Raw genomic sequence first — 72089 nt, forward strand, 5'->3', positions numbered from 1 at the left:
TACAACTAATAAATGGTGGGATGAGCTAGTTTCATGGAGTTGGAATGAGAAGCAGAAGGAAGATTACATATGGGTGAAAAGTAAATTCACGGTATGTGATTAATGTTTTAATAACTCTTTCTTCTCCACACAACCAATTGAGTGCTACATTTATCCCCATTACTAAATAGAGATGTGAGATAAATGAGATAATTTTATGCTTATCTTCTTTACTTGGAAAGTATGTAAATAATTGCAATAGTCTCATTGCAAATCACTTAGGCTTTGTTGTATGTATTATAGAAGTTTAATTTAATTATGATTTAGCACCATTACCAACATCATAAGTTTAAATGAATTGCAACAAGATTATTTGTATGATGAATGATGATTGTTTATGAGAGCATTTTGCATGTGCGTGTGGGTGTGGGTGTTGTTATCTCATCAACGAGTCAATTGAGTGGGCATAATCCAAATACAAAACAAAACAAAAATAAATTATTTTAATTGTTGGGCCTATACTTCTTGTTGAAAATTAGCCAAGATTAGAGAGCGCAAATTGACAACCTTTCACAAGTGAACAAAGACTCACTTGACAAGTGTATGAGCAAATGTCAAATGTAAATGCACTGGGTGTCTCAAGTGATGAGGACACATGTATCAACCAAATGAGGTGAGACATAAGTATGAAAAAGACTACGTAAATTTAAGCTATGTGCGAATAGGTCAATCTTAGAAAGGTGATTAACTAACTAGGTATATAATGACTATTTACACCAATGCTTTTCATTTGATAATTTGCATTATCGAGGAGAAAAACCAAGACAAAGTGCTTCCTTGGTTAGTTGTTTAAATTTGATTGCAACATTTGGACATTGAAATAATTATATATTATATGCATACATTTTGGTTCCCTTGCTAAGATGGGCCAGGTTGCAACTTTGTTAAGAGAGCTATTGGTTAAATGTTTACTATTTCATATTGTTGTTTATTATTTGAAATCAAAAGTATTAACATTGTTGATCTACAATAGCCAATACAAGATTTTTTGGAGCAATCGTCAAGCCTAACATTTTATTTGTAAGTTGACAATCATTCGATATGTGCATAAGAGGATTGATTTGTTGCATTCTCATTACTAATCATATTATTTTGGGCAAATGTTTGTGGACTTATATTTAGTATTTATGCATCAAACTATATCAGCTCAATCTGGGTAATTTACATCTTTTGTACTTTATAATTTTATTTTAAAAGATAATTCAATCCAAATACAACAAAAAGATTTCCAACACACCATTACTTATCAATATTGTTTTAATAGCCTTTAATTGAACTCATATAATCACTCAAAATAAAATATTGTATAAAATTAAACATAAACAACCAACACAAAAGATTTCTCAAAACAATACAAAAATATGTTTTATGAGATAGGTATGATTGGTTTTTTAATTTGAAAAAGCTTGTAATTGTTTTGAATGATATAAACCATAACAAGTTTTACAACTTAATTACAAAAAGCCACCAATTTTTTTTTTATTGAATGAGGTATTCAAAGATTTATATTGTGCCAAGCTAAGAGTTTGGTTTATGTAAAGGTTAAATGTTTCAAGTTAGTATTTTAGATTTCTTATATGGAAATTATAGGATTTTCATATTAATTTTATGGTTAATTTTGTTTTAATATGGATAAAGGTTTTAAATTAGATTTTTGTTGCATTTTTTTTTGATCGATAATGGGCCGAAGCCTAATTGCTCTTGACCAAAGCTATGAACCAGTGATACCACATTTTTAAGGGGTCTCATCTTCAGATATGTTCGACATTAACACCCTTATATCTCCTTGCGTCATCTTATTATTCTTTTGCTTATTCCTTTGAAGATGTTTGACCAACCATTCAAAATCCTTATCACTTCATACTCCTTATATCTCCCTGCTTTCCTTATCTCTCCAAAATTCTTATGTCAACACATCCTCCTTATTGCTCTATTGTGTTGGGTGTTTATGGGTCAAACGATCTTCAAACATCACCATTGTTGCAAGGCATCATCATAATGGGCCTCCGTGCTCTTCGTACTCCTCTATGGCATTGTTGCCTGTAGTGTTGGTGCGTGCACCACCATTCCTCGTGTGCTCGCATCCTTGCAACTCCACGCATCCCTCTTGACCTGGCGGTCATGCATATCCCCCACATCTCTGATAGCTTGGGAGGAGCATGGTTTGCGTTCCATCACATAACCTTGCAATGGGCAGGAATCAAACACCATACCTCCCATGAAGGAAGGCGCACAAGAATCGCTGTGATATGGGGTCATCCCTAATTTTTTTTTGCTATATTTTTGTTTTGTAACATATTTTTTATTCTATTTCAAAATTACATCTAAATTTTTTTACGCTCAAGCATTTGTGCATTCCAAATAAACATCTATTAAAAAAATATAGACAATGTTCTAGCTAGGAACTTAAAATAATCCAGATCACTTAGGTCTTGAGTCACTCATTGAAGACTACACTCCCTTAGTGAAAGTGCATTGAGGTTATCATTTCCAAAAATATATTTGTTTAGTTAATTTATTAGATCTTAAGCATGTGACATTCAAATTTTAGAATATTCCTAACTCTATTTTGAAAATAAAATAAAATAAGATTACATATTCATAATTCTAAAAATGGTGTGCTTTCTTTAAAATTTTGACCAAATTATGTAGTTTTTGAAAGTATTTTTATTTTATGATTATCTTGTTTCATTTATGAAATTTCAAATGAAATGAAAGATTTTAATAATGTCTAGGAGGCCAAAAGCTTATGAGATCCACCCATCTAAAAATAAGAATAATCTTTTAAATAAATTAAAAATTAAATAAAATTAAAATAAATTAAAGATAAGGAAAACTTTGAAACAGATATTTTACATTAATATAACAACTTTCATACTATTGTAAAGTCCATTAACCACATTGTAGACACTAATCCAATTCAATTCCTTCGTGGCCTTAAAAGAGGACCTCTAAAAATGTGTGAGGATCTCCAGACCCACATCATGGAGGAGGTTATTTTAAATACCAGGATCCATTTTCCGCAGCGTCGGATCTCATTAGATGTCTTGAAGAATATGACAGCAATAACAGAATTTGTAAACGATCTGAACTTCTCTAACACCCAGAATCTCAGAGCTTATCATAGGTTTGCCTAATAAACAACACACTCTCCTCAAATTTTCCTTTATTTCAGTTGAGGGACCAAACGATGAAATTTGTGAAAAAGATTTAGCGGCACAATGAATAAGACTAAGAATTTCAGGCGTCGAGCGGAAGAAGACGAAAATGGTGAAGAGGAAACCGAAAACCTAGTTATCAAACCACCTCAGGGCAGCAAGAAAAACCAGAAACCAGTAAAAGAAAAACCTTCCAGCAAGTTCGCGGGTTCAAACCTCCTTAGCTTCGCTGACGATAACGATGTCACGCGCAAATCCAAGCAGAAACCAGCTGCCAAGTCCTCGGTTCGAAACTTGCTGAGCTTTGATTCCGAAGAAGACACCGCAGTCGATCAAGGTTTGCTCAAAAGCAAAAAAAAAGTGAACCTCGAGAGACACTTGGGTCACAAAATATCTGCAGGGAAAACTGCAACTCTTCCCTCTTCTAACGTTCAACCCCAGGCAGGCGAGTACACGAAAGAGAAGCTTCTCGAGCTACAGAAGAACACCAAGAGCCTAGGGGGCTCGAAGCCGCCACCTCCGCCGGACAAGCCTCCTGCAGAAACGGTTGTTGTTTTGAAGGGTTTGGTTAAACCCTCGGCCGAGGAGGAAAATACTTTGGAGGCGGACGTATTTAGGCAGGACAAGGAGGATGTGGAGAAGAGGTTGGGGGCGGTTGGAATTGAACCCTCGGCGAGCGTCAGCATTCCGGACCAGGCGACTATAAATGCTATTAGGGCAAAGAGGGAGAGGCTTAGGCAGGCCCGGGCTGCGCCTGTTGATTATATTCCTTTGGATGGGGGCGGCCCTAGAGAATTATTGAAGGAGGAAGCTGCGGAATCAAGTGAAGATGAAGGCGAGGTTCATGGAAGGCTGGCAATGGTGGGCGACAAGCCAATGGAGGTTAAAAAAGGTGTATTTGAGTCGCTGGAGCATGAGGCACTTGATACCAGGTAGGGATAAGTTTAGTGGTTATTATTCATAAGTGGGATATTTTTTTTTATTGTTGGTTTTCCACGATATAAATCCGAAGATGCATTGTACTAGTCAGTATTTTTGATTCCCGTTAGGGGTACTTTTAATGGATGGAATTCAGCAATCGTCTTTGATTTTTCCTTTCGTACCTTAAAACCATAGCAAGTTTTTCTCCGTTTAAGAACATGGCAAGTTTTGTGTAAAAATATCTCTTGCTTGGAATTATAATTGATAAATATTTTAAGATTATACACCAAACGCAAGAAATTGAAAATTCAATATTGGAATAGATTTGTTGGGATTTATGAACTTGAAAATGTGCGATTCTCTGAAATTCTAGGGCTAGAGATGACGGTGCAGTTGGTGACGGTGATAATGAGGATGATGATGAAGAAAGGAGATGGGAGGAAGAGCAGTTCAGAAAGGGTTTTGGGAAGAGGGTGGATGATGCTTCTAATAGAGTTACTTCTGTGCCGCTTTCAACTTCTCCTTCAGCCAACACTGTTGTCCCTAGTTCTTTTCAAACAGCTGGATATATGGGTAGTGGATATACCCCTGCATCTGCTTGGACAGCTGGTGGTGTAAGCCGAAGCGTGGAAATCATGTCTATGTCGCAACAGGCTGAAGTGGCAAAGCGGGCTCTACGGGAGAGCTTGCAGAGGCTGAAGGTGAGTCCTTTTTATCGTTTTTTTTGTCAATCAATTGAATGGTAGGCATGTTGCTTAAAAAAATAATACCAGAGATCAGGAAAAATACAAAATAGAGAGATCGAAAGAAAATTGCGGGATACATTTGAGCAGAACAAAGTTGGGGAGAAGAAGAAACAAATGGTCTTTACAATTTGTATTTAAATATTTATCTCAAAGCATGTAGACTCTAGTAAATACAGAATTTTTCACTCAGTCAATTAAGTTTAGAGGGAGGATAGCAGTAATGATCCATCTTTTGAAAGATACCTTTCTCAAAAATTAACAGAAATTTTTACACTTAGACATATTAATCTGATAAAGCATCACCAGTGCTGTTCTTGCATACTCAGATTGTAAGTTTCATGTGTTTGACAGTAATTTTCAGTGCCAATATAAAAGGACAGAAATTTTCCTAGAAATGGTGCATCGCAAATAACCCCATTTATTTCAGCATACAGATCTGACCTTCAATTCAGAGATCTTACAACTCTTCAAATCACCTGCTTACTTTCCAGATATTCTGGAAATTAAATGAAAAATGTTATTCAGACCTCTGACCTTGGGAATGATCCGATGCCAGATAACAAAGCGATACAAACTTGAATGCTTGTGTTGGGAAGTGCTAAGCATTCACCTTATACTAGTATTCCCACAATCAACGCTCCTTCCATAAGAGTAGTTACCAGGCACCAACAACAGTGTCTCCAAGTGCAGATATAAAAATATGATCCGTACCTTTAATTACCAGTAGCTACGCTTCTATGATACCTCTCTACACTGCCGGACAAGTCGTGCCAGTGGGAAGCTCCTGCGGATGAATGAAGCTTTACTTTGGTATTTTATTCCTGTCTGAAGATGAGGCGCTTCCACAATTTGAATCACTAATAATAAACCACAGCAAATATCGATCTTGTTATAATTCCCGATGAAACCATTAATCGCCCAATTTCATAGTATTAATATTGGCACCAGTAGCTTTCAGACCCGATTTGGAAATTAGGGAAAGAACCTTCGATCTACATTATTACACGGCAGTCATAAACTTCATAATATTAATCACATCGCCCATAATAATATCGACTCCCTGTTTATGAAACCTCTACGCTTTCAAGGAACTGGCCAGCCAGGTTCAACATGAAGTATTAAGAACAATAGCCATCACTTGAGGATTTCGATATGAAAACATTTTCTCTTCATATGCCAAGTATATCCCAAGACAATCTCAAAAAAATATATAAGCACCAGATATATCAAACCTGGCAACAAATGTATTCCCGAAACATTCATCAAATTTGTCTCCAAAGGATACTTTACAAATTTGGCCCAGCTGTGAACTCCGTTGCGAATCCACTCCCAAGAAGAGTCAGGTTTTCATCCAACCCTTCTGCCAACTCCTGAAGGTTTTCGTCTCCAAAAATCATAAATCACTTATCAAATGAAAAGCATATCCTTGCCACAACCCCAGGACCTCTTTATAAAGCCCTCTAGGAAGTATCTAGAAGATAGGCCGACTTGGAGAAATATAATAAATAAAGTGACATAATAGTATTTAATTTTTTATGGTTATTAAATTAATTAATATTAAGTCATCGTTTAAATATATATATTTTTTTTACAACTTAATAAAAATCAATTTAATTAATTGTCACTTTAAAAATTGGGAACATTACATCTTTTCAGAAAGTGGAGCGTTGCTTATCCACAGCATAAATGATTGGGAAATGCACCATTACTGATTGGCAATATGCCAAAGTCCTCATTTACGCAACCACTTTAACCAAGGGAGAATGGATGGCAGTGGCTTGAACCCACCCTTTGTTGTCATGGTGATTGCTCTGCCTTGCCACTAGACTGTGGATGCTGCAGTGAAATCCCCTTAATTATGGCAGCATCTGATTCATTCTTACTCTGTGACACAGCTGACACAGCTTGCACAGGGTAGCTATTTGTTTCCAGAGATTATCTGTTTGATTGTAATTTAAGGATTCATTCTGGATATTTATTTGATTGGAGGAGCATGGCAAAATAACCTACTGAACTGTTGATTTCAGTGAAGTTCATGTAAATCTAACCTTTGCAGTTAAAGACTAGATGTAACTATTTGCAAAGGATTCAGACTGTATCTTCTCTCTAGCTTTACATAGGCAACACCTGTGTCGCTATGGTCATGTTTTCAATTTAACAGTGAATGAAATGTAGACATCATTATTTCAATTTGACAAATTCATCGTAGTATAAGGCATCCCTTGTGTAAGAAGCTACAGGGGTTCTTTATCTATCCCTGCATTTCACTTCCTGATGAAAGCACTTATTATGATACACTTTTTCCTGTTTTTATACACATGATAAATTGCAACACACATAGGTATGTTACAAAAATGAGGAACCAAATTAAAACGGAAATGGGCCAAAACTGAGAAATGGATATTTATAGATTTTGGGGATAAATAACAGTTCAGATATTTACCAAGAATCATTCATATTTAGTTATTAACATAATAAATATATGCGTCATTTATTTCCGAAACATCAAGAAGTTTTTCTTATATTCAGATTCACCATTTAGACTACAATGTTCAGATTTTAGACAACCTAAGCTGCTACATACTTTCAGTTTAATCGGATGTTATTATTAAGTCAAACTATGCGATCATAGAATATAGTAGAAAACCTCTCAAACTGCTAAGAGTAGGTTGATTTGAAATAGGTTCATCTTAGATGAGAACCCAAGGTGACAGATGAAATTATGTATATATTATGTTCAGAAGTTGAAATGATTACTTTGATAATGGACAAACTATACTTTTAATTTTGTTGAGATGTTTTTTTTGGCCAATTTGATTTTTTTTTTGATAGATTAAGCTATTAGAATAATATCTTTTTAATTATTTAGTTAATGGTCAATAATGTAACATATTGTACATATGCAATAGTTTTTAATTTCTTTAGTTTACAGTTATTTCATAATAGAAACATCGTCTTTGTTATTGCTATATGTACATCTTAATTCATTTAATTAATCATGCAATTACTTGAACATAGTATTAGAGCGAGAAAACACAAATTCGTTTTTCTAAGATTTCGAAAGAAATTTTAAAAGTTTTTTGAAAAACGATTTATTTGGTTAAATTTTATTTTTCCCTCGTGGGTCTGTGTAGTGGATCTGCAATAGAAGTCTGAGTGCGTGCTTGCACGTTTTGAAGGACCCTAGCTTTTGGCTGTGACGTTGGGCGCATGTTTGTAATTCGCGTGAGCTTTTGTATTCTCTTCCTGCCTTTTGACTGCCTTTTTTTTTCTGCGCCCCACGTGTCTGTTATTTGCCTTTGCTCCTACCATGAATATTTCCCAGAATATTTCCCATTGCGTTTTCTCGTTTGTGTGTTCGTGTCTATTGGCTGTTGCAGATTTGTTTTCATGCTCGTGTGGCTTCGTTCTTTGTTTTTGCTGCTTGAGGTCATGATTTTGAGGCTGGTGGCATCTACTTTGTGGCTTGCGATTTCTCTCTCTACAACCCACGACGGGTTTTGTGAGTCGTATTTGTTTCACGTTTTTTTTCTTCATTTTCTTCGGTTTTCGGCCATGTGATCTTGGTTGGGCACCAGCTTTTGCAATGAAGGTTCTGAATATCTTACCAGCTTCTGTAAAGGGTTAACGTTTTTCTGCACACAATTTCCAGTATTCTGCATCGGCTAGGACGTAATTTCTGATTTTTCATTTCGCCCTAGGGTTTGATTTTTTGCGGCTAGGGTTTTTGTAGAAAACCCTTTGATTTTTCAGCCAATTTTTTAAGAGCAGATTCTTTGTGGGTTTTTCCCATACTTTTTTGGGATTTGTGCTAGTTGTACGTCTTTCAGTCTTGGAGTTTGTACCTGAATCTGCCTCTGTTTTTGCATTGGGATCCATGCCTCAGGTTTTGTGCTCTTCAAAAATCAAATTTTCGCCTTCAATGAATCTTATTTTCTGTGCCTCAGAAAGCGTGCAAGATGGCGTCTTTGACCAACACAATGTTGGAAGGTAGTCAACGATTTAACGACAAAAATTACAACACATGGAAGTAGTGGATGATGACGATCTTTGAATATCATCACCTAGATTATCTCATTTTGGGTAAAGAGTCTCGTCCTATCGTAGCTGAACAAGATCAAGATAAGTTTGATGAGTGCAATTGGGAAGCGGTCATCCTTATCAAACATTCGGTTACTGATGATAAGCTGCCTCAAGTGCCATCCGACAAGATAGTTGCAGAGATACAGACTATTTTGAAGGATCTCCATGAGTCATTAGACAAGAGCAGTGCGTTCTTCCAGCTATGTTCTATCATGATGGATGAGTGTACGTCCTTATAGGAGCAATTGATGAAGATTAGGGACATTCGAGATCATTTGGAAGCAATTGGTCGGAAAATGGAGGAAGAGAATATGGTAGTCATCACCTTGAAGTGTCCACCTAAATCCGATGAGCACTTTATAGAAACATTCGACATTACTTCAACTAATGTTGACTTGAAGTTTCCAGAGTTATGCACCAAACTTTTGCAATAGGATCGTTGGAAACAATTGTTTGGTATCGGTGCCACTTTGTCCTCCACAAAATAAGCCTTCATAGCAAAACATTTTGCTAAGGACAACAAATCTCAGTCCTCTCAGCAGAAAGGCCCTAGTTAGTCTCAGGATATAGCTTGAAGAAGAAGAAAGTTTAATGTAACTACTGCCACAAGTATGGTAACTTGATAATGGATCGTCGAAATCGTTTGGCTTCTGAACAATGGAAGAAGGGAGGGTCTTAGCCTATGGCCAATGTTGCAGAGCACTTAGAGGAGAAAGAATTTGCCTTTTACACTTTCATGGCGAAAAGGCCTGCAGATCATGTGAAGTCTTTTGCGTGATCGGTTCACTGACTTCTCACCTTTCATTGATTTGGGTCAATTTTGGAAGAGAAGAGTATATTGTTGTCGGCAAGGGCAACATTCAGATTCAGTCTGGAGGGAGGAATCTCATTTTCCTCAATGTATATGACGTTCTTGGCAAGGAACTGAACCTTATCTTTGTGAGCTAGATTATGCGGCATTCTCCTCAACTTGGTGTGGTATTCGGTTCACACAAGTGTTCGATAGTTGATCATGCGACACGTGCTATTGTGGTTGTTGACATCGAGGATCATGGTCTATATAGGCTTATGGATACGGGTGATTCTTTGGAGCATGCCTTTGCAGCTAAATCATCTTCTATCAGCAATCTCGATTTTGCCGTTGCTCCTCGATTTGTCCCGCATTTAGAATCTCATAGAAATTGAAAATGTGGTCTGCTCTCTTCCTACTAATTTGGCGGAAGAAGTAAGGCAAGTTTGCACAGTAGCCCTTAGGCATGCCAAGCCTCCTAGATGTAACGTCCCCAAAGAGGAAATTGTGGATTTCAACAAATTAATAAGCAATAATGACCTTATCATTTTGAAAGCTGAAAAGGGGTATGCCACTGCCATCATGAATAAGCAAGACTATGTCTCTAAAATGTGTGACCTCCTCTCTGACACTAGCAGCTATAAAATCCTTTCTCACAATCTGTGCTCCAAAATTTTGAAGTAGGTCAAGGCTGCAGTGTGGGGCTCTTCCTTTGATGATGTTACCAAAAAGCGTCTTGTTCCCACTAAAGAAGCGACCCCTCGGATTTATGGGGTTCCAAAAATTCACAAAGTGGGTATTCCCTTGGGGCCCATTGTTGATACCATTGGATCGCCCACCTACAATTTGGCCTCTTTCGTTTCCAAACTTATCTTACCTCTCGTGGGCAAATTAGACTCCTTTGTTAAAGATTCCTCTCACTTTGTCCAGTTTATTAAGGATGCTCATTTAGATAGTCATGACCTAGTGAGTTTCGATGTTGTCTGCCTCTTCACCAAGGTTCCCATTCTTGAATCTATTGAGATTGTTAGATGCAAGGTGTAGTGTCGTAAATTGCACACCCTTGCTAGGGTGGTACAATTTCACAATTAGGTAGCACCCGCCTTAGTGTGTCTCGCATCTTGCATCTTGCATTTCTAATTTCCCTTTAAGCATTTAATTAATTAATTTAATTAAATCTAAAGTCCTATTTCATCACTCCTCACATATAAAATTGGGCCCTTTACCCTAAGTGTACCCCTTTTTATTTTATTCCCCCAATAAATCATTTTATCATAAACCCTAATTATATTCTATTTCGACCTTTAAGGCCCGATTTCGCATATCAAAACACTGCGAAATCAGCTGTAACTTTGGGATTCGCTCTAATATCATCATATTTAACGACCTTGAAAATTTGGTGAAATGTTGGTTGGACCATGTGCGTTCCCATAATTTCGGGAGCATAATTCTATGATATTATAATTCTTAACCCCAAAAGATTGGCGGGAAATTCAATTCTAGGTCAGCCTAAAGGCGGAATTAAGTCGAAATTAAGATCTAGGGTTTCATACATAAGAGCTCTCTTTCTTCATTTGAAGGCAACTAAGAACTAGATGAATGGATCTTTCTAAGAATCTAAGAGCAGGTTTTTGGAGCATAAGGAGCCTTTTATGTAGTGAAAGAGAAGCCTATGTGGAGTTTTCAATAACATTCAACAACATTCATCAAGCATTTGTCAAGCATTCATCATCAATTAGGAGCCTTGAAGACATTGAAGAGTAATAGGAGATCTTGTGGCAATATCTTTCCCTTGGGGATTGGTATGATTTCATGTTATTTTCATGTCTTTGTATGAGCTTCTTTATATCAATTTGCATATTTACATTCATGCTTTAGATCACTTTGCATCATTGATTTAGAGCATTTACTTTGTCAATTATAAGCATTTAGGGTTTACTCTTTAGGGTCGCTCTAGATTGTTTACTTTCATTTTAGGATCTTGCATACACACAAGGTTCTAGCACAGACATTTTCAGTACATTATCGGCTATTTGTGGAGGTGGAAATCACCAACACATGGGTTTGAATAAGGCAAAACCCTATATAGCTACCCAAACCTTCCCTTTTTAGTTGCAGGTGCAGAAATAGGTACCTCGAGGCACTTTCAGCTCAGCAAAAGGCACATGAACCACCCAGAATCATCAGATCTACCTTAATCTGCCTAGGTCAGGGGCGTGGCGCCCTGGTCCTGCCCAGGACAGTGGTGTGGTGCCATGCTCCCCTTGCTTTTCAATGATTTTTAGCATGTTGCAGCTTCAGGTCATTAGATTTGTAGTCTTTCAGTTGCAACCTCTTGTTTGCAGAAACAAGATAGTGGCGTGGCACCCTGGTCCAGGTCAGTTTTGTTTAATTTGCAGCATAATGTACACATCCAAAATCCTCCTCCTTTCATGCTTTCAATATCTTAGTTTCAGATTTGCAAGTTTGTTCAATTCCGAGTTCATTTATGCTTCATTCTTTATCTCCTAATCTAGTTGATCATTCAAACCGTAGTTTTTCTCATCATTTGCAACAAGAGGAATAGAAACCCTAAGAGGTAATCCTTGGATCTGTCTTTCTCACAAGAAGTAGGCCAAGTGATCTATCTCCCTAGGCTCTTTCATATTCCCAATTTGTTGGCAAAAGTAGGATTAGGTCCTAGTCACCCGATCTCGCTTTTCTCGCCACCACACAAGGTAAACATCGAGATTGCTACCTTGGTGGAGTTATGCTTGAGATCCACTTTCTTTTCATTCCAGGGCGTGATATATGAGCAAGTTGATGGGGTGCCTATGGCTTCCCCCCTATCTCATGTCATAGCCAACCTTTTCATGGAGAATTTTGAAGAAACTGCCCCCTTCACCTACCCCCTCAAACCAAGGTGGTGGAAACGTTATGTTGATGACACCAATGTGTGTTGGCCCCATGGCTTGGACAAATTGGAGGATTTCTTGTCCCACCTCAACAACATATCTCCTTGCATCTCCTTCACCATGGAAGTTGAATCTAATAACCAACTTCCTTTCTTGGATGTATTGCTCATTAGGAAATCTGACAGTTCTCTAGGTCGTTGTGTGTTTCGCAAAACTACCCACACCGACCTTTATCTTCACTCCTTATCGCATCACCACCTGTGTCGAAAAGTTGGGGTTCTCAAAACCTTGGCCATGAGAGCCTATCGTATATGTGATGGTGACCATTTAGACCAAGAGCTTGACCATCTGCGGGGCATCTTTAGATTGCATGGGTATTCCAACAAGCATATCTCTAGAGCCCTTAGCTAAGTGAAATCTCGCTTCCTCTCACATACTTTCCACACTCCTTCGTCTGACCTCCCTCGTGTCTCCTTGCCTTATATAGAAGGCATTTCCCATCAAATTTCCAAAATCCTCTCCAAGAAAAGCTTACAGTGTGCCTTCAAGCCTTTCTCGATCATTAGGAGCCGAATTCCCTTGCCAAAGACTCCAGGGATATTCTCCTGGAGTTGGGAGTCTACAAAGTGACATGTTTGTGTGGTGCAACTTATATAGGTGAAATTGGTCGTTCCTTTGGCACTAGAATCAAAGAACATGGTGCCGACATTAAGCATGAACATGTCCTCAATTCTGCTCTTGCTGAGCACTCTAGATCCACCAAGCACCATATTTGTCTAGAAAGCACGAAAATCTTGTTCAAAGAAGACAATTTCTTTAAGAGGAAACTTAAGGAAGCCATAGAAATCAATTACCACCCCTCTAACCTAAATCATGACGATGGATGGAGTATAAGCATTTCTTCGTAACCGCTGCTCTCTAGCATCAGAAATCTTCGTCGTCCCCATCCTTGACCTTCTCCCTAGGTTGCTTCCCTCTATCCCTTTCCACCCCTTGTCCTCTCTCTCCCTCGGGTTCCTTTGTCTCTTGTTGCCTTGCCCCTTAGGCTTGTTCCCATCCCCCCTTGGGTGTTCAACTCTCTTTGCGCTCCAGTTGGTACGCTTGGCCTGCCCTTCCTCTTTGTTCTTCCCTTCTTTCTTGAGTTCTGGTGCTTCGTGTCCTGTAGAGTTCCCCCCCCCATTTAGTTTTTTCCTCTCACTCCTTTGTAGGTGTGCCTCTTGGTGATTGTACTTCCTTGGCTTTTCGGTTTTTCTTTTTCCTTGGGTTTCCTCCCATTTTGTCTTCCTTTCCTTGTTCCTTTTGTTTGGAGTTTTTTCTTGTTTTTGGTTTAAATGTATACACATATGAATATAATATACATATTCATATGTTATGTATATGTGCATACATTCTTTATATATATGCATATATATGTATGTATGTATGTATGCATATGTATACATATACATATGTAGGTATATGTGTATATATATGTATGGACATGTGTGGTTGTGTGTTGTCTCGTATATAAATACCTATACACACACATATATATAGATATGTGCTCATATATATATATGTATGTATGTATGTATGCATGTATGTTTGTATATATGTATATGTTATACATATATACTCCTTTATATATATGAGCACATAAATCAAATGATTGGTTCATCATATCATTCTGATAAATGGGAAATACAAACGTTTCAAAATTAATGGCCAGTAACATTTATTGAATGGACATTGACATAGTAGTAATTTTCCATTCATTTGGGAAGATTCCCCTGAAATATTCTAACTATATTTTCTTATCAAATTCAATTTAATTTTATCAAATTCACTTAATTCATTTGATCATGCACTCAATGTTTATTCAAAAACTAAATGACTTGGGACAGGCACACACTAAACTCAGTTACAATTCTTAAACCCTTCCATTTCATATCCAATATAAATTATTTATATTGCTGAAGCACATGCATGGACTGAGGGGTTTATTTCATACCCTGATCAACCGATTTCTAATCAAATTGAATGTTTGAACCTTACTGCTATGCATCTATTCTCAGAATCGATTCCTTACAGCTGTGTCTCTGTTTGGCAGTCTGTCTTTCATCTGGAAGTGTTCGCTGTAGGTTATTCTGCTCAAGGGAATCTTCCTTCAGTCCCCACCAATGCCGTCCTTGCACCACACAAAAAAGCCGCTCCTTAATACACCATGAGTTGATACCATTGAATGGCTGGGCCACGATTTTATTAGGCAATCATGGCGCTGTCAATATCTGATCTTCTGCAGTAAAACTGAAATCCGAATCTCGACTTGTGTTGAGGGTTTCGTCCCAACACACACGGCCGGGGGTTTCGTCCTGGAAGTAACACCAACTCGCTGAGAGGTAGAAAAGAAAAATAAGATGAATGCTAGAATGAATCCTCCCTTAGCATCGAACCATCTTATAAACTCAATCTTTCCAAAAACCTATCGAACTTGTCCAGAAAATTCTTCCGCTTCGACTTAGGCTTAATTTTCATTGATTGCATTAATTATTATATGACCCCCATGATGTCATTGCCCCCCATGGAGTCTTAAATGTCCCCCTTTTAATGACTTAATGAACAATTATAATAATTATTCATTACTATAGCTTTTTGGCCAATAATAAATTATTCCCTTCTTAATTTAATTAACTCGAACCCAGGGAATTAAGAGGCTAGAGTTTGACTGCTGTTTGCCTGGCAAAAAGATGGGGACATTACATCCCCATTGAACAATGCAATGACCATCAATCAGATTACATGACAACATTGGTAACTTTTGCCAGTATTACGTAATAACACTTGTTTGCTTGATTGTTTGGCTGAAACAAAATGAAATGACATCTATTCCTTAATTTTTATGCCTGCATCCATTTTAACTTCTATTCTTACAAATGATAATCATAGGAAATTCAGAAACTAAATCACCATACAATTGATATATTAAAATTTGCCATCCATCTAAACTTTGATTCCTCTATGAAAAAAATCGCGTACGACATTATGCTTCCCTATTGTGGATTCACTAGGATTTCTATAGAGTTTTCAAGTGGCCATTTCTAAAAGTATACCTTGTTGGTTGCTAGTCACCACACTAGAGGATTGTACGAGTACCATTTTTAGCAGGGGAATCGCTTATTCCAAAATAATGATGGCATTTAATGCATAGAACCCCTTGGAAGTAAGGAGATATCTTTACCTCTTGGGTTTTTATTATGAGTCTGCTTGGTACCAAACCACACAACCTACATCAGGAGTTACTTTTAACTGTTACTATTTGAAAGTAGTGGTTTTAGCATAGTTATTAGGATGGTGTTGCTGTTGATTTTAACACTTTCAGATTAATGTAAACTCAGAAAATCAGAATTTAATTACTAACTAAATTGATTAAATGATTAGTTTATAGTTTTCCAGATTTAAGCATAACCAAGAAAAGAACAAAATAAGTACAAGACACAATTACCCTGGGAAAACCTCCTAAGAGGAAAAACCCAGCCAGAAAAGATCCTCAGATCTGATTATGGATTGAATTCATATGAAGGTTACAACACTTATCTCACGTACTTGAAGGTGATTGCACTTAGTACTGATAATGTCTTCCAGAAGACTGCACTTTCACAAGCATCAAATTGTCACACCTGCCCCCTTTGATAGTAATCAGGTCCAAACCCTAGGTCTGCAATATTTGCATCTGAAGTCTGCTCTTTGATGGACAGCAACCTTATCCCTTAGTTCGCTTTCCTCATTGATGAATTTCGCACCTCAACTAGCAGATGTAGTTCGGTGATATGGCAGAGGTAATTCGCTTTAATTGCAGATGTAATCTTGCTCCTTTAAGTTCGCATTGGCAGGCACATATATTTCGCATGGATGATAAAACTGAAAATGAGTGAATGATAGTGTGAAGTTGAAGTTTATTTATATGGGGAGCAATGATCTTAATCATGTCGGCTTGCTTTATGATTTAATGAACTTTAATTTATTTAACCAAGGGCATTAGGATAGGGTTGGCCCAATACATGGTGGCGTGTTAGCTTGAGTGTAGCGTGGGATCTTTATTTGATGCCGTGAGGTATAGGGCCCAGCCCTACACGTTGGGGAAGGGGTTGGCCCCCTTGGGGGGATTCCAGTGTTGCCCAAGGCAATTGGAATCCGCCATCCCTAATTATAATCAACAGTTGCTTCTATTATCAGGCTTCAGCCAATTACTAACATTTTGTGTGCCTTGCATGCTGTGGAGTTAAATGCAATGATTTATCAGATCTCACAGTTACTTTATATTTGGTTTTGGGTGCTTCTAACTGTTTATTGACTAGTGTATTTGAATTGTAGGAAACTCATGGAAGGACCACGGCTGATTTACACAGAGTAGATGAGAATTTATCTACTTCCTTGACAAGCATTACCATTCTTGAGAATTCTCTGGCATCTGCAGGGAAGAAATATATTTTCATGCAAAAGCTCCGGGACTTTGTTGCTGTTCTATGTGACTTTCTACAGGTACCATCTGATTACTTTCTTGGCCAGTATTGTGTTTATTATATATAGAGAACCATAGCCTCAGGAGCTATTCAATGCATTTTTTCTTTTTTGATTCTGGCTAACTACTCGTGTCTCTTTTTGTGATGATTAATATTTTCATACTTGTGAAATGATGTGTGCAATACTTCATCAGAAATTCAATGTAACATAACTATCTAATCTGACTAATCTTTCATAGTTAAAAATTGACTCATTTATGCTCTTTTTTTTTTCATAGATGTTGTATTGCATCTATATGCTATCATCACTTTCAAATATATAGTAGGCTATCTAAAAAATATATGGGAGCTTGTTCCTGGTTGTTAGGACTAGTTGTAAATGTATGGGAGCTTGTTTACTTGTGGTAGAGGTTTGTATAAGCTTTGGGGCTCTTGAAGTTCACTCTTGTGGATTTTCCTCATACTTTGGTTACTTCATGGTACATGGTGTGGTTATAGTCATTGTTCTGTGATGCAAGCACTTCGTTTATCTATTATTGCTCTCTGTTATGCTAAATGTAAAAATGAAACATGCACGTGTGTGGTAAGACCCATGATTAACGTAGAGAAGGTTTTGTAGAAGGTGTTGTAAGCAAGCTAGTGGTGCATATCCATTAGCTAGTGACCACTTGGAGTATAACTCTAGTCATTTACAGATTAAGTGGCATAAAAGCAGGATCATATAACTTGTGTGTGTGGGATTACAATCATATTTGGTTTATGTGATATACTAGGTCTAGTGGGAGTGGTGAAGAATTTCAAGAATGACAAGAGACATCACCATTGCAAGAAGATGGAAGAAGACGGAGAAGCACAATTTAGGAAGTTGGAAGATGATATCACCAAGTTACCTGTTGCAGAAGAAAAACTTGATGGTTTAGAAAGCATGATTCTTGCCTTAACGTCAAGAATGGATCCCTCAAAAGAGCATCAAGAAGAAGGTGAATCTGTGAAGGCAGATGTAGAGCAAAGGGAATCTTCTACTTTCGAGGGATTAGTCAATGCCAAATCCAAGGCCAAGATTGATATCCAACCATATGTTTTCTCCACACCCATAAGTCTCTTTTACAAGGTTGAAACTTGTTAGGCATGCTCTTATGTTGTATGAGAGTCATGCTATCCGGAGGTTCAAAGAGTGCAATTGATGTCAAAGTGGGAGGACTTCAAAACATTACTGAGGAAGATTAGTACTTTTATCTATATTTGTTTTCTCCACACCCATAAGTCTCTTTTACAAGGTTGAAACTTGTTGGGCATACTCTTATGTTGTTTGAGAGTCATGCTGTCCGGAGGTTCAAAGAGTGCGATTGATGTCAAAGTGGAAGGGCTTTAAAACATTACTGAGGAAATAATTCAATCCAATCTGCCATAAAGAGAAAGAACATGAGCAAAGTGTGCAAGTGTTTAGTGAGTTTAGGAAGAGAGTAGATCAGCTTGGTAAAGAAATTATGGATTGTGAGGTGCTGAAAAGGTATGTGGGAGGATTGTTGGATCATGTACGAAGGGCAGTTCTCATGGCCAAGCCCCAAAACATAGACGAGGTACATGCCCAAGCACACTACCTTGAGTTAGATAAGAAGAGGATCTCTTCCAAAGAGCAGAATTGTGGAGAACAACAATATGATGGTAAGAAGACCCAAGATGGTAAGGGTAAAATAATGCTACTACCATGGCTAAAATAACGTGCAATGTAAGTTTCTAAGCATTGTGATAAAGATGGGCATGTGGATGCAAGGATTTGGAATTTGCATCTAGAGTTTCACACTCTCTTGGATGAAGATGCAAAAAGACTAGAATTTTGTCTAGGGGGGACAAAGGAAAAGAAATAGATGGTGATTTTGAGGTAGATGAATTTCTTTTGTGTGCTATGTTGTTCAAGGGTGTTGTTTTGGTGAGCGGTGTGTTGGTGATCTTTTATATACTAACCCCTGATCCTAAGGCTCTTAGGTCAACATAGACAAGGTGTCTAACTTTATCAAACATGAAGATACCTATTTGCAAATTAGGGGTTGAAAAGGCCAACAAACAAGAAGATTAAAGACCTCTTTCGCACTTTGAGCTTTGCTAAGCTCAACAGGGTGTTCCTAGAGATTTCTTAAATATAAAATAGAGAGAAAAACTAAAATCAACCCTCACACAAAGATGACTTTTATTTAGCTTTGATAGCTGTTCGTTATGGAGAATTGCTTGAACACACAAATAACATATCTCTTACATTAGGCGGCTAGGTTAAATGATCCAACTTAAGATAAAACTAGGTCGCAAATCTCTGTAGATATATTCAATGCAAGTTGCTTACAACATCATTAATCCAAAAACTCACATCACACAACAGTCTTGTAATAGTTTAATCAGTTACAGGTTCAGAAAACTTTTAGCATAGATTTACAATGATGTGTCGTGCACAATGGCAAAATAAATTAACTACAAACAATTTATTACAAATTTTTTAAAATGATTTTCTTGAGTTTAAATGGGATGAATGGTTGACTTTCAACCATGAGAGTGGTGCCTACTCTTGCAACTTAGAGTCAAATCTATACAAAACCCCTATGACAAAGTAAGCCCTAATTCTTAAATAAGTTTAATGTGCTTTGCTCTCTATCTTGTAGAGCTTAATCCTTCAAATGCCTCTCTACCCCAAAGATGTACCTCTACTTAATCAATTTACAACTAACTCAATAGTCCCACATGCTAACCATGAAAGATTTTTGCCTTGGCATATGTTCACAATAAGGAAAGATATGTTTTACAACACCTTTTTGATGTAGGACAACAAATGTAAACTTAAAAAACTCTTAAATAGAAATGGAGACAAGTTGTGGCAATAAGAAAGAAGTAACATCTTATATTGATTTTTTGAGAAATTTATAAAGTCATGAAAGATTTCAAACCAATCCAAAACTGATTACATTCATATACACAAGTACAATGAAGATATATAGCTCCAACTAGATGAGCTTGCTTTTGAAAAGGAGTAAGACCAATTTTCTACAAGAGAAATGTAGATCCCTAAATAGATTTGCAACTAGGGCACATGATTTTGAGAAGAGCAAATGTGGCCATTTTGCATTCATAGGGAAGAACCATGTCTTTGACATCATAAATCCAAAATATGTGCGCTGAAATTGCTCTTTTGGGACTTGAAAATATGCTTGCAAGTATGAAACATTTGTCTTTCTGTGTTTCATCATCATTGTGATCAATGGTGGCCTTTGTATCTGTGTATTGGGCAAAAAGTGCAAGTGAAATCAGCTAGAAATGATCTTGAGAAATAGCGTGAATTTTTGGGCTTTGCACCTTTCAATTGATGTGATTAATGAAGGTATGACTGCCACAATGTTTTTACCTTCGAATTGGTGCCAATTTTCATAAAGAATGAGTTGTGGGCGCTATCGAATCTAATTTGGTGTTTGCAAGGCCATATTGACTCCTTAATGGTGTTGTCCTATGTTGTTTTCTTCTCTATCATTGGAAAATTGTGTCCAAATTTGAGCCCGAATGATGAGCAACGTTTTTTAGATTGGGAAAAACGTATGTTACCCCGAGTTTTCGGGACGGGGGGATGGGGAAATGGGTTTCCGAGACGGGTTTTTTTTTCCTCAAAGTAGGGGATGGTAGGGGACGACAGTGGGGACAGCCCTATAAAAAATAAGGAAAATTTAAAATATTTAGGGAAATTTTAAATATTCGTACAAAAACATGGATAAAGCATGCTTATATACATTATACAACCTTAACATATAACGTTTGTGTTAAATAATTTAAATTGAGAGTTTGCATGAGAATGGAAGTCAAACAAATAATCAAAATTCAATCATTAATTTTATGGGACAGCCAGAGTACGGGTTTCTGAAAGTTTCCGAGTTTTCGGGACACCCCCGTTTCCAGGACGGGTCAAATTATGCCGGAAACACGTCCTCGAGTAAGATTGGGAAAAACCTTTTTCAACAATTGTTGCATCAAATTTGATTCTAAATGGACTTTTGGACATACAAGGAAGTAGGTGGGAAAGTTGGGGAAAAATGTTGGAGTTTGAAACTTTTAGAGGTTGGGAATACCTCTTAACTTGTTTAAATTAGAAGTCGGAGTGTTAGGGAATCAAAGGTGATTCGGAAGTCATGCTGATGAAGGGAAATTCAAACAAATAGTTTTGATGAGATAAGAAAGCATTGGAATGCTGGGGATCAACATTTGGAGATGACTCATACCTAGTATCACTTTGGAGGAAACTTTTTGCCTCAAACTTTTAGAGGAAATAAAAAGGAAGTTATTGTGTGGCAGAGTAACAAAGATGCATTGGAAGGAGTACCGAGGTAAAGGGATGGGCCAAATTTTGACTATGAAAAAGTGAATGAAGGAATTGGTGGGACTTGGGAGTTGTGCTAGACATTAATAAAGTAATTGGTAGAGGAAGGCTGCAACTATGATATACTTAGTGAAAAAATATTCAAGCGAGAGTTATGAGTCGAGATGAGTCCAAATGAGGTACCTAGATAAGGATATTCCGAAGCTCTAGTTGAAAAGACTTGGGCAATTTTTGATTGGTGAAGGACGATTAGAGGTGGGGTGATGGTACACATGTTAAGGGTTGCCCAAAACGTTGACACTAAAAGACTTAGAAATATTTTAATAGGCAAAGGATCAGATTTTTGGGGTTTGGATGGTATGTGGGTAAGGGGGAGTTCAAAAGTCCAACAACCATACTAAATTTCTCAAGGTTAAGAATTGGATTGTCAGGATTGAGTAGAAAGGTATGTTAGGAGGATGAAGTTTGATGACTTCATAAGCACAAAGGGGAAGGTGGAAATGGATGAAATGGTATATTGGGATGGGCAACCTTGAAAGTCCAAAACTTCGACAACTTACAAAACTTAAGGGAAATACACAACACACCCCTCATTTAGAATTTTCTAGACCTTTTGCAAACTTTGATGCATTTGAGCACATAGAGGACAACATAGGGTAGTCTACGCAATTTTTTTGACAAAGGGAAAACCCACTTATACTATCTCAAATCAGTTATAAAAGGTTGGCTAACACAACGTGATTGTAATACATGGGCAATCACAGCCAAATCTGCAAATTAGGCTTGCACAATTGGGTTTTGACATGGTGGAACTACAAGTGAAGATAAGCTAGCTAAGTTATTCGACATCAAGATCCAAGGCAAGAATAAGAAGCTCAATGCATTGTTTGATTTGTGCTCCTCCTTATTTCTTGTAGGCTAGCTGAAGAGTTTGTTTTGGAAGTAACATGCCACCCACATCATGATTTCTTGGGGTGGTTAAAGGAGAATGTAAATGTGGAAGTCATGAAGCAGTGTAGGTTATAATTTAAGCTTACTTTGCAGTTTATTAATGCAAGTGGAAGGTTTGTTGTCTTAAAATTTGATTATGTATTTGGTGGGGCTGGAAGAGAGCTATATAGAAACAAAGAGCAGCAAATAGATGCATGGTTGTTTGGTAGGAGCAAGTGAGTGCACTTTGCAAGGGGCAAGTGCTTATTTAGATGTCTAAGGGGTGTATTGGGACGAAAGTTTCTCCTTTCTTTGTCCTAGTAGCTTTTTGGGATCAAAAACCTTTTCATTGGTAGGTGTGATTCAAAAAGCAAACCATTAAAGTTAGGCTCCTGTGGTTGATTTGTAACTAACATTGAGTTTGTGAAATCATGGAGCTTAGAATGAAGTGTTGAGACCAAGTTTGGTAGGTTTTGTTGGTGGGGACGTATATTGTGGTTGGTTTCATGTTGGCAATGGTTGAGAACATTGAAAGGACAAGTTCCAATCAGAATGTAGGTGACAAAAGTCGTTATATTTCCTTGTGGCAAAACTATTAGTTTCTATAGGTGGCAATTAGTTTACTATTGTAAATAGGAAAATATTGTAGTGATTTCATATTTTTGGAAGCAACAAAACATTTTACGACAAGCAATGATGGAATTCAAAGTGTTTTAATTGGTCTTTTTGCAATTTTGGATGTTTGATCTTCCTTTTCTCAATTTTGGGGTGTTGTCAAAGTCAATATATTGTGTGTGGATGCTTGTGAGATGAGGGGAGAAGTTGGTAATGTTGTAACTGTCATGTTTATACTCCTAGAGCATATGTTGTTATAGCAGAGAGGTGTTCTTGGTTGTTGGGACTAGTTGTAGGTGCATGTGAGCTTGTGTATGTATTAGAGCTCCGTGTATGCTCGTTGCATGTTGCACTTGTAAAAAGATTGGTTCATAGTGACGACAAGGGCTTTTGAAACTCGCTCTTGTGGAGGTTTAACCTAGTTTGGCTTTTTCCATATTACATGGTGTGATTATAGACATTCTATTTTTTTAGCACTTATTTTATCTGCAATTGCTTTCTACTATGTTAAATGAGTAAATAAAACATATGCATGTGTGTTAAAATTGATAACTAGTGTAGAGAAGGGTATTGTAGAATGTGTTGTAAACAAGTTCGTGTTGCATCTCCAAGTTGGTGATTGCATGGACTATAAATCTAGTTGTTTACAGATCAATAGGTGTCCATTTTTCCATATATTTAAAAAGCTTTAGATATTCATAATTGTGGGGTCAAGCAACTTGTCGTAAATCCATAATTGAGGGGTGCCATAATATCAAGTTTACTTGTCATCGTCAAGTCTAGTTTTTCCCTCAAGGGACAACAACATTGGGCTCTTTGTTTAATGGGGTAGCTAAACTATTGAGTATACAAACATATTAGTTGCCTCATATGGTATGGTATGCATCAAACTAATTTGTGAAGCATGTATTTGAACCATAAGTAGAAAAATTGTGTAGATGCATAATGACTTGGTGTGGCTTGTGAGTCAATTGGTAAAAATTGTTGAATCAATGTGACTCACAAGGTGAGTCTAGATTGTGTAGTCATCAAGACTTGTCCAATTTTTGCAAAATTCTTGGTCATAGTTTTGTGATGACTAATTCTTTTTGAGAATGAAATCAAATGACATGAAAACATAAAAGCCCATGTGCCGAATTCATTTTTGCATTCATTTTTGTTTCCTTTTTGATCAATAGAATTGTAGATTTGTTTGCAAATGACAGCAAAGTGTTTAGATTACTGTTATAAAGGGTATGCATCTTTTTTATTTTTCAAATTTGAAATGACAAATTTTGAAAACCTAGGGGTGATGTTGCCCATTTCCACCCTACCACATGTTTCATTCTATTTTATCGTATAAATGTTTGCCATAATTGTTTTTCAAAAACCCTACTATTATTTTTAAATTTTAAAATCGACAATCGCAAGTTTAGGGCAAAGTAGTAGTTGGAAAGACCTTGCATGGAAGCATAGGATGCTGATTGATGCAAGGAGCAAGGTTTACTATGATGTTTGCAAGTTTCTTATGATAGGAGGAATCAATAGATTAAAATACCACATTTCTCAAATACTTGGACAAGATTTGAAGGTGTGTGATAAACAATACAAAGATATTATTAGACTAATGAATTCCCTAGTTATTAGTTTTGATATGAAAAAATGGAAAAGAAGAGGAGAAGGGAAGTAATGTAACGGTGATGAATTTAAATCTTGATTCATCTACAAATTCCTTTGTTACCCTGTGGTAGTGTGACTCGTGAGAGTTCTATGTGTCTTTCTTCTACACCAAATTTTTGTATTTGGAGCACAATCATTGCATGAAGGTATTGCTTGGAGTAAAGAGTAACACCAGAAGGCTAGGATAATAACTACAACTTTTTGGTATCCTAATAGTTTAATCCTTAAATATGTAATGTCCCCTTATGGACTATCTTGGTAAGTGGGGACAATTATCTTGATTCCTATTCTTTCTCTATCAAATGATTGAGATTTAAGCCGAGTGAAGGGTATTGCACAGATCATCAATTGTTATTTCTTACCCAAATGCGTCAGAATTGATGTAGAATTGATAGCAAGGTCTTGTTGTGACCTTTTTCACACATCGCCCTATTGCAAATGGGGACCCTCTCTTTTTCTGCGTTCTAGGGTTTTTGTTAGCACCCGTGGCCTTCCGCTTCAGTTTTGCCAAGCCTTGCTCAATTTTGAACGGTTCGAGTCCTAGAGATTGAAAGTTAATTTTTGCAAGCCAAGTGATACCAAAGTCCGGATACTGTCAAAGTGCCTAGAAAGGCCAAAGGACAAAGATCGCAATTGATTTGGACGAATTTGAACTACTTTCTATTTTTAGAAAGTTTGTTTTTTTGCTTTTTCCTATTTTTTAGGAAGTTTCGTTTTTGGCATTTTTAGCCCAATCCCTGGTATGACTATTTTTAGATTGTTTTCCCTATTTTCTAGGGATGCCTACTTTATGCTTTTTTAGAGTGGGGACCTAGGGTTTGCATTGATACCACTGACCTGCTTCGATCATGACCAAAAATTTCCAAGTTTTGACCTAAAAAGCTAGGTTCCTACATTTTAGGGGTCATGATGCTTCAGATGGTTTGCCTGAGTGTGGATTTCAAATTTCAAGTCAATTTGGTTAAAATTGGTAAAATTGTGAAATTTTGAAAATTTCCAAATATTTTTCCAAGTTTGGCTAATGGATGATGTTGAGTGTTATGGCAACTGATGGAAACTCTGCCCAAGATGCTAGCAATGGAGGTGTCTTCAAAGTCCGCCATGGTTGGTGGAGAGGTCATAAAACTCCACCCTATGGGATGAAGGTCATCAAAAGTCCGCCTTGAGGAGGTAGTCAATAGTCCGCCATGTTGGAGGGACCACCAAAGTCCGCCCATGGTGAAGTGAAGAAACTCCACCCCATGGAGAGATGTCTAAACTCCGCCCAAGCTATGGGGGATGCCCAAAGTCCGCCCATGGTGAAGTGAAGAAAGTCCGCCCATGGAGAGCACCTTCCAAACTCCGCCATTGGTTGATATGCCTTCAAAGTCTGCCCTCCTTGACGCCTTCCAAAGTCCGCCCTCTTTGATGGCTTCCAAAGTCCGCCATCTTTGGTGATAGACCAAAAGTCTGCCCTTGGAGATGCCTTTCAAAGTCCGCCTTGGTGATGACGCCATGAGGTGCTTCAAAAACTCCGCCTTGCTTGAGGTAGCCTTAAACTCCGCCCTCCTTGGTGTCCTTCCAAAACTCTGCCATTTGGAGAGAGTATAAAACTCCGCCATGTTTGATGGGGTACTTCAAAAGTCCGCCATGCTTAAGGAAGGGGCATCAAAGTCCGCCCATGATGGTGTCCTTCCTAAACTCCGCCCTCCTTGATGTTGTAGAGTGGTCTCCAAAGTTCGCCATGGAGAGAGTCCGAAACTCCGCCCAAGCATCATGTTAGAAGATCAAAACTCTGCCTTAGGGATGCTTCAAAAAAAAGTCCGCCTTGGTGAGAGCCTAACAAAGTGAGCATGAGAAAGTCCGCCATAAAATGGAAGCCTTCAAAAGTCCGCCCTATGGATGGGATGAAAGAAGTTTAAGGCAAGCAAACTCCAACATGATGATAGAGGCACCTCTAAACTCCGTCCAAGCATTATGTTAGAAGATGAAAACTCCGCCCAAGCATGAAACTGAAGCCTCAAAACTCCTCCCTACTCTTGGAAGTCAAACAAAGTCAACAGCAAGTTCAAAATCGAATTCAAATGCTAGTGATGTCATCAAATCTTCGTAAAATTCGAACTTCTAACTAATTTAGAAAGTTGAAAAAAGAGATTTTCGAAGATCAGTGAGCTGGGAAATCAAAATGGAAACTCGAGTTGGAACTATGAATCAAAACCAGAAAGAAGATATTCACAGATTGAGGCAATCTTCAGACTGAGTTCCAAATTAGAAACCTTTTGGAAGATGCCAATCTATAGGCCTAGTTCGAATTTATGGACTGAATCCAATTTAGAAACTTGCACAAGAAGAAAATTTTTGAACTCAGAGAGATGACAACACAACTCGAAATTGGATGAGAAACTTTCCCAAGGTTTAAGTTGGATGGTATTTACGTCTTTCTAATTGTGAAATCAACTTCATTACAAATACATTCTTTGTTTCTTCATTCTTACACCAAGAAGTTCGAATTTTCTGAGCAAGCTAAGGAAAACATTGAGAAGTATTTCGCAGATTGAAGTTTATTTGGAGGAAAATCTTGGTGTTGCTTGCAGTTTGGGCGAGCTTCTTGAGGAATTCTGATTTTCTTATCAAAGAATCCACAGATTTTGGAGTGGAACTAGCTGGTAGAAGGCAGAGTTGTTAATGTTTCTGAGTTTTCTTAAGATCTTCTAGCCTTATTCTCATTCATTCGAAGGTGAAGTTGGATTTAAAATGCAGATTTATTGCATTTTTCTAAGTTTTCCAGAGTCATTGGAAGTGATTGTTGGTGGATTTATTCAAATTTTTAGTGAAGAAAAGTCATTTTATTGACTAAATGGAAGGAGAGTTTTGAAGTTATAACACTTGGTTTGTTGGATTGCAATCATAATTGTCCTTAAGGTTGAAGTATTTACATGTGAAAATCCATTTTTGTGGCTTAGTATGAAAATGAAATAAAATCTCCCAACACCTAGCCATCCGTAGCCTCAATTTTCTTTAGTTCGCGAACTAATTTCTAACTTAAGCTTCATGTTTACTTGCAGATTTTAAGCACGATGAAATTCCAAGTGGACAAGGATGCTCCTCCTGAGTCAAGGATGACCTCGAAATTGAAGAATGTTAGCGACACTAACCTCGGGCATATCAATCTAAGGGAGTTCAAAAAACGGATGTTTGATTTGGACAACCTCGTGCCTACCATGACCACGTGAAAGATGATGAAGAGTGGCATCGTGCATGCTGCCGGTTTTCTCCCTACCATGCAATGCACTGAGTTAGTAGCTGAGTGTGCTAGGCATTACAAACCTGCCAGTAGGGATATTGTCGCACCAAATGGGAGAGTGTTGGCAAACATCAGCGATGAGGCCATTAAGGAAGCCTTCAGAATTCTAGAGTATCATAATGCTGTGTACGTAACCAAGGATGAAGCTGATCGCCTGTATCAGGATCATTTGGTGGAGTATGACACCATCGTCAATCATTCCTGGCTAGACAAGCCAAGGAAAGGTGCTTCCAAACTACAGAGGAAGAGCTTGGTAAGGGCGTACTTCAAGGAAGATATTGGAGATATGATTGTCCTGCTGAACAAGATAATGGGGAATCCTCAAGGTGCTCCATTTGAGCCTTGGATGTATTATTTTATAAATGAAATAATGAACGGAGTTAAGATGAAGTGATAACTTGAACAACCAGTTGAAGAATCCGAAAGTGAATAGAACCTTCTTCATGAGCTCGTACTTGTTCTATTCCTTGGCTAGAACCTACAGGTATAGAGGCCTCACCTGCAGAGGGAAGTGGGAAACAAAGAAAATCAGTTTCCCGTCTATGACAGTTATCCCCAACTTCACATGGAAGAAAAGTTCCATTTCAAGAGGGTGAATGATACATTTCTCATGCACATCACATGGATGCTGCAAGGTGGATTGCATTCCTACCTTCTTCTGCTTATCTATTTGAACCGCCATATATCCCTCCAATTGCCTCACGACCTCTAGTAGAACAACTCGATTGGAAATGGGTTAGAGATGTGCTCGTCATCACAAGCCGCTGCCATTGCTGAGAAAGAGCTGGCTTGGTACCCTTTTTACCAGTACAAAGCAAGAAAGAATTTTGATCCATTCCATAAGATGAAACAGGTAGAAGGGATGACATTTGAGCACATAGCTGATTTGGAAGATTATTGGGCTAATGCAAGCCGATAGTTTCGAGATCAGGAGGAGATTTTGGTCAAGGATTCCCTTGAGCATGGTAAGAGCAATGAAGGTCTTTAGAGTTGATCAAGTAGAAGACAACCTTGAGCTTCAGCACCCAGGCTTTGAAAAGATGAGGAATGAGCCACTAGCCTTGATCGATTGGTCAGAGGGAGAGAAATCAGATTTGGCAGACCTTATGAGGTCGGTGGTCGAGTACTCTAGGTGGTGGACATTTGAGAGGACGAAACAATTGAAGTCTAAAGGTGTGGCCCTGACCTATGATTCAATGGGAGTAGATGACTTTCTGTCTTCCAACCCTTGTATCTCTGCAGGCAATGCTCCGAATCCAGAGAGTGTTGGGTCCCGGAAGAGGAAGGAGTTAGTTGGAAGCTTTGGAAAGGCCAGGGGAAAGAAGGTTGTAGGGGAGAGACGAGAGTCCAACGAAGGTCATTCCATCCAAAGTGCCGCGATTGCTGTGCCGGATCAAAATGCAGTCGAAGAGCAGGAGATGGATACATATATGGTAAATAATGAAGCGAGAGTGCCTTCTCCCTCAATCGAGGAAATAATGAAAGAAGCTGTCCAAAGTTCGGACAGGGAACAAGTTTTAAATGCAACCATAGAAGTTGAAACGCCCGCATCTCCAATAGTCTTCTTGGATGGTATAGCTACTAGACTAGGAGGGACAAATGATGGGTTTGATCAGAATGCTGTAGAGCAGTCAACCATTCCTGATTGGTTGAGGGAAAGGATAAGGGCTAAGGTCCCTAAGGAAGCCCATTCTGAAGAGAACACAACAACATTTTTGGAAAAGGTGAATGAACCAGTTATAGTCAAGCCACCTAAGCCAGCTAGAAAATTCTCTTTGATTCAGAGGGATAGTGCAGGATTCAGGACAATTCAGATAGTTGTGCCAAAGGAAGGAAAAACTCGAGACAATATTGCCCCGAAGGGTTATAAAATTACCACTATAGAGTTGGGTAAGCCTACCCAAGACCAAAAAGTCCAATACTTTGATGACTCTTGCAATGCCCTCAAGGTGAGGCTAGCTCAGGAGAAAGAGAAAAGAAAGAAGGTTGAGGAAGAGAACCAGCAGTGGAGGAAATATGTTCTCCATCTCACCAGGCCACTCAAACATGAGATACCGGTCACCCCTTCGTAGCCTCTTCAGAAAGAGTCAATGAAGGATTATGAGGACATGAAGGGCACATTCACACAGACCAAGGAATGGATTTCAGATGCTTCAGCACGTGCTGATATACTTGTAGAAAATTTAGTATCAGCACATGAGTTGGCCTCTTTGTTGGTTAGTCGAATTCAGAACCTAGCTACAAATTGGGAAAGATGTTGAAGAAATTCAAGATGAAATACTTCCGCAATTGAAGGTTATTCGAGGCCTGTCAAAACGAAGCTTGGTGGATGCAGGTGTCATACAAGCTAGGGATAGATATGACTTTAACACCTGGTATTATGCTTTGGTCACCAGGATTGAAGTTCTGAAGAAATTCGAGACTAAGTGCTTTGAGACAAAGGAGAGTGTTAGGGAAATTTTGAGTAAGGTGTTTCATGTAGCATCAGAGATTTGGAAGAAAGAGAGTATAAGAGAGAACCTGAGAGCCAAGATTCAGTCAAGTTTCTTCAAAGACTCAAGGATGATTGACAAGGGTGATCTTTCAAGGATTGCAAATTTTCTCTTCATTGATGAGAACTTTCTTGCCCAAGCAGTTGAGTGGGAAAGCATCCTCGCCACATGTACTGATGATGTGGACATCATCGACTTCCAGATAGGCAACTTGCCAAGTGTCACAATGGAAGAGGTCAGGCTCATCGTGTCTAGATACATCGAATCTGCAAAAGGGGAAACTGGACACTCACCTCAGTGACAATAGCAGCTGTGCCACATGTTACTTTCTCATTCTTTCAAACTAATAGAGTTTTGGGAAATCCTAATTAGGGTTTATAACTTTCAATCTGGGCCCTTGATCACTGTTTGATCCTAGCCGTTCTTTATTTTTCTGAAAATTATATAAGGTTACCTCGTCTCATTTGGAGAGTGTGAGGTTTTTGACATATTATTGCGTGAAGGTCATTTTCAAATAATATATCGCATGTGCGCTTTCTTGTAAGGCTTTGTAATCCCTGTTGTTTGAATGATTAGCATGGTTTCAATTTCCATAACACTTAGTTAAAGTTAATTTAGATTTGCTTTCATGTTATTAGAGTTGAATAAAGGATCTGATAAGTGTTAATTGACGATGTATCTCTACTCATACTTTTGGTGAATGGATGATTTCCATTTCACTGTGCATCCCAACATCTCGATCACAAGCACAACTTGTTGAAGATTGCACCCGCTTTGTGTAGTTGTCCTCAGTGTGGCGAAGCAAAGTGTGGTTTCCCGAGAGCACCCAATTGATACCGTCTCCAGAGTTCGTAGGATTAGATCAGCTTTCCTAAATCCTATCTCTTTTTTCCTTTTGAAAGTCTAAATCCCAGAAAATCTAAAAAAAAAAAAAAAGAGAGCCTAAAATTGCTAAATCCGTCTAAGTCCAGCAGCTTCAAAGACAATTGTTAATGTAAGTCCCCCTTGAGATTTTCAGCAAACATTAACCAAGTAGCTATCCCACTAATGTTGCTTGTTTGCACATATAGACCTTGGAATCAGTAGTGGTTTTTCAGGAGAGGATAGAATACCTTCGGGTATCCTATTCTACCAAAGAAGACCAACGCTTCTATTTGAGTATATACTCAGAACGAAATACACAGCAGCAGAAGGATATATAATCTGATCTATTTTGATTGCTACTCTAAGATGAAGTTATTTTCTTTGTGCTAATTTGATAATCTTCTTTTTTAAGATTTTTAGTTGTCTTCAAAATTTATATTTATTATTAATTATTTATTGATATACTTGTATTATTAAATAAATATGAAGTTAATATTAATACAAATATAAAATATATATTAAATCTTGTTTATCATTGTTATTAAGTTTTTATTTAGTTCACCTTATTTATTTGATTATATATATATTTTATTTAATATGTATAATTAAATTCTATTTTAAAGTGGGCATCATCATTTTTTTTTGGACTATTTAGATGGGGACATCACAAAATATGGAAAACAACCCCTATTTAGAAGGGTTGGTAAATTCATTCATAATTTCTAGTAAGGGGTTTAAGAGGCAAAGTAAAACAATGCGAGACACGCAATGGATTTCAAAGAATTGATGTATTAACAGAATGAGCAAGACGCTCATAAATAATGCAAGGATATTTACAAGAATAGCAAGTTTCTAATAAGAAACTGCTGAGAAGATCGAAGACGATCTAACTAAAATAGAATGTACACTATTGAGCATTAATACTAAAATAACATTATTTTAATATTCTATTACCCTCCCTTAATGCTCAATCTATTAACTACACCTATAGACCCCCTGAATTTTACAAATTTGTCAGGACCAAGGGGCTTGGTGAAGATGTCTGCTGGCTGCTCCGAGGTAGGAACATACAGCAACTGGATGGATCCGTCTTCAACCAGCTGTCGAATATAGTGGCAATTAGTTTCCACATGCTTGGTTCTTTCATGGAAGACTGGATTCTTGGCGAGTTTGAGCACTCCTTGATTATCACAGAACAAGGGAGTAGGACCTACCTGGGAGACATGCATATCCGCAAGCATTCGTCGAAGCCAACCCGCCTCACAAGATGCCTTAACTGCTCCCCGATACTCTGCTTCTGTCGAGGAGAGAGCCACTGCCTGCTGCTTCTTACTAGTCCATCTGACAGCACCAGATCCCAAACTAAACACATACCCCGCTGTAGACTTACGGTCATCAACCGAACCTGCCCAGTCAGAATCTGTGTAACCACTGAGTATAGGATCAGAACTCCGAGTGTACAGAAGTCCATAATCAGGAGTGCCACTCACATAACGCAGCACACGCTTCGCTGCTATCCAATGATCAGCCTTGGGAGCTGTCATGAAGCGTGAAATGTAGCTCACTGCAAAACTGATGTCAGGTCTAGTGGCAGTAAGATAGATGAGACTGCCCACTAGTTGCCTGAACAGAGATTCATCCACAACTGGTGAAGATGACTGAGCTGAAAGTTTGAGCCCGGGTTCCATAGGAGTAGAGGCAGGTTTGCAATCCTGCATTCTGAACCTCTCCACAAGACTTCTGACATACTTGGACTGAGAGAGAAAGATACTGTTCTCAGTCTGCCAGACTTCAACTCCTAAGCAGTAATGTAGAAGTCCCAAATCTATCATATCAAAGGTGCGGCACAAATCCTGTTTGATCCCAGTGATCAAATGTGCTGAACTGCCAGTAATGATTAAGTCATCCACATAGACAACCACAAACAGAATATCATTACTAGTATGCTTGATATACAGGTTTGCATCAGAGGGACTCCGCTGAAAATCATGATCTGTCAGGTACTTATCAATTTTCATGTACCAAGCCCGAGGAGCTTGTTTCAGACCATAGAGTGCTTTGACTAGTCTACAGACCTTCTGTTCTTGACCAACAACCTTGAATCCTGGGGGTTGCGTCATGTAGACTTCTTCCTGTAAGTCACCATTCAAAAAGGCACTCTTGACGTCCATCTGATGGACTTTCCAACTGAACTGGGTTGCCAAGGCAAGAACGAGCCGTATGGTACTCATTTTGGCTGTAGGAACAAAAGTCTCCTCGTAGTCAATGCCTTCTTTCTGTGAGAACTCATGAGCAACAAGATGAGCCTTATACTTGTCCAGGGTTCCATCAGCTTTGTATTTTACTTTGTACACCCATTTGCAGCTAATGGGCTTCTTCCCTGAAGGAAGATCAGAAAGGGCCCAAGTGTGATTCTTCTGAAGACTCTGAAACTCAGCTTCCATAGCCTGTTCCCACTCAGGTATACCTTTAGCCTCTGAGTATGTCTGAGGCTCAAAAACACTGTGTATGTTAGCCATGAGAGCAAAATTGACTGTATGTTGCTGTTTGCTCTTATTACGGGAGGTTCTACCCTCAATGAGCTTAGTATCCCTGAGATCACCAATGGTCTTGGCCCACCATTTAGGTCGGAGAGTAGAAGTGCGAACATCTGGAGGAGCTGGAAGAGGCTCAGGAGCAGGAGGAGGATTGTTCTCTGGAGGAAACTCAGGTAGTGCATCATCGAAAATAGATTCTGCATCATCCCTCCCATCAGGCGAACCTAATGGAATAAGAACACTGTGAGGCTGATCCTCAGAACTCTGCTCAGAAGAAGGGGACTGAAAGAATCCTTTGTCTTCATCAAATACAACATCACGACTGAAGATAAGACGTTCAGTGTCTATATCGATCAGTCTGTAGGCCTTATGGTGATCACTGTATCCTGTCATCATGAGTTTCTGACTTTTGGAATCCAACTTGGAGCGCTTAGCATCTGGAATCCAAACATAGGCAACAGAGCCAAAAACCTTCAGGTGGCTGATCGTAGGCTTCCAACCAAACCAAACCTCTTTTGGAGTCTTCCCCTTAACAGCCTGAGTAGGAGAATGGTTAAGTAGGTAGACAACAGTAAACACTGCTTCAACCCAATACTTATTCGGAACACTCGTGTTGTAACATAGAGCGAGCCATCTCAACAACCGTACGATTGTGACGCTCGACAACACTATTTTGCTGAGGAGTGTAGGGTGTAGTCAATTGGCGTTTGATGCCATGGGTATCACAGAAGTTGGAGAATGCAGAAGAACAAAATTCCCCCCCGTTCTCTGTCCTAAGAGTAATGATACTATGTCCAGACTCTTTTTCAACAAAGGACTTAAACTTTTGAAAGATACTAAATACATCTGATTTATGTTGAAGAAAGTACACCCACATCTTTCTACTAAAATCATCTACAATAAGCAAAAAGTATTTGCAACCAGTAACAGAAGATGTATTCATAGGACCACAAATATCAGCATGAAGTAATTGAAGTACCTTAGATGCGCGCCAAGACTTTCCATGTGTGAATGAAGTCTGATTCTGTTTGCCAGCTTGACAGGCGCCACAAACTCCAAGATGCTGAGTCTGAATATCAGGTAACCCTGAAACAAGTCCCTCCCGAGATAGCTGAGAGAGATACTGAATGTTGAGATGTCCATATCTCTAATGCCACAAAGTGCTGAGAGGAGAAACACGAGCTGCCAGAGCCACTTCAGGAGAATCACCAGTGTCAAGAAGCCTATATAAGCCATGATCCTCTAGACCAACAGCAATAGTAAGACGAGTCTCCCGATCAATAATGGAACACTTGTGAGCACTGAACACCACATCTAGCTGAGGAGAATTCCTCATAATCTGACTGACAGAGAGCAGATTAAGTTCCATTCCAGGAACATAGTACACATTCAGAAAAAGGAGAGTCCTGCCACCAGACTGAATCTGAATAGTGCCTCTGCCAACAGCTGTATACTCTTCACCTCCGCCAAATACAACAGAATCACTGAAAGGTGAGAAGTCTATAAACCAGTCACGCCGATGAGAAAAGTGACGTGATGCACCAGAGTCGATGTACCAAGCAGAAGACCTGGCATGATCTGAAGACCTCTTAGCCATAAAGGCATAAAAGGCAGACTCCTTTTGCTTGGAATGTTCAGCAACATGCGCCTTCTGGTGTGACCCTCCCTGCTTCTTTTGTTCAGAAGCGAGCCTTTGACGGCAATCTTTCTTCATATGGCCGTACTTGTGACAGTAATTGCACTGCACATTCTTCTTCTTAGCTCCATCCTGTGTCTGAGAAGAGCCTTTCTGCTGAGAAGATTGAGAGGACTGAAATTTGCCTTTATCCTTGTGAAAGGATTGGGTTGTGAAGGCATTTTCCGAGGAGGCTGATGTAGTACCACTACCAAACTGTTGTTTCTAGCGATCCTGCTGTAGAAGTTTGGTGCACAATTCTGAAAACTTCAGATCAACATTAGTGGAAGTAATATTGAGGGTCTCAATGAAGTGTTCATACGATTTGGGAAGACTTTTCAGAGTGATTACTACCATGTCTTCTTCCTCCATAGTCCGACCAATAGCTTCGAGCTGATCTCGGATGTCCTTAATCCGTGTGAGGTGTTCCTGTAAGGACATATGTTCGTCCATCATAATGGAGAACAGCTGATTCTTTAGAAAGAATGCTCGGCTCTTGTCGGATGTCTCATGCAATTCCTTCAGATGCTTCCAGATGTCAGAAGCTGTCTTGCCGGAAAGAATCTGTGGTAACTGATCATCAGTCACTGAGAGTTTGAGAAGCATAACTGCCTCCCGATTGCGTTCATCAAACTTATCTTGATCTGCACCCGGTGTACCAGGACTGAGCTCTTTTCCCAAAACAAGCTGGTCAATAGGCCTATATTCAAAAATGGTCAACATACGCTGTTTCCAGATGTTGTAATTGTTGCCATTAAAGCGTTGACTGCCTTCTAACATCAGATTGGTGAGAGAAGCCATTTGCATGTTTCCCAAAAAACAATTCCCGGCTGACCCCAAAAAATCCAAAGACAACCCACAAATTCGTGCGAAAAACCCAGAAGGAATCTGCTGTCAAAATCTGGATCCGCGGGCTCAAAAATCAAGGCACAAAAATTGAGGCACCCAGAAAAAAACGGACAACTACCCAGATTAGGGTTCGAAAAACCCACCACGAATCTGCAAGAATAATTGATTTTCGATAAAAACTGAAAGGTTAACACCTTAATCGAAAAATGCAGAAGGTCGTGGGAGCCATGGATTTTCTCAGAAAAAAAATGGCGTCGCCGAAGGATGCAGGCGCACGGAGGTCGCGGACAGGCAGAGCAACATGACGACGCTGCAGATCGCGCACCAGCACGAACAACGCCTAACACAGGTTGCGACGGCTCTGCAGGTCACGCACCACCACAATCATGGCCGAACACAGGTCGCGAAAAACAAAAAACGCGACTGTACAAACCCGAGATATTTCACAGGAGCTAGGCAACCGAAAAATCCTAGAAGGATTTTTAAACACCAGAAAAAATTTCGAAAATTTCCACTAATTGGAAATTAGAATTAAGAAATTTTCGAAAAAATTTCTCCTATAGCTCTGATACCATAAAACAATGCGAGACACGCAATGGATTTCAAAGAATTGATGTATTAACAGAATGAGCAAGACGCTCATAAATAATGCAAGGATATTTACAAGAATAGCAAGTTTCTAATAAGAAACTGCTGAGAAGATCGAAGACGATCTAACTAAAATAGAATGTACACTTTTGAGCATTAATACTAAAATAACATTATTTTAATATTCTATTACAAAGAACAAAGATTTTGAGTGAGCCATCACTAAAGAAACAACTAAAATATGGTAGAAAAATGATTGCAATATCTAATCAGATGGATGGACAAATGGCTGAAATAAGGCTCTGCTTAACTTTTTTGTGGCTTCTAGTGGACAAATGGGAGAAATAAGACTTTGCTTAAATTTTTAGTGGCACATTCGTGTTCTTGTAGTTTGTAGATGTATCACATGAAGTTAAAAATGTCAAGACTGGAATTTGTTGGATTGGGTGATTTGTGAGATCAGGGTTGAGAATGTTGTCCTAATTGTCTTGGACAACACAACATGATATGTATTTGTGTTGGTGTGATTATTTATTCATGTTGGATATTATTACACCTTACTTAAGTTTACTTAGGTACATGCATTTCATAGTAGTTTGGGTATGAGACACTTGGGTGTTTGTGCCACATTGGGATAGTGTGTGTAAGAGAATTTCCACCTTTTGTGGTCTTATCTTGTTTTTACATTCCAATTCGGTGGGTGATCGACCTCATGTGGAATATTATATTGTTTCTCTTACCTACCACACCTATTTCCTACCTACCCTTGTTTCTTATTGAGCCACATGTCAGGTTTTTGTGCTCACATATCCATGTAGCCTTGCCTATATAAGCAGGGTCATATTCATTGTATGTAACGATTGATGATCCAGTTGATCAGTATTTTCATCTTGATTGAATACAGTTTATTCTTATCAATATTTTGTCTCTCTATTGTACTTTTCATTGAGCTCTTGATCTTGGCAAAATCTCACAATTTGTAGGGAGACTCATTATGGGTAGGCATCCCACCATTTCTTGTGCTTCACATTGCTTGGGTTTGATGCTAGAGAACTTTGGGAAGATTGGATAGGTTAAAAGTGTGGTTGAAGACACTAAACAAGTTACCAAATTTTATCTACAACTATACTTGGGTCCTTTCCGTGATGGGAGATCACATGGATGACAAGGAGCTTGTGTGATTGGGAGTGACACGATTTGTCATCCACTGCCTCACTTTTTAGAGCATTGTAGCCACAATTTTATCTTTCAAGTAGATGATTGTGAGCAATGCTTGGATGGAGTTTTCATATTCCAAAAAAATCTAAGTTGCTAGTATGAGTATGGGTTTGGGCTCGAGTTTGTGGTTAAGATATATTGGAACAACAATTTTTTCAAGTACAAGTATGGGTAATGGTACAACTATGCATATATACACACACAACCAAGAAGAAAAAAAAAATATGATACTTGATAGTTGATACTAAAATATTTCGAATAAATGAATTGAAAATACATTTTATAAATTAGAATGAATCATATATGTCAAATCATAATTCATGAATCATGGCATATAATTTTGTAAATATCATATATCTACTTTTCATTTTTTGAAAATTTGAATTTAAAATATAATTGATGATTCTGAAATTCAATGTTACAATTTGATATTATTTGTTGATATATCGATATTTTAAACTCAAAGAGTCGAATCATTACAAAACCTGAAAAATGTAAAACAAAGTCTATAGAATTAAAAAAAATTACTTTTCCTAATTGTTTTCATCAAAGTAATTTAGATCAAAGTTGTCAGTTGGCTCAACTTTGAATTCATTTTAACCATAAGCATCCACAGTGCCATCCCCACTAGTTGCATGAACATAATGTGTAGAAGCCTTGTTATCATTTTTACTGACTTTGGCAAACTCTAATTTATATGCATCCAAGATGGTATAGATCTTGCAACTTCTTGAAATTGAAGACAAAGTCGATACGACTTAAATATGCGAAAGAATGGTAAGAAATAAGAATTTTAAACATTCTTATTTCTTACCATCTTGCAACTTCTTTAATACCAAAATTTTGGCTCTGCATTTATCGATAAAAAAGAAAAGAAAAAAGAGACTGTTAAACATTAAAAATTAGAAATGCTTAGCTGTGATACAATTCTTATTACAAGAGATTGGAGGAACATTTAACTTTGCTAATGGAGGTACCCCATGTGTGAGCATCTCAAAGAGCACAAATACTATAACATCATCTTATGATGATCCTACCAAATTCAGTCCTAACCTTATCCACCACTTTCAGATCTGAGAAGATTCTTTAGAATGCTTTTTTGTACTTAACAACTACTTCATTGTCTCTATATGGAGCCCTTCTCGTAGGCAAAGAAAGTATTTCCGTGCTGTAATATTTGGAAGGTAATGCATATGAAAGGAGATGCAAAGGCGTGGTCATCTTGTTATGGCGGCCAAAATGTTGTTTTTTTCACTCTTAGGAAATATGTTTTTTTGAGTTCCTCCTCTTATGGCCCTTAGTTATTTTGTCATGGAGTCCATGCTATCATAGATTTCTCCCAAAGGTGGATGATCTGTATTAGTGAACTTGATCATAATTATGATGGGCTTGGTGAAACTCAAGATGAGCCCACCTCTCATCATCTAGGATCAATGATATGACCTTTTTGGCCCTTTCTGCCTCCACAAACTCCATTGGTTGTGAATGCCCATGCTATTCAATGCCTCTTGCACTTCACAAGCTGTCTCAACTGATTGTTTGCAATGTGAAATGTGTCTTAGCAAAATAAATTGGTAAGTCCTAAATATGCTTTTCGACACCTATAACGTACCAATGAAATTCTAATAAAGAGTATCTTAGTTTAAGTTAAAATATAATATAAAAAGGTCTCTTATAATTAAGTTTATTTAAATAATTCCTCTCAAATATCAATCAAGGGTTATGAAGGAAATTTAGAGAGTTGTGTGTTTTAACATAATTAAAATAATAAAAAACACACAATGATTATAAAGATAGTTGATAATAACAAAGGAGTGAAAGCCTTCTGAAATAAGAGTTACAAATGATTAATCTGATAAGGATAAGATTGATTTTGACAACTATGAAAATAAAGGATAAGAAGTAGAACTTATCTAAAATGAATAAATGAATATTCCCAAAGTCTATCTTAACAACTTAAATGACCATTATAAACATATATTGCAATATCACTTTAATACCCTCCCTTGTCAATCTGCTAACTGCACCAAGTTTATCCTGGAATTTTACAAATTTGTGATGACTCAAGGACTTGGTAAGAATGTCAGCAGTCTGGTCCTTAGTTGGACAATACTGCAACATCACTGATCCATCTTCTACAAGTTGCTGTATGAAATCTACATGTTTGGTACGCTTGTGGAAGATTGCATTCTTGGCAAGCTGTAGCACCCCTTGATTGTCACAAAACAAGGGTGAAGGCCCTGCTTGAGAAATGTGCATGTTTGAAAGCATCCTTTGAAGCCATACTGCTTCATGTGCTGCTTTGGCTGTTCCTTGATACTTTGCTTCTGTCGTTAGGAAAGAGCTACTGCATGTTGCTTCTTATTGGTACTGTGACTGCACCCAAACCAAGGCTGAAAATGTATCCAGAAGTGGATTTCCTGTCATCAAAAGAAACTGCCCAATCTGAATGTGTGAACCCAACCAGCCTAGGATCTTTGCTTCTGCTATACCACTTTCACATATCTCAAAAGCCTCTTAGCTGCAACCCAATGTTCTGCCTTAGGTGCTGTCCTGAATCTGGAAATGTAACCCACAGCAAAGCCCAAAGCAGGTCTAGTGGTGGTAAGATAGATAAGGTTGCCCACTAGTTGCCCAAATGCTGACTCATTGATTACCTTGGATGGCAAGGAGCTTGTGTGATCAGGACAATCATTGGTCTCAAGGGGCCGGATACAAAATGTCCTCTTAATTTCTTTGATTCCATGATAAATTTGTGTCTGGATTGACTTATGTGATTTGTCTATATTTAACCAACTTTACACAATTTCACAGAAATCTGAAATGCATGTCATGATAGCATTCCTGTCTCAATATTACAAATGAAAACTCTCTGCTAACTACTATAGATGATGTGAATTTTTATTTAACACGATATTCAATACACAAGACTCTTCTCTATTCACAATGCTGACAATGTATGTACAAGAGTAGTATGTCAATGTACCAGATTCTTCAGAAGCACCTCGTCTCATCTTTTGAGAAGGTTGTCTTGCAATTCTGTAAGATGGAAGTCTCAATTGTAAGATAAAGGTTTATTGAAACTTAGAAGTGTTTGTTTGGCATTAAATTCTGCAATGTTTAAGAAGCAACAAGATCTTAATGGTTGAATATGTTTCTTTAGTAGGATTAAACATACTTTTCTGTCAGTGTATTTATGTGATAATTTTATGTTAGAGGTGTTGTGTGGTTCTGTCTTCTGTTGCAAAATTTTCATCATTTTTGTTAATATGGAAATTGCAGGATAAGGCTCCTTATATAGAGGAACTTGAAGAGCAAATGCAGAGGCTTCATGAAGAGCGTGCAACAGCAATTGTAGAGAGACGAGCATCAGATGATGCTGATGAAATGATAGAAGTTGAAGCAGCAATTAATGCAGCCAAAGCAGTTTTAAGTAAAGGTGGTGGTTCAACTACTGCTGCTGCTGCAGCAGCAGCAGCACAAGCTGCATCTTCAACTGCAAGAGATGGATTGAATTTACTTCCTCAGTTAGACGAGTTTGGTCGAGATATAAACTTGCAGAAACGAACAGATATTAAGCGAAGGGCTGAAGCTCGGAAGCAGAGGAGGGCTCGCACTGCATCTAAGAAAGCTGCAACTTTTACTGCCTCAGATGGCACTGCTAACCAACGTATAGAAGGGGAATCTAGCAGTGATGAAAGTGACAGTGATTGCAAGGCATATCAATCTAGCCGAAGTGAGTTGTTACAGACAGCTGAACATGTTTTTGGTGATGCTGCTCAAAATTTTTCACAACTTTCTATTGTTAAAGAAAGATTTGAAGGGTGGAAAAGACTGTACTCTTCGGCTTATCGTGATGCTTATATGTGCTTGAGTGCACCAGCTATTTTCTCCCCTTTTGTACGCTTGGAGCTGCTGAAGTGGGACCCGTTATATGAAGATGCAGATATAAACAATATGCAATGGTTCGCATCTTATAACCTTCTTTAAATTTGAATGCTGTTGTTTAAACTTTATGGTTAAACAAGATTTGTTTTTGTGCAGAATAGGGAGTTTATCTCAATGTGTTCTGCATTACTGATGCTATGATCCTTTTCTTCCAGGCATACTCTTCTTTTTGACTATGGTATGCCAGAGAATGTCAAGGATTTTGAACCAGAAGATGCAGATGCAGACCTTGTACCAGGGCTCGTGGAGAAAATTGCTCTGCCAATATTACATCACGAAGTTGCACACTGCTGGGACAGGCTGAGTACAAGAGGGACAAAAAATGCAGTTGCTGCAGTGCAAGTAATTCTTAATTATATTCCTGCATCTAATGAATCACTGCAGGAATTGTTGGCAGCTGTGCGTATGCGTTTAGCTGAAGCTATTGCTGAATTGCAGGTGAGACCCCTTTTGGTTGACTGAATTAATTTAGTGATACAGTTGGCTCTTTTTAATTCTTTTTTAACACGCTTGAAATTCAAAAGGGAAGTAGAATAAGAGATGCCAATTTTTCTTATTCTATATTACAAGCAATGGTTTAGGAAACACTGTGGAAGCATTTCCCAAGATTCATTTTTATGTTTTGCTAGAAACTTATTTTATAAGTAAATGGTTTTGAAACTCAGGTGCCCACTTGGAGTATTCCTCTCATGAATGCTGTGTCCCAAGCATCACGGATTGCAGCATACAAATTTGGCATGTCTGTTCGATTGCTTAAAAATATTGCTTTATGGAAAGACATTTTGGCAATGCCTGTTCTGGAACAGCTGGCACTTGATGAACTTTTATGTGCAAAAATGTTACCCCATTTAAGGAATATTGTGCAGAATATTCATGATGCAGTTACAAGGACTGAAAGGATTATTGCAGCATTGTCGGGTGTTTGGACTGGTCCTAGTTTGTCTGGAGAACTTAGGTATGCTACTATCAAATTTTATTCTTTGCCAATCTTTTTCCTTTATCCAAGGAAAAATGGCATCTTATGTTTAACAGGTCTAGTTTTTATGGATTCAGTCTTACCTTATTGTGAATACATGGACATGGCAATTTCTTTGTTTGCTCACTGCATCTAACGATTATTAAAGCATCGGGGGAATTAAATAGTGATTATTATGTGCATCTCACATTTGTATCTTCACTCCTGTTCTTTTTTGTACTGATAGAAGTATTACCACAGATGGAGTAAGATATGTGCAGCCATTTGTTTGCCAATTGCTTTTTGTTTGTTGAAAAAATCAAAGTTGTCAAAGTGGAATAAAACCATAATTGATTGGAAAATCTGCAGCGATTTTGTTCAATAGTAGGCTGGCACAAAGTTTGTGTTTGTGTTTGACAAAGATAAAATTTGCTAAAAAATCATGATTAAATTTGATTAATATAAATTTAATTTTAATATTTTAAATATATTAAATTGAAACTAGTATAATTGAAATGCAATTTTAAAAAATAAAATTATTTAATGTTAAATTTTAATGTTCTAAAATAAATTTTAAATATAAAAAATGTCAATAATTTTAAACATTATAATTATATTAACTAGATTAATAATTAACAATCTAAATAGAGGAGGCACTCCATGGTTCCACGGGGTTTCTTGACAAGGGGACACGGGGATGGGTTTTGGGGATGGGGGGACCAAGGGCCTATATTTGGGTACGGCGGGAGGACAATCGTGGAGTGGCGGGAGGATAATTGCGGAGTGGTGGCAGCGGTGCAGTGCTGATATAGATATAGTAGTTGACAAAATAGTTATAAAAAGATGTATAACTTTGGCAAATAGTACTTGACAAAATAGTTATAAAATGAAACTTTGGCAAATTAGTAGAACTTAAATACTATAAACCATAGTATCAAAACTCGTAGCGAGTCAGGTGAGTTTTTCGAGTTGGCGAGTCGAGTGAAGCTCGACAAGTTTTGATAGATCGTGACTTGGACTCGATGAGTTTTGTCACATAACTCGCTTGACTCGCGATGGTGAGTTATGGACAAACTCGCCGAGTCTGAGCTCCAGGACTTGCGCCGCGGCAGACAAAACTTGCAAAAACAAAAAAAAAAGTGCTTTTTGACATTTTTTTTTTTGTATTTCTTTTTCATTTAACCCTAAAAGGTCTTTTAATTGCTAGTTGTGAGAAGAAGAGAGGAAAAGTGAGAGGAAGGAAAACAAGAGGCCATAGGTTTGCAACCAGCGCAGGCACGATCCGGCTGAGGTTGTGGCTATGGCAGAGGAGAAGGATAGAGCACGATCCGGCACAGGCACAACTGATGTTGATCATAGGGGGAGACTATGGCTACTCAATCATCCGGGACCTACCTTAGACGCCTTTGTAGGAGTTAGACAAACTACTCTGAGGTTGAGGCTGAGGATGAGCTAGAGCTTGAGCCATAGACTTCTTTTTGTTTACAGTTGCATATATGTTTGGGAACATTTGATGTCATGGATTTTATATACATTTGACAACATTTATAACTCTATATATCTATGTTTTCTATTTCCTTCAACTACAATTTACATTTCTACGCATGTGATGGATGTATGTTTATGTATGTGATCAAATTAGCTTCTATTTGATGATGTTATAGTGTCTTTAAGCTTTATTCAATAATGGGTGCATGAAACAAGTTTTAAATCGTTAAAAATCTCTAAATTTCAAGGTTTTTTTAATTTTGTTGAGTCGTTGCCGAGTCATAGCCAAGTCACTAGTTGAGTCGGCCTTCCCGAGTCCGAGCCGAGTCCGAGTTTGGGAACTTTGCTATAAACTTTGAAGTTTGAAATGAACATTAACAATTTAACATTGAACAAATGAAAAGGTCAAATTCAAAATTTATATGATATTAAAGACTTCATAATGATGATTACAAATGTTCAAAATAACAAAATTGAGTGAAGTGAGGTCTCTAATCATCACTAGAATTGATGGAATTGGACTCCACACGGTGAAGCTTCTCCAAACTAATACGAACTAGCCTTGCCTATGTAATTGTAGCATCCTCATCAATCTGCGTTGGCTCCGCTACCTCCACATCCCATTGCAATATTGGAATCTCTTTGTACAAAAGTGTCTTGCGGCCGATGAGACACAATGCACTATGTAGAGGCACAAGCTTCTCCACTCTCCTAGAGGTAAGCCTGTTCCTTTTAAGAGAGTGGATGAAGCTATAAGTAGACTAGTTCCTCTCAACAACAGAAGAACGAGAAACTTGAGATAGCAATTGAATGGTTGAAATGGTAGTGAAAGAATTCAGTCAATAGCAACTCCATAAAATTGGGTCCTCCAATGCCATAGTTGTCCTATCCATCTTGGCCTCCTCAAAGTAATGCTCAAGAGTGGCAAATTTTGCCCACTTAGTACAAATGATGTCTTCCTCTATAGTATCACACATCTTTTGGATGGTCCTCATGAACCTGGCCTTCACATCACCATCCTATATGGGTGTGCCACTTGGGGTTCAATGCATAGGCAACCATGTGCAAGCGAGTGTTGAGCTTCTCCCATATTCGATGAATGAGTTGCTGAATGTGCTCACTGTAGAATGCTAATGTGGGGTCCTTGTCTAACATGACTACCCTCATTTGGGCTAGCATAGTCAATGCACTTATACACCTCTCCAAGGCTAGGTGCATTGGCATCCCCATATCTAATGACCTAGAAAATTGGAGTAACGATGGAGACCATATTTTGTATCACCCCCAAAAACATCACTTTTCACTACATTCTTCATCCTCTTCCCCTACTCTTTCTTGGACTCAGGCCATCGATTCCTTTTTGCTGTCATAAGCATTAGTTGCAATGCCTCTTGCAACTCTAGCATTCTTTCCAAGAGAATGAAATAAAATGCATATCTAGTCTCAACAGATTTTAAGAATTTCTTCTTAGAGAGGTCTTGAAGAGTGCATGTGAAGCATGGTGGTTATAGATAAACATTTGCACATATCTAGCATCGTTGACCACTACTTTGATCCAATCAATCTTTCCCATGTTCTTGAATGCATTATTCATGGCATGCATGCAACAAGGAGTCCACCAAACATGTCTGTAAGCTGCCTCAATTAATTTTTATGTAGCCTTGCATTCATGGGTCGCATGTGTCACTACTTGGACCACATTTCGTGGCCCAACCTCCTCAATAGCATCCTTGAGGATTTGAAGCTGAAAATTGGCATCTTTGTGATGCCTTGAATCAAAGAAACAGCGATCGGGAATAAATTGTGATTATTCCGGATTAATCGGGAATCGGATGCTGAGCCAATTAATTCCCCCAAAAATCGTTGACCACCCCAGCCGTAAGGTTTTCCCGATGAGAGCCAGGCTGGTTGATCGCGTGAGCTGCTGGTTGATTGCTATTTCTTTCCATTTCAATATATTAGCCAGGTATTTTTCATCAAATTTCGATCCATGTGACAGGCTGGTTGATCGCCATTTCTGTCTGGTAACTGTATTTGTAAAGAATGCATTCTGTCTGCATTCTGGCGTAATTTAAGAATTTATTTGTAAATATTTTATGGCGTAACTGCGTAACTGTATTTTATATACAGTACATTTTATACTGTATTTGATATACAGTATATTTTATAAATTTATACTGTAATTTGTGTATAAATATTACAGTATAAATTTAACTACAGTATAAAATTTTTATACTGGAATTTTTTTATACTGTTAAATTACATTATACTGGTTGATCGCATTTTATAAATTACAGTATAAAAAAATTACATTTAACAGTAATAGTATAAAATTACAGTGTAGATTTAACAGTATTTTTATACTGTAATTTGTACTGTAATAAAATTTTTTTACAGTATAAAATTAACAGTATTTTAATACTGTAATTTTATACCGTGGTTAAATTTATACATTAAAAAAAAATTATAATGTAATTCTTGTATTTTAGTATAATGTGGTTTAACAGTAACTGTATTAAATTACAGTATCACATTTTATACCGTTAAATTTTTTACTGTACTTGTATTTTAGTATAAAATACAATAATTGCAGCATAAAATTACAATTTTTTGATAGCACCATCTAGAGATTATTTATGTTGTGGTATGTTTTGTGCAATGTAATCAGCGATATGAATATAAACAACTAAAATCTATTTTTGTCAATTCATGTGTTCAATTGTCTATTTTATTTGCCTACAATATCTCTATGCTATGGAAATGCCCAAAAATATTTTAAAAAAGTAGTTTTTGATTGTTTTTCTGCAATTTTTTATGTTTTTTTGTAAATCTGAATTTTTCCTTATTTTTTGCTGATTTTTTGAAAAAATCTTATACATTTGTTTTGCCGATTAATTCCCTAAATGATTAATGCTTCCTTGCCTTGAACAATCAAGTACCTTAAGAATAATGGACCTTCTGAACACATAACCATGATATTGATGAGTGGACAATGACCAATGTTCGTCCACCCATCCGTGACTATACTGCATCCACTTGCCACTCAACATTCCTTCATTTTCTCCATTAACACATTTATCTTGGAATAGTTCTTATCTAAGATTGTGGTCCTCAATTTTGTATCCCTTTTGGCACACATGATGGTACTACCCTTGCTACCATCATGTCGCCTCATAATGAGGAGATTGAGTCAGATGGAATGGAATGCCATTGACAAAGGAGAATTTGCCACTGGCATCATTTGCACATTGAATAATTCAGCTAGTTGGTTAGGAGCATCACTTGTCAACTTGTTTTTCCCCCTAGCCTATGCTGCATGGGCCCCAATGTAGAAGAAGTTGGTATATGTGCATCTTACCATGTGGTTGGCTTTGATTACCCCTTGGCCTATAAGACAAAGGAGCAGGTGTAGCTGCAACTGCATTGTCTTGAACATTGACACCCCATATTCTACGTATCTCAGCTCTAATTTTCATTTTTGTCCCCAACACCTCATATACATCTACATCTTTTCCTCAGGAATGAAGGAGGTGGGCATTAACTTTGGTAATGCTGCCATCAAATGCAAGGCTACAAAAGTGGCACTTCCACCACCGTGTGCCCCCAGATGTTCTAGGCCTGCTCTATGATTTTATTGTTTTAAAGGAGACTTAGGATCAAAGGGACCCTTAGCGAAATCTGCCAGTATTGTGGAGGGGCAATACATATTTATAGCTGTACTCACCTTGAAACTGGTGGTTTGGTTTCACTGTCATGGTCACCCCTCTCAAACTCAGCCTCAGTTGTATAATTGGATTCAATTTCACTTTGAACTCCAACCTCATCCTTGCTTATGCCATGAGAACTCATAGTGACACTGCAGTAAACAATATAATATCAATAAGTTTATTATTTTAAAATTAAAATTAAAATTATGCATGTAACATAATACGAAGGATTAAGACACAAATTTTCTTTTTTGTTTTTCTTACTTCAAGTTGCGTGAAGCACAGAAGTAGAGGATACACAAATAGAATCTTTGTTCTTAATCTTTGTCAACCATAGGATTTAACTTTTGTTTTTCTTATTTCATCATAGTTTTGACAAAATAAAAAATAATAAATTTGAACATATTAAGTACTAAAACTAATTTGTAGAACAGTAAACGAAAATATATGACAGCCATGTATATGAATATGATTAATTTTCAATTTTTCAATGTTGAATCTTGATGACATTATGAACAATTAACATGGAACAATGGATATGCACTTGCAGCCACGTCTAAGAAATTATGAATATGAAACTAGTTATTCTTTTTCTTTTTTTAAAAAAAAAGTCATAGAATCCTACCTTATGCTTGAAATATCCTTGCAACTTGGTGTAGAATCCCTCTTCTTCCTCTCCTCAACCTTCTTGCACTTGCAACACTTCACTCTCACCGGTTTGCTCCTTAACTTTGCTGTTGAATTGAGTTTGTGAGAAAAAAAGAGGGTTTTAGGGTGATTTATAGGGTTTGAGTGGATTAGGTGGGGCCCATCAGCTATTAGGGTTTGGCCTTGGGCGTTGTTATCCAAAAAAAATTGTATTTTTATTAAAAATGTCTTTTTGGCCTGCTAGCTGTGGGAGATGCCCGAGTGTCCTTGGGACATCTCAGTGGCATCACGGCACTGGTGGTTGTGGTGTGGAAGGGGGACATTTCCCACAAGTCTACATCTCAAAATCTCCTTGTCTTAGAAATGTGGGGTTGGGATGCGTCCTCGTGGAACACTAAGGTACTCAAAGATCTCCTTATACAATAATTTAAAACTTAATAACAATTTTGTAGAGATGTCCTACATGGGAACTCTGCTCCTATATAATTCAAGGGCAACCCGTATTCCCGTAGTAGACTTCTCAATGTGATTGGCAAAATTCAAGATGCTATTAGAAGACTAGCCTAGGTTTTTTTTGGATAAAATAGGAAGTATATTACATTGAGAAGTAGATTTCTGCAGAAATGAGGTCCTGGCTTGCCTGGGGGAAGTAACTCCTGTTTTACAACGTGGAAGCCAAATTTTTTTCCCCCAGTGGAGACACACTAGCTTGCCTGACAGGAATATTCCTAGAAGGGTCCCATACATGAAATCAAATATTTTATTTTTTGATCTTTTCTGATGGGGATCTGACTACATCCCTTGGGAGGAATTAGGTGGTCTTTCCTTTGGAAAGAAAATCAAGTTCAGGAGGTGAGATGGTTTTCAAAATTGTATTTGGCCTTCCCTTCCCTTGAGTCAACAAGCCTGACAAATGGGCGTTGTGAATGCTTCTAGAGGTTTAATGGCCTTGCCAGAACCCCTGTTTTCACAAGAGGTGACAGAGAACATGAAAAGAATTGATAAGAATTCAAGCTATGAAGCTATGATTGATACTGCCTGCACTGAATTCATATTAGATGCTCTATTATTCTCAGTTTTAGGAAAAAATCCTCTATCGGGCCACATTTGGCTTCTTAACAGAAAATGACTGCCAGTTTCGCTTCAGTTTCTTTGAGGAGTGCTGCTAGTTCTGTGCCTTGATGCTGAGGTATAGGGGGCTAACAAGCTGTGGTTGATGGGGGACATAAAGTCCCTTAGCTTTTAACCAATGTTACTGAATTGGCTAAGATGTAACCCCATTTCTGGGTACAAGTTGTGCCAGAATTGGGTATAGATTTAAATTACCTGTGGAATCAGGCAGGGTTCAGATTTTTTTTGAGTGGAAACTTTTGGAACAGCACATGGCATACCCAAACAATTCTGATATTGAGGTGGTGATTCTACCTCAAATCCAAGTTGAACTCCGCATTAATGGATTTTAAAAATGCATTTTAAAAAACTGTGATGGATGAAATCCTAAGTGCTCATCCCAAATGCTAATGAGCACATCATTTCACGTTTTGCACAAAGGAAAAATGGCCACAATTTGCCTGGGACTGAACTTAGGGCAAACACTTTTAAATATGCACAGGCAGATTGAGTCAACTCATAAGAAAGGGCCAGTCCATTGGGGAAGGAGGAAGTTGCACGATGAAGTGGGCATATGCTGTTTGATTCCTTTGAAAAGTCTTTTTTCAGAAGCCATGATGAAGTGTGATATGATGATATACGAGGGAGATGAAGAACTTGTGCTTAGTGTGGGTAAATGGAGTTCTACTCTAGCTTTGCCAGTTGCCCCAAGCCTCTCTTGTATGTCAGTAGTTGTCGGCCAGTATACTATGAATTTAGTTATTTAAATTCTGTTCTTTAATACTTATATATCATTTTTTACTATTTCTATACTTTTAAATGCTTATATATTTTTGTGAATACTAATATTTATATGCAAAATAAAATATTATAAATTTATATAATCATATACTTACAAATATATGAATTATATACTTTTCAGGCTTTATAATAATGTAAAATTTAACATTATGAATCTATTAAAATTATAAATTGTTTCACTAGCCGAACATTGTGACACTTTCTGAACAGTGTAAATTATAAATTATTTCAATTTCCAAATATCTATCCTATATTTAAGTTCGACAAATTGATTGTGTTATTATGGTGTATTTCAAATTTTTTACCATTTTTGCTCGTTTTGGTTGAAATCTGAATGGTATATGATATTCTGAGCTTAATTCCTGTTTCTCGGCTGCAAATACGTATATATTTATGATTTTTATATGGTTTTAAAATGGACACAACCAGCCCTCAATTTTTTTGGCCGTATGAGCATACCATACACATTACTTGATTCTAGCTCACTCTGATTTGGTAACTTAGCTCTTAACCTAGTTCAAAATCTTTAATTCTTTAAAGGTTGTTTCTTTTTGAAAAATGGAAATGTAGATTCCCTTAGTGAACAAGAAAATAGAGGGCCATTTGGATATGAAAATGACAATTCATGCTGAGCATAGAAAGTTTTGGGAGTGGAAAACTCATGCTGACAATTTACTTAAAGGCTGATCTAAAAAGAGAATATTTAGAGTAGTTGTTTTTGATTATAAAGCTTCTAGAAACACACCCTTTGAGGGGTCACTCCGCAAAATATTAAATTTCTTTCTGGTATGAACTGTCTATGCTGTTACTTGTACCCTCATCACTTTTGGTTAATTTCATTCATTTAAGGTCCATGTAAACATTAAATGGAACCCTCCACCCAACAAGAGTGGAATCCTGGTACACGGTATGAGTGAACTTTGGTGAACTAAATAATTTGAAATCACTCAAGCTGGTAGATCACTGAAAATGTTGCATTTTTTTTACACCAGTGAACCACAACCTTGTTGGCAAAGTAAATGATATTTGATCACTGGAGCTTGTAGATTAGAGCTACTATTGAAAATTGTGTATTTTGAATCTTGATACGTCCTTTTGATATTGCACTATTGATACATCCTTTTGATATTGCACCATTTAATTTTTAGTAGAGGTTTATGTAAGAGAGCCAGCTGTCTTAATATCCGTTGCTTGTTAATATTTAGTAGTTAACCTGAAGAAATATTGGGGTGAGATTTTTACGTTTTAAATAAAAACTGGGTGATACTAGGAATTAATTTTTTTTTAATCTGGTGCAAGGTTAAATTTACTACTCATAAAATTATGTGAAAATCTGCTCTTTTTTCTAGGAGACATTAATTTTCTTTTTGTTTATGTTATAATAGGATTGTCCTAATCTATAGTTTCTTTTGCAGCTGCAAGATACATCCTTTGGTTGACTACATAACAACACTTGGAAAAGAGCTTGAGAAAAAGCAAGCTTTAGGTGCCAGTACTGAAGACATTTCAGGACTTGCTCGTCGGTTGAAAAAGATGTTAGTTGAGCTCAATGAATATGACAGGGCCCGACGAATATTAAAGACTTTCCAGCTGAAAGAAGCTTTGTAATGTGTTTTCTACATCATAATTTCAATATCAATCATGCATTTCCAGATGAAAATTTCATGCTTCAGGATCTGGAGTATTATCTGCCTCAACTTCTTTTCAATTGCGTTGTTCTCTGGTTATGCTTTTGATAAAGCTTAATCCTCACAATGTTTTCTGGGACCCACCTCTTAGCATGAATTTCATTTGTGGAAGTATATCTGGGGGTTAAGAAAAAATTGATCAAGTATAGGGGCAAATCAAAATGTAACTCTACTGGATGCCAGATCAATGTGAGTGATTGAAAAATGTCTAGCAGTTTTGCATTATAGAGAGAATGTAAAATACGATCTGAATTCTGATGGAAAAGTATATATAAAATGATCATAGGATGAAGTAGTACCATTCTGAATTGCTGCAGCTGTTGATTGGTCAACTGCGCTTAATGGCTTAATGGCCATTTCTTATTGTGGTCTCACTTTGGTGCTAGGGAAATGCCTGATGCAGGTAATTCTTTCATTACATTATGTTGAACTGGCATTATTCCTGCGATGAAGAAAATTGGTTGTTAATGTGGGAAAACATAATCTTTTGCTGACGTAATTTTGCCCTTAACAATAATGCATTATATCTCTTCAGAATATTGCGATCATAATGACTTTTTGCAGACACAATCAGTGCATTGTTGACTGTTTTTTTGCATTGCTATTTTTACACCTCTATGGCAGAATTTGTCAATTTGATCTAGTTTCATCTCTTCAGATATTTTTTGTATATTGTTTTCCAGTTTCTCGTTGTCTTGAATTTATTGTTAGGCTCTTGTCTGTATTTTGAATCTATGAAAAGTGTTTACTTTTTTGTTTCCTTGGCAATTATTAAGATTGTATCAACCTTCTTGTCTGCTGTTTATTTTCTTTAGTATGTTCCTACTGCAAAAAATAATGTTTGAAGTTGGCAAGGGTGGCTATTTAACCTTCAGTCTTTGTAATATTTCTTCAGCAAAGGTGAAGGTTTTTATTACTTGGTATCACAATAACCCCTAGAAACAGGCTGTGGTGGCAGTATAAATAGAATTCAAAGGTGTCATAGAGAAGTAAAATGTCGTGGTTGGATTTTTAGCTATCTATTGCTAGTGCAATTGGTTTATATTTGACATGACTTGTGGAAGTTCTATTTTCATAAATCTGGTAAAGCTCTTATTGGAGGTAGGAGAGAAAAATCATTGGTTCAATACTCCAATTGAAACGAACAACTCATGTTTTTATGCAAATTTTGTATTTACAAAAAGCTAGAATGATAAAGTGTGCAGGTGTTTCCTTACAGGTTTACACCTCCTGCAGTATATCAGCCGGCAAATTTTTAACTCATGGGGCTGTAGGAAGGGAAAAAATGACATGGGGTCAGCTAGGGCATCCTCCTTTGTGGTTAAGGATGGGAAGGGGATAATTTGTCCTTTTTCTGAAGTTTTAAAATATACAGAATATCCAGGTACTCCAAAACGCGGGGTGGAGAGTAGGTGATGTTTCTCCAGGGTAACAATTGTTAGCACCAAGTAAATGTAATCTGTTTTGTTACTTCCTACTCGGATTTTTTTTGTTGCATCAGGTCACTTGGTTATAAGAGCCTTTTAATAATTTATCCTTGCAAAATGTAGAAATTAGAACCAAACAAGGGCCCCATAGCATCTGTTCCTGCCTTAAGTGTGTGGTGGCATTGTAGAGAGTCATCGTGTTATAAATTTGTTGTCTAGCCTTGTTCATTTTTAATCTTTTTCAATGTTCATTATTCTTATATAAATGATGGACTCATCCTATCAACAGTGGCATTTGCACTGGGAGGGACAGTTTACAAAATGTGGATTCTAGGGTCTAATAAGCACTTGAAGTACATGAGAGCAGTCAGACATGTACAAGGAAATAAATGTTTACAGAAAAGTTCTTTCTTGCTAGAACATATTATCAAACAATTAATTTTTTTATTATTATTTAAATTTAGTATATTTTCTTTGATGTGGTTTGTATTGTTCCATAATAAAATAGCATAACCTTATTGTAGTGTTAACACATCTTTGAAGCATTGTTATTGATTAGATAAACACTTCTGATGGTGCTATCTATTGGAAGAAGTCTTTGAAAGGATCCCTAATATAATATCCCCATTTTAGCTCACCATGGTTTATGCTTGGTTTAGCCTATCGCTGGGTTCTTGTAGGCTAATATTGGTGATTAGAGGACCTCATTGTGGAGTTTTTTGGCTCTTTAGAGGGCAGTTGTCTGTGTTTTCATCTCCAGATCTTTCATACGTTCTGAGGCAATTGATATTCAGGGGTTTTTGGCTCTATTTGCATATACTTACTATTTATAGTAAATTAGTTGGACATTAGAGACCCACCTTACTATTTTTAGTAAGGCATCCAGATTGACAGTGGGAGCTATGGGCTAGTCGGTGATGAAGTCAGAATCATTAAATAATGATTATTAATGGAGTTATGATATTTAATTATTATTAAAGTGTTACTTTAATGTGATTATTAATGGAGTTTTGAGGAATATTATATTGACTTCATGTGACTTTATAATTGAGGGGTGTTGTGAGGTATTCACACATCACCCCATTGCAAATGGGAACCCCCACTTTTTCGCTTTTTGGGTTGGTTGTCTTAGTTTAGTTGGCAATCGTGTCTTTGCTATTAGCCTTTGCATTAGAGATGTATAGGTGCACAAATGGCCAGGAGATCAGGTCAGTTGAGTGATTAGGGTTTATTTAGATCATTCCTAGGGTTTTTGTGTACTATCTAGTCACGCTTCAAGTTGCTAAATCAAACCTTGGTTGAATGCATAATGTCCTCCTAGGTCCCGTCCCTTACATCAAGGTCAGAGCGAACTTGCCGTAGAAGTCTGGAATGTCATCCTGATCCTGAAATGGCCTGGAATTTGACAATCTAGAAATTTGAAGGATCTTCCAAAAACTATATTTTTTTTATTATAACTCCTGGAGGTCCGAAACCACTCCCAAACATCCTGACAATATATATGGAATATAACTTAAAAGTATAAGAAAGAGAAACTTAAATGCTATATTCCATATATGAATCCTGTTGGAGAGACTAACTTGTCAAACAACTTCATGACTTGACCAAGAGGAGTGAAGTTTCTTACTTCATGAATTCTAGTTTAGGAGCGAGGTTGTTACTTCATGACCTAAGGTTTTGGAGCGAAGTTCATGATATTGCAAAATGAAGCGATCTTAAGAGTGAAGTTGTATATAAATAGGTGAAACAAATTAACTTAGAGAGTTGCAAGAGATGAGCGAAGTTGATAGCTTCGGGAGTTGCAAGAGATGAGTGAAGTTTGATAACTTCGGTAGTTGAGGGAATGGAGCAAAGCTTAAACTTCAGGATCTCACCAAGGAGAGCGAACTTCATGATATCACCAAAAGGAGTGAAGTAGAGCGATTTTACAACTTCAACTTCAAGGAGATTGGAGCGAACTTCATGTTGGAGGCTTTTGGAGCGAAGTTCATAACTTCATGACTTTGCATAGTGGAGTGAAGTGCCTACTTCATGAGCTGGGATGTTGGAGCGAACTTCATGATTTGCTTTTTTGGAGTGAATTTCAGGTTTGAGATAACTTCACGAGTTACCACTTGGGAGCGAAGTTCATGTTTGGAGAGATAAGAAAACCTAGCAAGTAAGGCAATTGAAAGAAAATCTCAAATGCACACCATTTTGAACGAATTTTTAAACTTCATGATTTGCTGCTTTAGAGCAAACTTCATGAGTTCACCTTTAGGAGCGAAATTCCCTACTTAAGCAATTGCAAGCCTGAAGCGAATTTTATACTTCATGCTAAGACACATTGGAGTGAAATGCCTACTTCATGAATTGTAGCGAAGTTCATACTTCAGGTTTGAAGCTTTTGGAGCGAACTTCAGGTTCAAGGTGTTTGGAGTGAAATTCATATGTAAAACAACTTCATGACTTCATACTTTGGAGTGAGTTTAACAACTTCATGACTTGCCTTTTGAGAGCGACTTCTCAACTTCATAAGTTAAGCTTTTGGAACAAACTTCATGAAGCGAAGTTTGCAACTTCATGTTTAAGGGATTAAGAGCGAACTTCATGTCTAGAGGGAATGGAGCGGATTTCACACAAGAACAATGAGCTTCGTGAGTTTGAGATCATGAGCGAATTTCATAATTTGGAAAAGAAGAACAAATTTGATGAGCGAAGATAAGAGAAACAAACTTCAGGTGCACCCCCTTTTGAGCGGATTTTGCAACTTCATGAGTTGCCATTTTGGAGCAATTTTATAACTCCACATGTTCAAGGTTTGAAGCGAACTTCAAGAATTTTTAGAGCGAATTTTCTACAAGGGTAAACTTCACAACTTAGCAAATTGAAGTGAAATTATTTACTTCATGTTTCAGTAAAATGGAGTGAACCACAACAATGAAGTTCACGAGTTCAAGAAGGAGAGTGAATTTCAACTTCATGAATCAAGCTTCATGAGCAAATTTCATGCTAAACCTTATGATTTGATCTACATTAACAACTTCATGATCTCAGTGAAGTGAGTGACTTTAGAGACAAGGGCAACTTAATGAATATCAAGAGTGGAGTAAACTTCAAGAGCTCCTCTTCATGAGCAAAAAGCAACTTCAAATGCCTCCTTCATGAAGGCGAATTCCTCTAGTTCTTATCAAACCTGCAAAATACATAAAATCAAGGGATATATCAAGCTAAGAAGAACTATCAAAGTTATATATTATGTATTTGATATCATGTTTGTTCTGTTTTGCAGATGGGAGAGGATGGTGATTGCAAAGCAAAAGGGAGAAAGATTGTAAGACCTACACCACCGTGCAAGAGGATAAACTTCACGCCCAGGAGGAATTTCAACGTTCACCGCACCATGGAGACATGAAGAGATCAAAGGAGTGTGAAAGAGAAGTTATACAATCACTCCAAGGCAAGCAAGTGAGGACGAAGGAAGGACTCAGTTATCTCAATATATGGATCATCACCGCTACTTCGAGCAAGCTTGTATTGTCAAGTATCAAATCTTCCAAATCTACAGGCGAATTGAGGTGGCATCCCAGTCGCCACTCACCAATCAGAGAGGTTCCACATTAACATGTCTATGTGCAATTTTTTCATTGACCAAGGAAAGTTTGTTGTAACAAACCCTAATTAGGGTTTTCATTGTAAAAATCTTGGCCATTGATGGAAATTTAATCAGGGCCATTCATTGTAAATGAGCTCCCTATAAAAGCTCAGGCTCTTCATTTGTAAAGGCTAATAGAGGATAGCTAATAGTGAGAGAATAATTGGAGAATAGCTAGTAGTGAATAAAATAGCTAATAGTAAGTAGAATAGCAATTAGAGTAGATTAAGAGATGGAAGAATTGTTGGTATGACTTGTAAATGAGATACTCTTTTCATTGAAGTTATGGTGAAATTTGTTATTTCAAAAAGCCTCATGGTTCTACTTCTCATTTTATTTTCATGTTGATTAGATTGAATGGAAGAAGTTGTTGAATGTATTCATGTGGTATCCGCCTAATCCATACCATAAGCCTCTTGCTGCTTGTAAGTGTGCCTTGTATGGTCAACTGGAATGACATGAGCTTAACCTCGAATCGTTCTACACTCATTGCTTATGCATTAACTTGAATGGTGATCAATGTTTGGTGGTATTGATTCAAACATCCTTGAAACGTCCTTTGAAGATTGTATTGAGTTTGTGTCAAATTGTTCAGTTTGATGGTGAGACCTCACTCAGTAGGATTCCATATAGTCATTCATCCACATTCCTACTTTCTTAGGATTAGAATAGACTCTCTTAAACCTTACCTCTTTTGCCTTTTTATCTTCTGATTTGAGTAGATAGAACCTAAGTTCTAGCAAATCAAGCATTCAGGCATTCAAATGTAAGTCCCCTTGTGATTCCAGCATAATCACATCAACCAATTGAGCTTATCCACACGTAGTGACCCTACATTCATGAACCTTGGAGTCTTTTCAAATGATCCTTAAGCTAATCTTCAGCATTTGAGAGATTTTGTTCAAGAGAGGATAAGATACTTTTTGGTATTTTATTCTGTGTTCGCATGTGCGTAAAAAACACATCAACAAGGGGTATATAAAGTGTGAACATTAAATGACTTTATTTGACTTTATGATAACAAGGTCATTTAATGATTATACAGTCAAGTCATTTAAAAGTGCATTTAAGCTATATTGCGGGGCCCACTTTAAGAGATGATATAAAGTTATATTAAATGCTTTTAAAGTTTACTTTATTATAAGTGATAGTGTTATTTAAACGGGAGATATAAGTGATTAATAAAGTATACTTTAAATTATAATGTTGTGCACTTAAAAGGAGATGAAATTAAAGTGAAATTAAGGGAGATGAAGCCAAATACCAATTGAATATTATATAAAGGCTTTTTGAAAAGGATTTCATTGTCATTGGACCATTTTATACTTGTACGTTTGGAGAGCTCTTCTCTTGGAGAAAGAACCTTAGGGCTTTTGCATATTCGGCATTGGAGAGCGTAGCTTCTTCAGTGTATCAGCATTATGAGGTTGTGAGATATCAACTGAAGATTGCTTAATTGTTGGTTTCATCCGTAGGTCAAGTTCGAGCTTATTGGTGAAAGATTTCAAATGTTTTTACAAGGGTTTGAGGTGCTACTACAGTACCCGGGAATAGTGATGCTACAGTACCCATGAACAATAATTGCTACAGTACCTTCCTCTTCGCAAGGGTTTTAGAGAGTACTTATTTGCAGATCAGAAGTTTGAAGATTATTGTTGAAGAATATTTGATTGTTGGCTGTGTGCCATTCTTCTTCAGAACTCAACAATCAATGCCTAGCGTCCATGTATAAGGGTTTACCATTGCCGCACTGATCTTCAGAATTGCTGATGCTAATTCTTTCATATCAGATTCTCCAGTATTTGACTTCAGTCATCCGGGTATGAAGATTAAAGAATTTTCAATCTTTGTTTGTAGAGCTGAAGTATATATATTGAAATATTGCATGTCATTGTAAAATGAAACAAAGTGTATCAGACTTGATTTGCATTGTTATCAGACCTGATATAGTAGCAATAAAAATTCATTTGAAGGGTTGAATGTTCATTATTTGTTTATGCAAGTTATCGGTTATCTTTTCTATGTATTGGTATATGTTTTGGAATTGCAAATGATTCAAATACAAAAAAAAGAAACTTATATACACTCAAAAAATCAGAACGTCAAAACTGAGTTTTCAGAGCAGAACTAGTAAGGGTTCCTACACCTAAACCTTGTACATAAAAAAAGATAACAACATGAAACTAGAACCAACAATAAAATGGGTCTTAAAATTAGAACAACCCCTTGGGGAGTAAACAACAAAACTACAACAACATATGAGGAGATTTGAATCCAAATCCTACTAAATAGCGCTGAAGTGGAGTTAAGGGCATGAGGCGCCTCGACAAAGTTGAACCTCATCATCATCTCTCTACAAGATTGTTGTTTGTGGTGGTTGAGTAGACACCTTGGTTGGACCTCATCATAGCCCAACTAGAGGCTTTTGCCACCATTGATCATGTTCTCATCCTTTGCCTCAATTGGAAGGTTTAGGGCAAGTCTTAGGGAAACGTAACCACTATGCACACCCAAATCATGGTGACCACTTTGAGGTCCACAATGGGACATGCCTAATTGCCATAGGATAGGCAAGTCATTGACCCTTTAATAATTGAGCCTCAAATAGCGATATCAACAAATCTCTTAAGGGTTATTAAAAAGATAAGTTTAAAGTGTTTTGAACATTGAACAATATAATCTCTATAAAAGCATTTTTAGACAACATATAATAATAAATAATGTTTAACGATATACATATTACATTTATGTGATATTTATCTATAAGAATAATTAATATCAAAACTATCATACCTATCGCCCATATATCTATGTAAAAGACATGAAGAGATCTCCTTGAAGTGTCTATTTTTAATCAATATAACAAATATGTATTGTAGTCTTAAAGAAATATAAATTATTAAAAATCAAAATAATAAAATATATATTTTTAATAAATAAAACAAAAATAATATTTTTAATTTGATCTTTTTCTATATAAAATTCTTTTCACAAACATAGAATAAGAAAAAAAATAAAATTAATAAATATTTATTAAAAAATTAACTAAATAAATAATTTATTGAAAATAAAATTAAATAACTTATTAGAAAAAAATTAAATATCAATATTGGATATTCTTAAGAAACGTAAGTTTGAAAAGAAATGCTAAATACGTATTGGAAGCCCCTTATCATTAGCAATAGCCATTTGTCAATATGTATAATCTTTATGTTTAGTGTCCGTTTGACGAATTTGAGTCTACTACAGTCGTATTAATCCTTGTAAAAAAAGAGACTATTATGAGTAGTGTCTGAGTTTGCAGAATGGTGGACGGGGATCTGGAAATTAGTTTTCAGATAGCAAAATTTTTTGTTTAATTTTGGATATGCAATTCTTTTCTTGATCCATATGAAGTACATAATGTGCTGTATTTTAAGGTATTAAGAGTTATTTTTTATGTTATGTGCAAGAGGTTCTGGAAAAAGTTGTGTATACTTTTATAATTAAAATTTCAGATTGCACTCAACAATCCATCATCGATTTTTCCATGATGGATACTTTTGATGATGGATTGTTTACTGCAATCTGAAATATTGATTTTAGAAACATATATAGTTTTTCAGAAACTTGCACATACTGCATGGACTGAGGAAAACTCATGCCTACTATTATTTCCTGATAATTTTTTATTTATTTTATGTTTGAAATAAAAGTATGTTATTTAGTTTTAAAAAATGGATGTTATTTCTTCATTTACGCGTTGAATTTGTAATGAAAGTTCTTCTATTTAGTTTTTCAATGGTTTAACGTATTATTTTTCTTAAAAAAACAATAATCTTTCTATTTTAATGTTTGAAATAAAGTTGGCTATTTAGTTTTAAAAAAGGAATGTCACCTCCAAATCCTTGAAATGGGAGGATGTTATTTTGATGATTTTTTTAATGCTGGATAAACTTTTTAATGTGACTGGTGATGCTGCCACAACATACCGTGACACAAGAGGAACTCCCTCCTGTCTCCAGCTTCAAAACTCAAAACAAAAAATTCAGTAAACAAATGTCTCTGCTTCTAAATTAACATTGTGATTGCTTAACATGCAAACATAAAATTTACAGTCATGACCTCAACACAAAATCACCAGAGGCTTTCCAACTCTCCACACGTTTTCCTTTGACGCTTGGCCGCACACATACACTCTGCACTTGGCCGATATCTTTCCCCAATCTCCTGGCCGAAAACCTTTATTTTCTAATTTATAATATGCCATTAGCCGTGTTTATTTCATTTCTTCTGTCGTTTGTCTTGCATGATGCTTTGTCTTCTTGGCTTTATCTGCTTACCCTTCGCATAATTATTTGGTAATTTGAAATGTTATGTTCCTAAAGTATTTTCATTGATGCCGATGCTGCTTCGCTGTCTTCAATAGACCCTTGCGACCTTTCATTCACTCCCATTCATGTTTTAACACCCGTTCGATGTCATTTTGTTCGAAAGTTTCATTGGCAATTGCATTAATTCGAAAGTTTCTAAAACCTTCCAACAAATCCATTTTGTACATAATCTGCAATAATTCACGGGCCTTTTATATGCTGCATATTCTGCATACATATCAGTCAGGGCATTCGCAACTAAAACACCTCCTGAAATCTGTTTTCAAATATTTTTGATGGAACGCCATACCTTGATCCAAAGCTTCTACAGACCTTTGAGGATACTGGTAAAGGTTGTGGAATTTGGCTTTAGGCCTACGAATTTCATTTGCTTGAAGGTGTCTACAACCTTTTCAATAAATCCATTTTGTGCATACCCTGCAATCATTGCAGTCCACGAGACAACATTTCTTTGAGGCATTCTGCCTACAAATTCACGTGCCCTATCTTTGCTTCCCCATTTTGCATACATATTCACCCTTGAAAAGAACTTCACACTAGCAGGAAGAAGAATCTCCAATTGAAGCCATAATATAATCCAAGAGCATTATATGCCTCGCCTTTTGGATGCATAGAGAGAATCGGATGGGAATGGTAGCCTTTCAGCAAGGATACGAGCTTTGTCTGAGTGCAATTGCTAGAAGTTTCACTCCTGCTGAGTCAAAACTTTGGTGTCATAGCTTTCAAATTCGATGCCAACTCCCAACAGCATGGGCGCCCGAAATGCCTAAGAAGCGCCTCCATAGTCATTCCCAAATTGAAGAAAACAAATTGACAATATTTTTGGTTGGTGCTGATCGTCTATTTGTTTGAGTGCTTCTGTATCATGATCTCATTTAACAAAGTTGAGGCTCAAACTCGTGGAATTGGCTATGCAGCATCAATCCCAAACTCGTGAGCATATTGGATTGGCAAAGGCTGAAGTCTGCGGTCACAATGGTCCAGTGGAAATTTGAACCTTGGTGGTCACAATAACAACACAACCACTTAACCAACAGATTATGGGAAGAACCCATCTTGATGAAACATTAATTATTTTTGAAAATTGTTTTTTTTTAGCAAAAGATTGTTTACCATAATAACATCAAATCATTAAATATACTATTTAACAACTTTATATAAAAAGACGATGTTAACAATCTAATATTTGTGACTTGATTAATGTTAGTTTTAAGTCTCAGTATTTTTTTTTATATTGATGACATGCTAGTAATTCTTATTAAGCGAATATAACTTGGCACACAATGAGCTATGCATATTTGTTATTTTGGGATGAAAAAATGTAAAGTATGATTGTTTGTACTATATATGTAAAAATTACCCGTAATCAACTTATTATAAAATAGATAGTTTACTCAATTATATTTGTCTTTTAAAAACGGGCATGCTGAGATGGTTTCATAAGAATTTTGAATTGCATATTATAAGAATTTAAAATTACCTGTAATATAAAATTTTAAAAATGGTAGTTTTATTTCAACGTGTTGAAGATTACAATTTCTTTACTTAAAAGAAAAATAATGAAGCTGTTAATATCGTAATGTGACTAATTAAGTTCGATAACTTCCATCAAGGAAAGAGGTCTCATATAGATTCATGGTTTTGTATGTATTGCCGAAGCATTTGAAATGCACACACACTTTCTCTTGAGAGTGTTTGATTATCTTCATTTACATCAAATAAAAAACAAAACAAAAAAACAAAAAAACAAAAACAAAACAATTTCTTTAAGTGGCATGATTCATGTATAGGTGCTAATCTATCAAATGATTAAATGTGCAATAATATTCTAACAAGTTTAGAGATAATTAGTTAGTGGTTAAGCTTGGTAATAGTTCAAAATAATTAGTCTAAGTTACCATACCTTAATTTTAAATAAGAGAACTTTAGTTATGAGTATTAGACTACTAGAGTAAATGTAAAGGCTGAGTATTAGGCTACTAGAGCGAACACATAGTTTGTAGATTTCAATAGAGCGAACACATAGTTTGTAGATTTCAAGAGTGTATCACTCATGCAATCAAATTGTTTCTATTCAAAGTCTCTTTAAATTACTACTAGTATCAAGTGTATTAGTATAATTTGTTAGTGGTTAAGCTTGGTAATAGCCCAAAATAATTAGTATAAGTGATCATATGTTAATTTTAAATAATAGAACTTTAGTTATGAGTATTAGGCTACTAGAGCGAATGTATAGTTTTTTAGAAGTGTATCTCTCATACAATCAAATTGTTTCTATTCAAAGTTCCTTTAAATTGTTACTAGTATCAAGTGTATGATCAAGTTTCAGATTCAAGGAAAATATATGTAAAAAATTAAGCAACTGAATTTATTAGTGTGAGATTACTGGTGATTTAAGGTACTTAGGCCTTTGTAGGTTGATCTTAGCCTAGATTATGCATGCTTTTAACCTTGATACATTTGGAATAAGCCAATTAATTAGTTGTCTTATTGTGAGATTAGGTATCATTCAATTGATTTGGGCTTAATTAGATTTCATTTTACCAAAAATACATGCTTTTGCTGGTGCTAACATTGATTGCCCCTAATTTATCAATGATGTTGGTTTGAGTTAAGGGAAGTGGGATAGGTGGTTGAGCTCAAACTTCAAATCATGCTCCCTTGACACCAAATCCCTTGAAATTGTTGGTTAGATGGTAAAATCAACTAATTTTCTCCAACTAAAAAATTGAAACCCTTTATTATCAATGATGAATCATGTGTTTATTGTAATATCTAAGGTAATTTCATACATGTGGGCTTTTTTAGGCCTCCTTATGGTAGAATTTCACTGTCATTGCTTATCCTATCTATTCCTCCTAATTTTGTCCTTGACATTGATTCTAATATGGAAAATGTATAGGTAGTTATAATTAAATCAAATAGTAAGCCTTCTTACATTATTTTATTTGAATTTGGGTTGTGACCAACTAATCAAGTTAAATTGTACATAAACATTTCTTTTCCTAAATGATGAATGTGAAATAAGGAGTTTGCTTACATGACTAGGGCTAATTCCATGTACTCATGCCTAATTAGGTTACGTTTCACTTCAAGTATGCAACTTAACTCTTTGGATGATATTTATTTCCCTTAATTCATCATTGATGAGTTGAATTGCGGTAGGTTGTTGGAATTAAATTTAAAATAAACTTCACTTGCACTCAATCCATCAATGTAATCAAATGACATTGCAAAGGGTTAACAAATACGTAATAAGGAAAATAAAATTTAAAGAAAACATTTAGTCCATTTTTCTAATTAACAAAATATAAATTAGGAGTTTTAGGAATAATGTAATGCATACACATTTAATTAGGACATGTTGCACCCAAAGTATGCATATTTGACACAAATTATGCACACATATAACCTTAATTTCATGTATCACCTTGATTCATTCATGACGTTGATTCAAATTAGAAAGGAGTTAGGTAGATGGACTTGCCTTAAATTGACTTCCCTAGTATAGTTCATCAATTTCAATTAGTTGGAAGGGATAATTAGCCAATTCAATAAAATTGCACATATGGTGCCTTTCCCCCCACTTCACAATGATCAATTAAGGGGTTTATTGTGATATGATGGTTCAATTATGATATATTAAAATTAGAAATGAGATAGCTAGTTAGACTTAGACTAAAAAATAAGCTTGCTTGGGCCCAATCCAACAATTTTAATTAATTACAAGGTAAATTAGTTAATGATGTCTAATTGTAGACACCATACCTTAATAAATTTTAAATATCAAACTAGTAGACTCATTGCAATATTAGGGATAATTTGACATGTTTGCATCTAATTAAGTTTCCTTTTGGCTCAAATAGAACACTCTTCCTCTATTTCCCTTCATCATTGCCAATATTTCTATGATGTTGATTTGAATTGAGGGAATTAGTTACTAGTTGGAAATTGAACCTAAATTGATGTGCTTTGCTTCCAATATAGTAAATTCATTCAATTAAAGAGTGGAATTAGTTAATTAAATTCAATTACAAAACAAAACCCCTTTTTCCTAATAATGAACACGAAGTTGATGAATAATGATGAACAGTTAGTACCAAACCAGTACTGAGAGGAGGGAGGGGGGGGGGGGGGGTGAATCGGTACTGACAAAAAATTTCTTCACAATTCAAACAACAGAGATTGGACTAATCGATAAGCAACATTACTGATCTCAGTCAGGACACTATCGATAAAACACAGTGAGACTGTGAAAAACACAAACCGGTAACACCCAGATCAATTCAAGACCTAATACCTTATCACAACTTCACCCAAATGCTTAAGCACTTAATAAATCAGAAATACTTATGACTGTTTATTCAACCTGCATTACCACTTAACATAAAACACTAAACCATCACATGAAAAGCATCACACATGACACACTGATTTTTCACGTGGAAACCCAACTGGGAAAAACCACAGTGGGGATGAATACCCACAAGCTGTTCTTTGAACTCTTCTGAAGTCCGCTCTGCTAGGAGCCTAGTCCGGTTAAAGACTTTTACAATAGGTTCTGCTAGGAACTGATCCTGCTAGGGATCACTTGGTTAAGGGATGGCTAAATACCTGGTTAAAGGTTAGAACCCTGTTAAAGGTTACCTCACAAGAGGATTTGAAGAACTCATTGAATTGAGTCACCCTGTTAAAGGATGTGCACACAAGCTTGTTAAAGCTACCCGGTTAAGGGATTTTCCAATTGCTGAAATGGTTAGAAGTCAATAGGTAATACACTGATATGATAACAACACACAATGCCAAGGCATATCCTCTTTAGCTCCTTTGCTTCTGCAATTACACTTTGCAGGTATCAACACACTTCTCCGGTTTGGCAAGAATCAAGTATCTCTTCACTTGGATACAAACACAACATTTGCCAACAACCTCAAAATGAAAGACATCATCGACCTTATAGGAAACATATAGGTCGGTAGCATAAACCCTAAACCCTAAACATTTAGGTTTAACAATTCAGTCGGTTCAATCCTGACCGTTAATCACACTGCATTGAATGCAACAGTCTTGAACAGATCTCAAGACGTTCTCCATCACGCGCACTCCACCGTTTACAGAGACTTCACACATTCCTGAGGTAGATAGGATCAATTTCCATGCAAGATCTTCAAGGAAATCCTTCACGCGCATAACGCTGACGTGGCAACACGATATGATCTTCATTACAATGCTAACTCATCCCAAGATGTCATCGATTGAATCACACAGGCTTGGAATGCATCAACCAGAAACCCCGATACAAAACTTCCCATATACCGGTTCTCATTCCAACATACCAGTTCACCTTGAACAAACATACCGCTTCACTTTTTCATATGTACCGGTTCACATCATCATATCGGTTCACTTGCCAGTTTTCATCATACCGGTTCATTTGCCAGTTTGCATATATCAATATACTAGTTCATACTTCAGCATATTGACATCAGTGACAACATACAAACATCATCATGTCATCAAGCTCTGCACATATGCCAACATAAGTTAGGGGTTTTACCTATTGTTAAAACAAGGTAAACTATTACAAATGTTAGATCTTCAAAGTGTAAATCTATTTTTTTAAATCACAATATAATGTAGCACTAAAACCATGATAAAATATAAGGATTTTGCATCCTAATCAAAGAGCATTATTTGGGAATAATAACTCATAATAATGGACAACATTTTGATTCATACCTTCCCCACAAGGGTATACCTCTCAAGAATACCATCTATATTCAACAACCAACTTAGTTGAGATTCACTTGATAATGTAGAAGATGCTCCATATATCCTCCTAGTACATAGGATTGGAAACTTGTCATAAATGAACTCAAATGAGGTCATAATTGTCACCATCACACTTCATCTCCTTCATAAATTCTATTATGACTAATATTCTAAGTCAATTGAAAAACTCTCTCAATAACATGGCCATTCAAGTATTTATTCCAATATTTTTGGAGATGCACTTTTAGTACATTAAGATTGAAATTAAATATTATACTTTCCGAACATTTTCCCATTTGATATCATACACTCTAACAATATCCATGAAACATTAAATTAAATTAGATATAGGATACAAGGCCCACGACCTTCTTACACTAAGAGAATTTTAAGATATTTGGTTTTGTAATTGTAAAAATTAGGGTTTCACTAATGAAGGTAATAAAACCACTAAATTTGCTTAAAAGACCATTACATTGAAAGAGGGAGGGACCTTATATATCCAGGCCCTAATCCCTTTGGGGAAAAGTCTCAAATTTTAATTAGGTTCACCTTTGTTAGTGTTCAATTTTCCTCTTTTTAAGTTGAATTGTAAAAATGCTAAAATTAGGGTAAATGGTTGAATATTGAAGAGATCGGGCATAAACAATGAGCTACAAATGTTGTACAAAGCCACTAACTTGGATATGAGCAGAAGAAGATGATTTGGATCTACTTGGTCCTCCAAATTTCTCATTGTCAAAAGGTGAACCTATTCGTCTCTAGTAATCTTGTTGATTCTCCCAAACACATCTTTGTACCTGTTTCCTACACATACAAAGAAGGAAGAAATGGTTGGGAATAGGGGTTTGCCTAAGTCAAGCCTTGGTTTATAGAATCAACCTTGAATGAATAAATGCAAATAATTAAATAAATACTGGAAAGATATGCCTTAGATCTTTAATTGTTGATTATAATGCTTCGATCTTTGAATGTAATCACATATGATGTATGAAATGGCATGAACATGACAAAACCCTAATCACACACATGCTTGCATGGAATTTGACATGACTTTGCTCTACAATGCTAGATGATGAATATGCAACCTTGAAGATCTTTGAAAATCCTTAATAAATGCTTCACAGATGCACAAGTGATAAGAATTGATTGCTTAGATTGTTGGGGGTGGATAGATGAAATTAGGTTGATAAAATGTTTTTATATATGGGTATCTAGGTAAATTATTGATTAGGTTGACCTCTGACAGTCATGCAAAGCCATGCAGATCAAATCTTACTGGGGAGATATGGCACCTACCCCATTTTAAATTGGGGCTAGATTAGGAGGGACCAAATTTTTGGGGCACCATGGTCCAGACCAGGGTGCTCCACGCCCTGGTCCCTCTCCAATCAGGGCCTAAACAATGTTAAAATAAGGAGGGTGTCCCATGGTAGGACCCACAAAATGTTGTTGATGGCTTCAAAGCTAGAGAATAGGCACAAATAGACCCAAAAGGTGATGAGGATAGGACATGGTAAAGTAGGGGCACTAACATGAGGTGTAAATTGGCCTGGTGACAATTTACGACATTACATATAGCCCCCACTTTAGTAGGACTATGAGCCTATGAAAATACTCATGGTAAAGTAGATGAAAGATGAAAGAGGAGCAATTTGGAGCGTAATCACAAGGAGATAAGACATCACTAATTTTGAGGAACCAAACACCAATCTTAGGATCTTAACTCATACAATTGCATATAAGGGCATATAAAACAAGACAAAAATGAAAAAGGAAAACAAAGGCAAACAAATACAAAAAGGCAAAAGACACACACAATATATGAAAGCTTAAAACTAAAAAAAAGACCTCAACTCAACTAGTCGAAGAGACCTCGATATCAAAATATTTCAACCACTAATATCATTCTTGAAAATGCCATATCAAGAACACAAGTAATCACATATTTAAAGAGCAAGGGCATACATCATCCATGAACTATAAATATCAAAGCTATGAGCTCATGAGGAGAAGACAAGAGAAAGGCATGGATACACATTCTAATTGTGCTTTTATAGGTGATCCATGAGAGGAACAGTGAGAGAAGAAATGGATACACATTCTAGTTATGTTTTTCTAGGTGATCCATCATGTTGGGGAGGAGAGTAGGAATTATCTAGCTGTGTTTTGCTAGTTCCACTCATCCTGCTAAGTGTGCAATTGGTGTATGGTTTCAAGTGTTAATCATTCCATATAAGAGTTTGTTTTCTCTAGTTTTGGGCATGCAATGACCTATGTAAGACATGAAATGAAAATGCAAATGCGTGACTGGTATCGGGAACATCTCGTGTAAGAGTTTATTTGCTCTAGTTTTGAGAATGTGTAACCCCTGTGTAAGACAAATATATGCCTGGTTTCAAGGACATCTCGTGTAAGAGTTTTTTTGCTCTAGTTTCAAGAATGTGCACCTCGTATAAGACATTTATAAATGTTGCATCTAATTTCGAGCATGAAACATCTTGTGAAAGAGTTTGTTTTCTCTAGTTTCAAGAGTGAACACCTTGTTTAAGACATGCAAAAATATAGTACAATATGGTACAAAGAGGGCGATATGTATGTCCCCCCTTAAGATGTCAACATAGCCCTATGTTGATGTCTTAAGGAAGCTAGAAACAAGGATGCCCATCTTCAACACCAAGGAGATATCCTTTTAGGAAACAATGTTCATAAATCTAAGCTAAAGAGGCAATACTCTTACAAGCAAGGATAAGATAGTTGAAAAAGAGATATATCACAACAAGTGTAAAGGGAATCCTTGGAGGAGAAGAGATTTTTGCTCAAAAGACATCTACCTCCAAGAGAAAAAATTGAACTAACATAACATCTTCTAGCAAAATAAGGGAAGGAGAACGTGGATGCCTACTTTCTTCTTATTCCTAGGTAAAGGGATTCTTGATGAAGGATGATACATTGTTGGCATTTGCATGAAGATTGCATTAATGATATGTTATGTTGTCATTGATGTCAATTAACCAATAATGATATTGTTGATATTGTTGTAATATTATTTTGTAATCGGTAGGAAGAGCTAAGTGAAGGAAACAACAAACGATAAGTAAGTTTGTGGAGTGAACCGATATTGCTATGTATTGGAGAGTTGAACCGGTAAAACCTACTTGTTGTTTTTGATAAACCCTAACCGATTAAGTTTTGTGAATTGGTTATATTAGTTTATGATCTGATGGTGAGCGGTAATGATTATGCCACGTATGATTATTGTATGAAGAGAATCTCAAGTGATTTTGGTGCGTTGGTGAATCAATTTTTGTCTAGGGAATGAGCAAGTATATTGCATGTAATACAAAGTGCGTGATGAGTTACTAAGTTCGATGAAGCGATGATCAAGGAGCAGTTGAGGTTTTCTTGATTGATGTGCAGAGATTGCTATGTAATCCAATGGTCATACTTGAACCGACTTGTTTGTAATCTCTATGAGAGAATTAGGTTTTTGTTGTGTTACTGACCTAATTGATTTGTTTATAAGGTCAATGAATTGTTTAGTTTCAGAGTTGGCAAAGTTTTAGTTGTGTGTGTGGTTGCCAAACCAGATGATGTAGCTGCAGTTTGAGTAAAGGAAGATAGGAACATGAAAATGTTCTGAACAAGCAAGTGTAGTGCTATTCAAACAGATCAACAAACTCCTGTTGTTTTCTAACAATTACAGCTGAATTGAAATCCCTTAACCGGGTAAGCTCTAACAATCTTGGTGCTATTCAAATCCTCTAACAAGGTGATCCATTAGTTTGGATTTTCAAATCCACTACCAAGGTTACTCCTCACAGGGTATTGCTTCTAACAAGGCATTATAGTCAATCCCTTAACCGGGTGGTCCCTAACAGGATCTGTTCTTAACAGGACCTTTGTAAAGCTTTAACAGGCTTGGCTCCAAATAGGGTGAACTTCAGAAGAGTTCAGATAGTTATCTTGTGAGTCTCATCTCACCGTGGTTTTTCCCATTTGGGTTTCCGCATCAAAAACATTGTGTCAAGTGGTGAATGTTTTGTGCTTATGTTCTTATGGTTGATTTTCTTAACTACTTAATCTACTTTGATAAGTGATGATAACTAGAAACATTGTGAAATGAAGTTTTACTACATAAGTAAAAGCATTTGGATGTTTATGAGTTTGAAGTTGTTTACTGTTAATTTGTTGTAACAGTCAACCGGTTTATCTTAAGAGTTTTTATCTTGACACTGATATTGCATTGATAGTTCTAAGTTTACTTTGAGAGATTGATTTTGAGATTGGTGAAGTTTGTATCAGTTTTTCTATCTACCGATTCACCCCCCCTCTCAGTTGCTGACCATA

At 36.9% G+C, this 72089-nt stretch overlaps 1 protein-coding gene across 1 annotated transcript; it reads left to right on the forward strand.

Moving 5' to 3' along the window:
• Positions 1–2948: 2948 nt before the first annotated feature.
• On the forward strand, positions 2949–53084 carry LOC131034868 (transcriptional repressor ILP1). The gene is made up of 7 exons (XM_057966465.2): positions 2949–4129; positions 4492–4819; positions 16982–17149; positions 41471–42153; positions 42292–42574; positions 42802–43091; positions 52261–53084. Exons 1-7 carry the CDS (start codon positions 3261–3263, stop codon positions 52451–52453), a joined length of 2814 nt encoding a protein of 937 aa, XP_057822448.2. The 5' UTR covers positions 2949–3260; the 3' UTR covers positions 52454–53084.
• Positions 53085–72089: the final 19005 nt, after the last annotated feature.

Source organism: Cryptomeria japonica, chromosome 10 (assembly GCF_030272615.1).
Source record: "Cryptomeria japonica chromosome 10, Sugi_1.0, whole genome shotgun sequence".
Classification (NCBI taxonomy): domain Eukaryota; kingdom Viridiplantae; phylum Streptophyta; class Pinopsida; order Cupressales; family Cupressaceae; genus Cryptomeria; species Cryptomeria japonica.

Bases quoted from the DNA above. Each gene is read 5' to 3' on its own strand.
- LOC131034868 (XM_057966465.2), top strand. From the start codon at position 3,261: ATGAATAAGACTAAGAATTTCAGGCGTCGAGCGGAAGAAGACGAAAAT. The intron at 4,130-4,491 runs GTAGGGATAAGT...CTGAAATTCTAG, and splicing joins CATGAGGCACTTGATACCAG to GGCTAGAGATGACGGTGCAG. The intron at 42,575-42,801 runs GTGAGACCCCTT...TTTGAAACTCAG, and splicing joins AAGCTATTGCTGAATTGCAG to GTGCCCACTTGGAGTATTCC.